This window comes from Salvelinus alpinus, chromosome 20, assembly GCF_045679555.1.
Source record: "Salvelinus alpinus chromosome 20, SLU_Salpinus.1, whole genome shotgun sequence".
NCBI classification, from domain to species: domain Eukaryota; kingdom Metazoa; phylum Chordata; class Actinopteri; order Salmoniformes; family Salmonidae; genus Salvelinus; species Salvelinus alpinus.
In genome coordinates, this window is record NC_092105.1 from 23920783 (window position 1) to 23986469 (window position 65687).

Here is a 65687-nt window from a genome sequence, read left to right on the forward strand (position 1 = left end):
TTTTGGATGTTCTGGGAATGTATATTTTTAGGTTGCAGGAAGGTTCTGAGAACGTTTTTACTCTGGTTCCTTGCTAGTTTTCCTGGGAGGTTTTATAAACGCTCTGAGAATGGAAGTTCTAAGTTACATTAATGTTTCTTCTACATTTTAATGTGGATGCTACTGTGGACTATATGCGATCCTGCACCTGTGTGTTCTCATAATTGAGAGAACCTTTGAAAGAGAAGCCACATTCTCCCGGTTCATCATTTATCCTGTGTCACAGGTCAGTAAAGTGCAAAAATACACTGAATACCACAATATAATTTTGTAACTTGCCTATTGAAGTGAATGTAATGGTTTTGAACAACATAGTAATTATTTAACTTTTGACAGAAAACGCAAGTCGAGTGTAAAATGAAATTTGATCTAGATTCCTTTGATCTAGAAAAAAACAAATTGTTAACTCCTGAAAAAGACACTCCTGACAAAATCCTAAGGGTTTAGAGAATGTAATGTTGTAACTGTGATGTTTAAGAACTTTGTAATTGTTGTATTGTAAATGTTAGAAAAGCCGCTAGCTTAGAGCTAGCTCCGGTTAGCTTTTGGCTAGCTCCGGTTAGCTGTTTGCTTGTTCCGGTCAGTTGGTTGCTAGCCTCGGTTAGCGCTATGCTAGCTTGTTCAGTCGTTTTCCAATCATTAGCATTAATGTAATTTGCAATAGTCTTGTCTTTCTATTAGCCCTTCTTACACTGGGTGAATGTATATTGAGCATGGGTATAAAGCAGAGATGTGGACTCGAGTCACATGACATGGACTCAAGTCAGACTCGAGTCACAAATATGATGACATGAAACTCGACTTTGACTCGTGACTTAACTTGGAATGGAGCCGTTTGACTCGAACTGACGTAATACCCTCCTCAAGCCCAAATATTTAAAAAAATTATACTATTTAAAAAAGTGTGCAGCGCATCAACTCTTAATTTAAGTTTGAATCGGACAGCAGCCAATCAAATTGTGTCAGCTGAGAAAAAGTTGAGCTTGGCAGTGCAAAGGAACGTCGGCGAGTGAATTCAGATGGAGCCCTTGGAAAGATGATACCCAAAAGTATTATTTTCGGAAATAAAGACTACGCTGTATCAACAAAAAACGGATTGCAACTTGCAAAGCATGTGGGAAGAAAATGACAGACGGAGGCGCAACAACTTCCAACTTTATTCGACATTTGAACGGTAAGTTCAAATGTCGACAGTTTTTTTTTGCTTTTTTTCAACAGTAGGTACAAGTTTACTGGGAAAAGTCAATACTTTAGTACACAGAAGAAGGATATGCACATTTGTATGTATACAGTAAATTTATTGTTGTAGCAATGTGTTACATGTAAACAGAAAATTCACATTTGCATGTCCATTTTTACATATTTCTTCCATGTAAAGTCATATATAGGGAACAGAAAATTTGCCACAAAATGATATCATGCCAAAAAATTATAATAACCCACAACAATGAAACAACCTGCGGTAGTTCTGTAAAAAACTATAAATTGTACCTCCTCACAGTACGTAACACTACAAGCTTGGTGGACATCCTGTCGCTCTTGTTGGTCTGGCCAGAGATTTGTCAACATCACATCTGATGTTTTCCCTTGCGATGCACCGGGGGATAAAATCTCCTTGCATGGCGCAACCATCCCCTGCAATGATCGCCTGTGATGTCTTCACAAGCAGCATTCATGGCATCTAACAGAGACATTGGTCTTGTGCCCGATAGTCATACTTTCCACCTCCATTCTGGGAAAAAAACTCTATCGGTTTCAGGAATGGGGAGTATGGTGGAAGGAACTCCGTTGTTATCCTTTCACGCGCAGCAAACCATTCCCTAACAATGTTGGTTCGGTGGAAGCTGACATTATCCCACACAACTACATCATTTGGCAAATCTGGTCTAACTAAACCTCTTCGTGTTCTGGTATTAGGTCCCTGTAAAGTGTATTTAGGAAGGCCAGGAGAAGTTGGGTGTTATAGGGCCCAACGTGTGGAATATGTGTCCAATGAGATTGCGGCCACGCCTCCTGCCTTTGGCCAGATTGAACCCAGCCTCGTCCACAAAAACAAGAATGTGGATCATTTCATGTCCTTCCAGCTCCATTATTCTCTATATAGTAACACAGAACCAATATATAAAGTTAGTTTTACATAGCCTATTCTACTGTAGAATCAGACAGTTTAGTAAAGTAGAAATGTTTTCTGTTCTCATGGGTATCTACAACTTCAAGAAGTATATACAGGCCTCATTGAAGTACAGTAAAACTCCCTGTACAATATACCATGTGAACACCAATGATTTACCTGGACATCCTGGTACCGCAGATCCTTCACTGTCACTATTCCTCTCAAATGGCACGTTGTAGAGTGGTTTCATAGTCATTTGACTATGTCTATAGTGGAAATGCTGACAGAATTGACATTTCCGAAGATAATGTTGTCATTTATGATTGCACTTTGGATCTCTCTTAGCCGGATGGAATTGTTGGCTATGACCATGTTGCAAATGTCTTGTTCTTGCTGATGGCTGAATACTGTCACCAGCATGAGGTTGTTGTGCAGTCATTATATATACTGTATATATACACATACAGTTGAAGTCGGAAGTTTACATACACCTTAGCCAAATACATTTAATCTCAGTTTTTCACAATTCCTTACATTTAATCCAAGTAAAAATTCCCTGTCTTAGGTCAGTTAGGATCACCACTTCCTTTTAAGAATGTGAAATGTCAGAATAATAGTAGAGAGAATTATTTATTTCATCACATTCCCAGTGGGTCAGAAGTTTACATACACTCAATTAGTATTTGGTAGCATTGCCTTTAAATTGGTTAACTTGGGTCAAACATGTCGGGTAGCCTTTCACAAGCTTCCCACAATAAGTTGGGTGAATTTTGGCCCATTCCTCCTGACATAGCTGGTGTAACGGAGTCAGGCTTGTTGGCCTCCTTGCTCGCACACGCTTTTTTGTAGGATTGAGGTCAGGGCTTTGTGATGGCCACTCTAATACCTTGACTTTGTTGTCCTTAAGCCAAGTTGTGGAAGTATGCTTGGGGTCATTGTCCATTTGGAAGAACCATTTGTGACCAAACTTTAACTTCCTGACTGATGTCTTGAGATGTTGCTTTCAATATATCCACATACTTTTCCTGCCTCATGATGCCATCTATTTTGTGAAGTGCACCAGTCCCTCCTGCAGCAAAGCACCCCCACAACATGATGCTGCCACCCCCGTGCTTCACGGTTAGGATGGTGTTCTTCTGCTTGCAAGCCTCTCCCTTTTTCCTCCAAACATAACGATGGTCATTATGGCCAAACAGTTCTATTTTTGTTTCATCAGACCAGAGGATATTTCTCCAAAAAGTACGATCTTTGTCCCCATTTGCAGTTGCAAGTTTTAGTTTTACTGTGGATATAGATACTTTGTACCTGTTTCCTCCAGCATCTTCACAAGGTCCTTTGCTGTGGTTCTGGGATTGATTTGCACTTTTTGCACCAAAGTACATTCATCTCTAGGAGACAGAATGTGTCTCCTTCCTGAGAGGTATGACGGCTGCGTGGTCCCACAGGGTTTATACTTGCATACTATTGTTTGTACAGATGAACGTGGTACCTTCAGGCGTTTGGAAATTGCTCCCAAGGATGAACCAGACTTGTGGAGGTCTGCAATTTTTTTTCTGATTTCTTTTTATTTTCCCATGATGTCAAGCAAAGAGGCACTGAGTTTGAAGGTAGGCCTTGAAATACATCCGCAGGTACACCTCCAATTGACTCAAGTTATGTCAATTAGCCTATCAGAAGCTTCTAAAGCCATGACATCATTTTCTGAAATTTTCCAAGCTGTTTAAAGGCACAGTCAACTTAGTGTATGTAAACTTCTGACCCACTGGAATTGTGATACAGTGAATTATAAGTGAAATAATCTGTCTGTAAACAATTGTTGGAAAAATGTACTTGTGTCATGCACAAAGTAGATGTCCTAACTGACTTGCCAAAACTATAGTTTGTTAACAAGAAATTTGTGGAGTGGTTGAAAAACAAGTTTTAATGACTCCAACCTAAGTGTATGTAAACTTCCGACTTCAACTGTATATATGTGTAGATAGTATAGTTTTCAAATTGTGCTCTATTACTGTATATTCCTCATACATATCTTACGGTACATAGTGATTTTCAGACTTGCGTTTACCTTTACAATAGTTGTTGTGAATGAAATGAAATTGTTGTGAATTAAATGCTGTAACAAAAGTAAAGAACGAGTACATATTTACCTGTTTTCCCTACGGAATGTTTGCACAATTGATGACACTATGGACCTGTTTACAATAGGCTGTACTCTCCGACCAGCCTCTTCCATTGTAAGACCACGGTTTATGACATAGTCAACAATTGTGGCTCTGATTTCATCAGGGACTCTTATTCTTTGCCTTCTACCTCTTCCTCTATTAAGTATTTCCCTAACACCACCACCACCACCACGCATTCTTACACATCTTCTTATTTCTCTTCCACGAGCTTGTAGCTGCTGTTCAGGGTTGTGATGTTCCTCCATGTTCAAAAATGGTAGTGATTGTGCTGTAGGCAAGCTCCATATATATGCTTCCAAACTTGATTGGTTGATTGATAAGATTGTGATTCCTATTCCATTACTAGGTCACCTTGCAGGTAATTTGCCAATTTAGCAGACATCACAAACCTTCCATGTCATAGATATTTATGGAATATATACATGTATGTCTGACAGATTTTGCTAATTGAATAGATCAATTTGCATGTGATGGCTCACACAGTGAAATAATGTTGAGAAGTTGTGAAGAGTAGGACAATTTCACTGAGAATCAACTCAACAGTTCTGATCAGCAAGCCATGTTCTTGTAGTTATTGTGCAAATTGGAGACAATTGTACTTCCTCTTTGCACACGTGCCAAAACACGGGCAATTTGCTTAAATGAATAAGAAATTCAAATCTGGTGTGAACAAGAAACTAATTGTTCAGAGATTTGAACTTATTGTTTTGGGAAAAAATGATTTTTAATTCGAGAATTGAGCGAAAGAGATTGAGAATTCTTTAAATATTTTTGACAACTTTTACTTCACTACATTCCTAAAGAAAATAATGTACTTTTTACTCCATACATTTTCCCTGACACCCAAAAGTACTAGTTACATTTTGAATGCTTAGCAGAACAGGAAAATTGTCTAATTCACACACTTATCGAGAGAACATCCCTGGTCATCCCTACTGCCTCTGATCTGGCTCACTTAACACAAATTATTGGTTGGACTCACTAAGCACAAATGCTTCGTTTGTAAATTATGTCTGAGTGTTGAACTGGCTATCCGTAAATAAAACAACAAGAAAATCGTGTTTGCTTAATATAAGGATTTTTTTATGATTTATACTTTTACTTTTGATACTTAAGTACATTTAAAACCAAATACTTTTAGACTTTTACTCAAGTAGTATTTTACTGGGTGAATTTCACTTTTACTTGAGTCATTTTCTTTTAAAGTATCTTTACTTTTACTCAAGTAGGAAAATTGGGTACATTTTCCACCACTCCTCTCAGGTAACGATGTCAGTGACAATACAATATTGAGACGTGATGAGAATAACGAGTGAGGAAAATGAGAGACAACGAAGGCTAGGCCCCATGCCTCGTCAACACACGTCACATGCACACAGCGCGCAGTTAGGAGTAGACGCAGTACCATACTCCAGTGCCAATCCAGAAGCATCTGGGCGTAAAAAAACAAGATTGACACCATACAACAACTTTCACCCAAAATAGATGCACTCACCAACATAATCAATTCAATGAAACAGTCAATACCGCAACGGCAATCAGATCATATGTGCCGATGTCCCACGAGTAAAACAACGCAGCCTAGAAGAGAGAAACCTTATGGCTGTTCACAATGTGTCGAACAGGGTCTATCTAATTGTAGTCATTACTTATTTTGCAGGGAGGAAGGTCACAGTGTCATGGGCTGTCTAAAGAAACCAAAGCGCCAAGGAAATTGGAGCTGGTCACTGCAGGGGGACACCCAGTAACTGGGCCCCGACAACCATCCCAGGCTAATAGTGTCAAAAGAACTGAGCTTAATACAGAGCCATGTAGTACTACCAATACTCCTCCCTGTATCACGCCAGTAGTTAGCAAGTAGCAAGTAGTTAGCATACAACAGAGACATAGGCCGAGAAAGATCTCCACTTTACCCTCACCAGACCAACCAGCTGCTAAAAATTAACACGTTGCAAGACTCATAGGGAGAATAGCATTGACCCAATGTAACTTGAATGGTTTAGCAGTGAGTGCTTTGCTTGACACAGGAGCTCAAGTCAGCATGATAATTCGTATTTGGAAAGACATACCTTCCTGATCTTGATATCAGACCACTCATTGAAATCATTAACTGTGATGAGAAGCTGGAGGTGTATGCAGTAAATGGAGACCTCATACTTTTCGATGGTTGGGTTGCCATAACAGTAAACTTAACTGGGAATGAGGAACCCAGCCTGTCAATCGACGTCCCTTTCCTAGTGCGTAGTCTACCCCTGGAGAGGCCATTGCTTGGTTTCAACGTACTTGAAGAACTGGTCCAAGGGCAACCAGAGAGACTCATACCTGCCCTAATTACCCTACTCTGTGGGGCCATCTCTGTCCCGATTGACAAAGCAAAAACCATTGTGAGCTGTATGCAGACCTTGAAACCCAATGTGCAGCAAGGACGCCTGAGAGTTGGCCAACAAGACGTAGTCATCGCCTCTGGCCAGGTAGCTTGGGTTAAGTGTTCCGCCCAGTATGGACCAATCCGATGCCCCAGTGTTGTTTGAGCCAGATGAAAACATTACGCCGCTACAGAAACTGGATATGGGTGAAGACTTGTTAGAAATCCAGGACCCAAGGAGGCCATATGTAGCAGTGCCGGTAGGCAACAACACAAAACACTATCATCCTGCCACGAAATACAGCTCTGGGGAGTATTCAGCCCATTCAGAAGGTTGTTGAAAAAGACGCATCCAGCAAATCAGAGTTCAATGTGAAGGTCAACAGCGTTACCACCCCACCAGCTGATGGAAACCTGTCACTATGGCACCTGCCAATTGACATCAGTCACCTAGACGAGAGGCAGCAAGAGACAGCCAAGAAGATGTTATATGAAGAATCAGCAGCGTTCGCTCTAAACAGCAATGACCTTGGGTGTATTCCAAGCCTGCAAATGTCACTCAACCTCAAAGATGACATGCCTTGGCAAAGAGTGTACTCGTCAGTCCCGAAGCCATTGTTCCAAGAAGTTAAGGGGTATATTCAGGATCTTCTGATGAAGGGGTGGATAGTGAAATCTAAGTCTCCTTATTCCGCTCTTGTTGTGTGCGTCCGTAAAAAGGATGTAACCTTGCGCCTCTGTATTGACTACCTCCTGTTAAACCAGAAGACGGTACCTGACAGGCACCCATTACCCAGAATCCAAGACCTGACAGACACCCTTGGTGGCTACTCCTGTGGTTCAGCATCTTAGACCAGGGTAAAGCCTACCATCAAGGTTTCATAGCAGAGGGAGACATCTCAACTGCCTTCATCACCCCCTGGGGACTCTATGAATGGGTGAGAATTCCGTTTGGACTCTCCAACGCACCCGCAGCATTCCAGAGGAGCATGGAGGGGAAGCTGAGCACCCTCAGGGATGAATGCTGTATACCACACCTGGACGATGTCCTTTGCTATGCAAAGTCCTTTGACGAGCATGTGGACGGAATCCGCAAAGTTCTCAAGCCTCTCCAAAGTCATGGAGTGAAACTCCGGCCAGAGAAGTGTGAACTCTTCCGCCGGGAGGTCCGGTACGTGGGGCGCCTAGTGTTGGCTGAAGGGGTGAGGATTGACCTTAAGAACCTGGAAGCTGTGCTGTCCCTGAAAACAAAGACACCACATACAGTGGGAAATGTCAGTAGGATCCTTGGTTTCCTCAGCTACTACAGATTGTACGTCCAGGACTTTTCTCGAATAGCCAAGCCACTCTATGAGCTGCTCCAAGTGAAATCTGGAATGGCACAAGTCCAGCCGTGCAGAGAAAAGACCAAAGGCCCTCAGCTGTCCTCTAGGACCCCTGTGGAATGGACAGGCGAACAACATACAGTAGCACACTTGAATGACTTGTTGACATGCTTGTGAACCCACCTGTGTTGGCATACCCTAACTTTGACTTACCACTTGTACTGCACACCGATGCTTCAGAGAAGGGCCTCGCAACCGTCCATTTTTGGAAGCAGGATGGGAAGTTGAGAGTCACCGGGTATGGATCAAGAACATTGACACAAACTGAGAGGAACAAAAATTTGCACAGCGGAAATATTGAGTTCCTTGCTCTAAAATAGGAAGTGTGTGAAAAGTTTAAGGACTACCTATTCTATACCACGCACTTCATCATTTATATAGATAACAACCCCCTAACCTACGTCATGAGCACCGCAAAGCTTAATGCTGTCGGCCACCGCTGGGTTGGAGAACTGTCAGATTTCCGGTTCAACATTAAGTACAGGCCTGGAAAGATGAATATAGATGTTGATACATTGTCTCGTATCCCCATGGATATCAACCAATATGTGACAGAATGGGCTCCTATATAGACGGACCAACGACAAACAACAGCTTGTCCTTCCTGTAAAGTACAGACCGGTAGCCCTTAAATATCTCCATGATGACATGGGACATGTTGGTACCGAAAGAGTACTCCACCTTGCTAGAGGGAGGTTCTACTGGCCATATATGAAGAAGGAAATTGAGAACTATGTGACAAGGAAATGTCTGTGTATAAAGCAGAAGAAACCTGCCATGCATGTACGAGCACCTATGGGTAGCGTCACGTCTAGCTCACCCCTGGAGCTCGTCTGTACTGATTACATCTGGAGACCAGCCGAGTAGGTTATGAGTACATTCTGGTGGTGGTTGATCATTTTACAAGATTTGCTCAAGCTTACCCGACAAAGAACAAGTCCGGACGGACTGCAGCAGATCGTATCTTTAATGACTACTTACCCTGATATGGATACCCCTCGAAACTGCATCATGATCAAGGTCAGGAGTTTGAGAATGAGCTGTTCCATACACTCAAGCAGCTGTCAGGGGTTGGCCATTCCCGAACATCACCATACCATACCCAAGGTAAACCAGCTGAGAGATTTAACTGCACCTTGCTACAGATGTTGACAAAAAGGAGAGATGGAAGGACCATCTTCCGCAAATTGTACACGCATACTGCACACACATACAACTGCACCCGACATGAGTCCACTGAGTACTCACCCTACTATCTGCTCTACGGTCATCATCCACGCCTTCCAGTGGACTTGTTGTTTGGCTTGTTGGGAGAGAGAGACCCAGTCGCACACAAGAGCTATGCAGAAGAGTGGGCAGGGAGAGTGACTGAAGCATATCGGATTGCAAATGAGAACAGTGAGCAGTCAAGCACTAGAGGAAAATCCTACTATGACCAGAAGATGAAAGGGGTAGTTCTGCAACCTGGAGACCGAGTTCAGGTTAGGAACCTCAGTGAGCAAGTGTAACGGATGTGAAATGGCTAGCTAGTTAGCGGGTACGCGCTAATAGCATTTCAATCGGTTACGTCACTTGCTCTGAGACCTGAAGTAGGGTTTCCCCTTGCTCTGCAAGGGCCGCGGCTTTTGTGGAGCGATGGGTAACGACGCTTCGTGGGTGTCAGTTGTTGATGTGTGCAGAGGGTCCCTGGTTCGCGCCCGTGTCGGGGCGAGGGGACGTACTAAAGTTATACTGTTACACAGGGAGGGCCAGGGAAGCTAAGATCATACTGGTAGAAAGGGATCTAAGTAGTGAAGGAACAGTTTGCAGACAATCCGGTATAAATAGTTCATCCAGAGGTTGGAGACAGGCGTAAAACCAGAACAATGCATCGAAACTTGTTACTACTTGTGAATGACTTACCGGTTGAACCGCCACCACCGTGTCCAACTAAACCAGCACCGGATAAGCGATCTATGCAGAGAAACAGACAGTCAAGAGTCAGTGATGTGGAAGAACACACTCACAACATCTGACTCGGATGATGAACGGACAGGAGGTTATTGGTTAAGGAGACCAGTGACTAGGACAGAACAAAGAGCTCCAATCCAAGTACATGCAAGACCTCCCATGATACAAAGAGATACAGTCCGAGTACCTGTAAGGGAAGAGGAAAGACAACCTGCAAATGAGTACCTACCTGATACAGTTTCAGTACCTGTAATGGAAGAACATAGATAACCTGAGAATGAACATTTACCTGACCGAAACGAACCAGAGCCAGAGAATGAACACGAGGAGCATCTCAAACATGAGCAGGAAGCGAGACCCAGGATCCCCCCTGTGGTTGATTCACACACTGAGAGTAGGCGGTCCACTGGAGATAGAAGACCAAAGGAAATGTTCCCATTTGAGACACTCGGTCAACCTTCAATGCAATCACACCCTACTGTTAACACACTCTGTGTAACATACAGTGCACCTTACTTACCAGTATGGGAAACACCTTACTACATTCCTCCACCTTACTCACTTGCACCTTACATGTGGCCCACTTACATGCCGTACACATACACTACATCGCTTTATTGATGAAAAAGGTTTTGAGGTTTAGATTTGAGTTTTGGGAATGTCAGGAGCCATTTTATTTTTGTCAGGGAGTGTGTGACGCACACAACATGTATAGTCACATTTGTGTTTATGTATTGTTTCTTTGTATTGGGGAAGAATGCTTTTACTGAAATGTCAGTCCTCCAAGGTTTCGCCATTGCATGCATTTATACAACTGTTGGCCATTAGGGGGTAGTGAGACGTGTTTGGTTGGAACTGGGACTATATGCGATTCTGCACCTGTGTGTTCTCATAATTGAGAGAAAGAGAAAGAGAAGCCACATTTTCCTGTTTCATCATTTATCCTGTGTTACAGGTCAGTAAAGTGCAAAACCACACTGAATACCACAATATAGTTTTGTAACTTTCCTGTTGAAGTGAATGTAATGGTTTTGAACAACATAGTAATTGTATAACTTCGTACTAGACAGAAAATGAAATGACGTGATGGCGGTGCATTCCTTTGATCTAGAAAAAAAAACAAATAGTTAACATTTTTCTTTTTGAAAAAGACAATATCCTAAGGGTTTAGAGAATTTAATGTTGTAACTGTGATGTTTAAGAACTTTGTAATTGTTGTACTGGAAGTGTTAGAAATGCAGCTAGCTTAGAGCTAGCTATTGCAAGTGACATTAATGCTAATTATTGGAAAATTACTGAACAGGCTAGCATAGCGCTAACCGAGGCTAGCAACCAACTGACCGGAGCTAGCAAACAGCTAACCGGAGCTAGCCAAAAGCTAACCAGAGCTAGCTTAGAACTAGCTTAGAGCTAGCTCTGGTTAGCTATTAGCTAGCTCTGGTTAGCTATTAGCTCCGGTTAGCTTTTGGCTAGCTCCGGTTAGCTGTTTGCTAACTCCGGTCAGTTGGTTGCTAGCCTCGGTTAGCGCTATGCTAGCTTGTTCAGTAATTTTCCAATAATTAGCATTAATGTCACTTGCAATAGTCTTGTCTTTCTATGTATTTTGAGCATGGGTATAAAGTAATACCAGTATTTAAAGGCTTTCGTGTTTTAGAGTCTCCTATGGGGCTATAGTGGGCAACAGTCAACTAACGTTACATAATTGTTACCTAACAGGTGAATTAAAGTTAAGAGTAAATTTGCTTGGGTATAAATATAAAGAATTTCAGTATGTGAATTGGATTGGAATTTTATCATTTTGATGTGTAAATTGATATATTTTTGATATGTTAAATAATATGTTAGGGATTTATGAGACAGATTATTAAATACACTTAAAAAAATAAAAAAATAAACATTGAAATACAATGAAAAGACAAAAAGAGGATTTGCACTTGAGAGAATTATTATCTGCTGCACCAGTCCATAAACTGGGACCTGTAACACTACCATGATTACAGATAGAATGAATTGTGAACAATGATGAGTGAGAAAGTTAGACACACAAATATCATACACCCAAGACATGCTGACCTCTCACCATTACAATAAGAGAGGAGGTTAGCATTTTGGGGGTGTATGAGATTTGTGCATTTGTAACTTTCTCACTCATCATTATTCACAGTTTATTCAGGACTATCCGTAATCATGGTATCATCCACATTAATGTAGAAGTGTTTAGAAACATATTATATTCTTATTTACAATAAAAGTGACTCCAAAATGATTTACCATTCATTTCTATAGGGCATAAAATAATCTGAAACAACCAAAACAAACAGCAAATGCATCCAACAAGTTTGTGGAATCACAAGCTTGATGTGATCATTGTGTGCTAGGAATATGAACCAAATACTACATTTTTGACTATAAGTGAATTTATCCCAATACATTTGGTCCCCTAAATGGGAGGACTATGTACAAAAAGTGCTGTAATTTCTAAACGGTTCACCCGATATGGATGAAAATACCCTCAAATTAAACTTGACAGTCTGTACTTGAACCTCGTAGTTTGTATTATTTCAAATCCAAAGTGCTGGAGTACAGAGCCAAAATACAGAGCCAGAGTACGGAGCCAGAGTACAGTGTAGCTCGAGAAATAACGTAATCTTGTTTGTAAGCTCATTCTATGCTTTACAGATGTAGACTGGCTGGCTCCAGATTGGATTAGATTCAGGCCAGTGATGTTGTTTCTGTACAGCACTTTGTACAGCACTTTGAGATATCAGCTGATTTGATGTTACACTATGAAACTGACCGTGAAATGTTGTGCTATGGCCCTGGGTTGGTTTGAGTTTGTTGCTGCTTGCATACAACATTTATTTGTGCCCTAGACATGGGTTCGTATGTGACTGTTTCGTCTAAAGTACACCAATTTATAGTGGCATTGAAATATGATGACATTGCTAAAATAGGCAAATAATTAGTAGGAAACAACTTTGCCATATTATGATTTTGTCAAATTTACTTTAGAGAGATGGAAATGTTGCTATTACTGTTAATAAAAAAGTTAGTCAAAAATAGCCAGCAATGTGAATGTTAGCTAGCTAAAATACGGCGGTCCCTTCAATCATAGTTAGCTGGCGGAAGTTATACTGCATCTAAAGTCAATCTGGCAACATTACAATCATGACAAAAGGTTTTCCGACTAATTATTTGCCAACGAACTCCATCCACCTATTTCCAATTCTAGGTGTAAGGACCGATGCTGGAGACAAGAAGCAAGTACAGGGAGTGCACAATTAATGGAAAACGAGCATTAAACAAAAAAGCGTTTGGACGGGGGAAACAAAACAACATTACGACAATAATGCTGACACTGGGAACAAAACCGAGGAACAAACAGATATAGAGGGGGGCAATCAACAATGTGAAGGAGTCCAGGTGAGTCCAATGAGCGCAGATGCGCGTAATAATGGTGACAGGTGCGCGTAATGAAGGGAAGCCTTGTGCCCTCGAGCGCAAGAGAGGGGGAGTGGAAGCAGAATGAATTGTTGACATAATTGTAATCCAAACCCAACATTTATTTACTCGTTATGATGCACTCAGGTTCCAGAACGAGACAGACTTTATGACCAAAATTATCCTATTACACTTTGGAGTCAATTTTTACACTAGAACAAATGTTTCTGACTCATATCAATGCCACATATGCCATTTTCAATGGGATTAGTTATTTTTTAGGGACAGTCACTCTTTAAAAATTTCACTGAATGTTTCAGTAAAACTTTAAATAATACTGCTAGCTTACTTTGGGTTAACTCTTTTGAACTCCAAGCACAGATAGGACACATGGAAATATCCATGGAATTTGTCCACTGCACCACAAGGATGAAGCTAGTATACCATGTTTTGTTACAAATACAAAGCTGTTCATTTTAGTCTATTCAAACAAACCCCATTTCAAACGAAACAAGCACTCATTAAGATCACCTGAGGTGCGTTCAGTTTGTTTGAACGTTTGCTACATTGCAGAACGGTTTGTACTGAATGACACGTTTACCTAAAATGTTATTTTACATTTTTGAACACACTTTGAGGTTCATTTGCTCCCGTTTGGTGGGTGTGGCAAGGTTAGGCTTGAAGCAATGAGTGACGTATTTAAATGCCAGTGGCCGTACTGACAGCGTTCCCCAACCCACAACCCTACCCCTCCCTGTTTTTCAACTGGTCCTTCAGTACAGCACCGTTTCCGTTCAATTGAACCTAAAAACGTACAGAACGCAGCCATGACCACACTTAACAAGATACAGGATAGAGAGCGCTTTGGTGATGCTGAGAACCGGATATATGTTTTTTAATAAAATTCTTAGAACATTCTCTGAACATTATTATAAAAGTTTTCTTGATTTTTTTCATAGAAAGTTTTCTTCACGTTCTGAGAACGGAATGTATGTTTTTAAATAACATTCCTAGAAAGTTCTCTGAATGTTAATAAAGTTTTTTGTAGTGGTTTTTATGGAACATTTTCTTAACTTTTTTGGGATAGGGGGCAGCATTTTCACTTTTGGATGAATAGCGTGCCCAGAGTGAACTGCCTCCTACTCTGTCCCAGATGCTAATATATGCATATTATTATTACTATTGGATAGAAAACACTCTGAAGTTTCTAAAACAGTTTGAATGATGTCTGTGAGTATAACAGAACTCATATGGCAGGCGAAAACCTGAGAAAAATCCAACCAGGAAGTGGGATATCTGAGGTTGGTCAATTTTCAACTCATCGCTTATTGAATTCACAGTGGGATATGTATCTGTTTGCACTTCCTACGGCTTCCACTAGATGTCAACAATCTGTAGAACCTTGAATGAAGCTTTTACTGTGATGTGGAGCCGGATGGGAGCTGTTTGAGTCAGTGGTCTGGCAGAGAGCCAGGTCCTGGTCACGCGCATTCCACATGATATCGACTTGCGTTCCATTACTTCTATAGACACAAAGGAATTCTCCGGTTGGAACGTTATTGAATATTTATGATAACAACATCCTAAAGATTGATTCTATACTTAGTTTGAAATGTTTCTACAACCTGTAATATAACTTTTTGAAGTTTTCGTCCGACGTTCGCCTGGACCTGCACGAGCGTTTGGATATATGTACTAAACGTGCTCACAAAAGTAGCTACTTGGACATAAATAATGGACATTATCGAACAAAACAACAATTTATTGTGGAACTAGGATTCCTGGGAGTGCATTCTGATGAAGATCATCAAAGGTAAGGGAATATTTATAATGTAATTTCTGACTTCTGTTGACTACCCAATATGGCGGATATCTTTTTGGCTGCTTTGTTTGAAAGCTGTACTCAGATTATTGCATGGTTTGCTTTGGATGGTTTGCTTTGCATGGTTTGCTTAAAGTTTTTTTGAAATCTGACACAGCGGTTGCATTAAGAACAAGTGTATCTTTAATTCTATGTAAAACATGTATCTTTCATCAAAGTTTATGATGAGTATTTCTGTTATTTGATGTGGTTCTCTGCAATTTCTCCAGATATTTTGGAGGCATTTCTGAACATGGCGCCAATGTAAACTGTAAACTGAGATTTTTGGATATAGATATGCACATTATCGAACAAAACATACATGTATTGTGTAACATGATGTCCTATGAGTGTCATCTGATGTAGATCATCAAAGGTTAGTGATTAATTTTATCTATATTTCTGCTTTTTGTGACTCCTATCTTTGGCTGGAGAAATGGCTGTGCTTTTTTTGACTTGGTTGTGATCTAACATAATCATATGTTGTGCTTTCGCTGTAAAGCATTTTTGAAATCGGACACGATGGGTAGATTAACAAGATGTTTATCTTTCATTTGCTGTATTGGACTTGTTAATGTGTGAAAGTTACATATTTCTAAAAAATATTTTTGAATTTCCCGCGCTGCCTTTTCAGCGGAATGTTGTCGAGGGGTTCCGCTAGCGGAACGCATGTCCTAGACAGGTTTTAACCTTCTCTGAACAATTTGAGAACATGACTTTAAATAGAAACACGAGGAAACCTGTAGGAAATATTATAATGAGGTATGCGGTAACACTTTATTTGGATAGTCCATCTGTAGATGCTCTACAGACTATCAGTAACATTTCAACTATCTACTAACCCTAACACTTATCCTAACCCTTATTCTAAACCTTAACCTTAACCTTAGCAAGCAGTTGCTTATCAACAGTAGTATGACCATCTGTTGATGCTCCATCTGTGACTAACCGGACAATCACAAAAAAGTGTGACCTGTTATGCTGAAGTACTGAAATTCCTACTGAAGAATGTTGTTTCTTAACATTCTCTGAACTATTTGAGTGTATTCGTCATGCCAAACCGGTTGGAGAATGTTCCTGGAACATTACCGACATTTAAATGAAATGTAACCATGTTTGAACTTATAGGAAACGTTCTGTTAAAGTATTGAAATACCAAGAAAATAACCGTTTTTTGGCATGTTCCTTAAATGTACTGAGAGTGTTCCAAAGCCAACCAACTATCCTGCACCACTCCCAGAAAGTTGTGGGAAGGTTGGATTCAAAATAACCATATGACAACCATGCTCTCGGCGAGCTCTAATAAACATATTATTCTGTCGTGTCTTTGCTATCGTTAAATTGAAGACTTACTAGTTTTTATCATAGATTCCTATAATTAGGGATTACGCCATCACTTGAGTAATAACGAAATTAATTAACTATGAATTCGAGGGCACCAGGGTAAGTTATTTAGATTACAAGGTTATTATTTCCCAATATAACCTTTCAGATATTTTCCTATCTGATCAATGGTCTTCTAATTTAATTTGTATTTACTCTACCTTACGTCAGTCTCATTCCAAACGTCGTAAATCGCTGATCTGCACGAACCCAGTCTTCACTATGAGTCATCCATACATCAATTGTCTTAAATCATTTATTTATTACTAACTAATTAATTCACAGAAATGCATAAACAAACAAACTTAAAATAGTTACATGAAATGGTGGAAGGAATATGCCCTAGTGGGCTAAACCGGCATGGCGGCTGTTAGACAAAGGGAAAGTTGCGTTCGACTAAGAATTCACTACAGAGTCCATAACTATAACAATTGACATGCTAATCCTTACACATGAACGCTCACTCATTCGGGAACAATTGCAATCAATATATATATAGTTACGTCCAGTGTGTGTGTCCTTGGTCGTTGGAGAGAAGTTCGTTTTGGTTGGAGTGAAGTTCTGTCTCGGTTGTGTATTGTTCAGATGGACATTCGTTAAAGAATGATTGTTTCGGCGGTTGTCTTTCTTCGCGTTCAATGATACAGAATTCCTAGCTGCAGACTAGTAATCAATATCAAAACTTGTTATTATTGGTATAAGAGTTTTAACCACGTGGGATGGTTAAAAGATTCAGCAGTCTGTTCTCAAACCTTTGTCCTCTCGTGATTGAGAGAAACATGGTCTAATGGTAATTTCCTAAAAGTTGGCTTTTATTCAGATAGCAGAGAGGGGTGGTCCCATGGTCTCTGACCCAACTGGCTCAGGGGCGGTCCTTGGGTTTAGTTCAAATACAACCGGGAGTTGTATTTTCCTTCATTAAACAGTTCAAAAATCATATTACACAATTATACAAACAGTATCATACTCACTCATTCATTTTATACAACAAACAGATGTTAACCTCATATCTGAGGTTATTATATAAACAGCGGTATGGTAATGTGGTCCCACAGTCTCACGTGAGTTTCTCACATGGTGACCAATGGACATGTTAATAGCTGGACTCTCCACCGGCCTTTAATACTTTTTCCGGAACATGAAATCTGTTCGTACCTCAAGTTCTGTGAGGTGGAAGAGAATTCCTTTGTCCTGAAAGTTTACCCTCTCTCTTAATACTGTTTAGCCATGAGGAGATCCTCAGGAATTTACAACGTCTCTCTGTGATCACAGCATGGGTTGAAGGAGCAAAGGGGGAGGCAGGGAGAGGGGGATGGGGTTTGCTATACCCACGCAGGCAACGTCATGACAATTCTCAGAACGTTATGCACTAGCTGGGAATGAACCATAGATGAAATCCATAAAACTCACTATTAAACATGCTCTAGTGGATCCTACAGTATTATCATCTCACTTTTTAAGCATGAGAAGATGTTTGGGTGATAAATGGGCACAGCTAAATCTATACCTATGGTTTCTCTCTCTCTCCCTCTCTCTATTCAAAGGGCTTTATTGGCATGGGAACATACGTTTACATTGCCAAAGCAAGTGAAATAGATAAACTCCCATATCTATTTGTTTCTTATCAAAATTGGATTTGTTTTCAAAATCTTTGTGGGTCAGTGTAATCTGAGTTAAATATGTGTCTCTAATATGGTCATACATTTGGCAGGAGATTAGGAAGTGCAGCTCAGTTTCCACCTCATTTTGTGGGCAGTATAGCCTGTCTTCTCTTGAGAGCCAGGTCTGCCTACAGCGGCCTTTCTCAATAGCAAGGCTATGCTCACTGAGTCTGTACGTAGTCAAAGCTTTCCTTAATTTTGGGTCAGTCATATTCTGCTCTGCATGCATTATTTGGTGTTTTACATGGTACACAGAGGATATTTTTGCAGAATTCTGCATGCAGTCTCAATTTGGTGTTTGTCCCATTTTGTAAATTCTTGGTTGGTGAGCGGACCCCAGACCTCAACCATAAAGGGCAATGGGTTCTATAACTGATTCAAGTATTTTTTTGCCAGATACTAATTGGTATGTCTGTCTCTCGGTACCTCACACACAGTTGTGAAATCCCAGGAGAGGACAGCGTTCATCTGACTTTTGACTGCATCCTGCCACCTTGTGGTCATTGGACAGATCAAATAACGAAACGGTCAAAATAATGGTGCGTTCAAGACAACTCGAAAATCTCTGATCTACGACTTCAGTGCGTTCAAGACAACTGGGAACTCAAAAAAAAAAAAAAAAGAGCTACGACCTGGAAAAATCAGTTTGAACGGTTATCCAACTAGGATTTACAAGTCAGAAACTCGGGCATCATTCTAGAGCTCCGACTTCTCCGACCTGAAGATCACTGACAACACCATTTTTCCCAGTCTGAGCTCTTTTTCCCCACATGAGTTCCCAGTTGTCTTGAACTCACCATAAGTAGCCAATGCCATAACCTTCACTCAAGTTCTCCTCTAAGGCTGCATTTAGGCTGCGTTTAGACAGACAGCCCGATTCTGATATTTTTTTTCACCTACTGGTCTTTTGACGAATCAGATAAGCTCTGAAAGACATCTGATATGAATAGATCTGATGTGATTGGTCAAAAGAACGATTAATGAAACAAATATCAGAATTGGGCTTTCTGTGTAAACTCAGTTTTGACAGGCAGTCCAATTCTGATTTATTTTTTTACTAATTGGTCTTTTGACGAATCAGAAAAATATCTGACGTGAAAAGATCTGATGTGATTAAAAGACATCGGTTTTGATGTACTGATGTACTTACAATGCTTACAGTAATAAGGTCCATGAGTAGTTTGTTTTTGTGTCAGTGTGCCTTATTCTGGTTTGGGATCAATAGGCCTAATGTTAGGCCTAAATTGGAAGATGTGCGAGGGTGTGCTGCTGTGAATGGCCACAAGGTGTCTCTCTGACATTGCACTAACAGAACTGAAATCAACCACGCTGCTAAGACATTTGATTCTGAATCAACCATATGCAGCCATATTTGGACAGTTATTGTCTCCACCCCACATTTCAAACGATCCTATATTACATTGCTGAGTTTCTGGTATTAAGATGCATTGTTTCTTTATCATTTTATAATACATTATGAGTATTTTAACATTTTGTTCTCAAGACAACAGCTACAGTAGGTATACTGACAATGACAATAATTAGGTACATAACATAGCCTACAATCTATTGTTCCATTTAACATAATTGCCATGAAGCCTTTATCTTTGTATTTTGTATCCCTAAGGGTTGTACATATTTGTTCCATAGCAAACATAAAACGCAATACAAGGAAAATATGTATTATTAAGTTACATTCATGTTAAAAATAAGAATCATTTGAAATAATGTTAGTTTGGTAGTTCGGCTATAAAATTATTACTGGCCAAAGGTGGACATATTGGATTATTAGGCTACCATGCTGTAAAATATCGCCCAATAGGCTAGCCTATGTCTTGCAAGTTGATAGGTCATACTGCAATGTAGATAATGTTTCAAAACGAATCAATTGAATCTGTTTTCGTTTTTACAGTAGGTTATACCAGACCTATACGGGCCGATTCAGACATAGGAAATGTACGCCTTTCCGGCCCAAGCCTTCGCTACGCACTTCTTAGACACTTTTCAATATGTGGTATTCAGACTTACCTTATTCAGTCGAGTAACTCTGAACGTGTGGCTACCTTGCGTGCTCTGAATAAATTGAATTCAACTGCTGAATACCCTCCCACTTGCTGGCCAACATATTTTTTCCTCGTGGAGTTTTCATTAAATAGTGTTTTCAGTGGCATACATTTTTATCTTATGACTACCAAGAAACACTCTGTGTGACCCTGATTTAGGCCACTGCAGTATTAAATATGGTGTACCTTTTAGTTTGAATTTTGTCACAATGGGTTCAGAATATTAGGGATATATAGCATATATTTTTATTTTTTACCTTTATTTAACTAGGCAAGTCAGTTAAGAACAAATTCTTATTTTCAATGACGGCCTAGGAACAGCCTTGTTCAGGGGCAGAACGACAGATTTGTACCTTGTCAGCTGGAGGATTCGAACTTGCAACCTTTCGGTAACCACTAGGCTACCCTGCCGCCCCATATGCATATTGGTCTGTTTCAGCACCAATTGGGAGATTTAAAATTACTCTGATCTTATAGATTATTTAGGTTCAGGAAAGTATTTATGAATCATAAAATGTTTGGAGAGCCTTTACAAACAAAATAAAGAAAATGGCAGTTTGATTCCTTCTGAAAATTGCCACATTTAGTTATTCAACCCATAGTAATGTTGAAAGATTAGTGTATATATAATAGGGAGAATAGTGTACAATAGTAGGCTATACCATCATATTGCCTGCACTAACCATGGAACTGTGTGATGACATGGACAAATATTGTGCCATGAGTCGGGATCGAACTGTTAAGGCTTGGTTTGCCCTCTGCTCCATAACCAACAAGTCTCACCTCAGAATTAGATGTTCGTCCATGTTTCTCAAACATCAAATTTCGAAGTTGTTCCGAACGTCAAATTCCAAATGTTTAAGGTTAAAGTTTAGACATTAACTCCGAATTTTTAAGGTTAGGGTTAAGTTTAGGTATTAACTCCAAATGATTAAGGTGAAGGTTTGGGATACGCTTAAAACAAAAATCTCAAAACAACTTTCTATTGCTGGATTCGAACAGCAATAGAATGTTTTTATTTAAGCTTATCCCAAACCTTAACTGACCGTTAGACTGTATTTGAACATGCAACCTTCTGAACCAGAGGTAGACCTTTTACACCAGAGGCAGATGCTATCCCCATCCATAACGCCATAGCAAAACCGAAACCTACTTGGAGGTAACAGTGCTCAGTGTTGCCCCTATTGGTCGGTTTCCACATCATCTCCCGATGTCCTCAGACATGGATGGACGTCGAATACTGACTTGTATCACGGGTGACCTGGCTGCCATAATGGTTTAATTAACCTCATGTCTTCATTCATTTTGTATGTATTTTGTATATTATCATCTTATACCGATGATCCTCAGCAGCAACCACACGGCCACGTTCATGATGCATTTACAGAGGAAGCAAATGAAGGTAAACAAACAATGGAATTAAATGGAATGATAATGTAGCCTAGGCTAGACCAACTGAAGGGAACTGGTAGTTGTGTGTGAGTGGTTGTGAGGCCTATTGACATTCGATAATGATATTGGCTAATATTTAACATGATAGAAATAGGAAACAGAGAAAATCGATAACCTATAATTAAGACATTTGAGAGTGCCCGTCCCTGCAAATTAAAAGGCAGTACAATTTGAATTCTGCATAATGGCATTGCATTTCATAAACTGTGGGAAAGTTGTAATGTTGATATGCTTCAGTTTGCTGCCATATGACTGATTTCACATTTGTCCCCAGCGATTATAAAGTCAAATTAATCTTAACAAGTTATTTATATTTACAATTCCTTTATCCAAACGGATTATTCATTTACCTAGCTCTTAACAATAGCTCTCATCAAGTTGTAAATTACAGCGCATGGAGAATGGTGTTATTTCTATCAAAAAAATTAAGTAGATGCTTTTTCCACTTGGAACCGGTAGGTTAGCTAGACCTTATTCGTGGTTTCCTCGTGCATAAAGGTGGTGGAATTATTACTGAATTAAATCAAAGTCAGAATATGGTGTATCTGTAGACACACCTCTGTCACACCTTAATTTATTCCATCTCCACCCTAAACGAATAGTGGGTGAATAGCATGCTATTCTCATGCTTCATTTCAAGGTCAGAATAGGCAGAGAGAAAAGCACATAAAAAGGTAATTACTTTCCATTTACGCGCGCTTAACTCGGTTCGGAATTCCCCCCATGGTGAATTGTAAAGACAGAACATCTAAATGATCTTATAATTAAAACCATAGGCCTACACCCCTTTATCTAATTATCAGAACTTCCTGTAAATGCTCTGTTGAACATGATTGCTCCATGTCCGGAAAGACTCCCAGTTACAATTCCTTGATGCTCTAAAAGAAAAACACATTATGGATAAACATAATATAGTTTTGAAGTTTAGGCCTACCGTTGATTATTTTAGCTATTGTTCAGGATACTACAGCTTTACATTCCGGTTTCAAATGTAAAGCTGTGGATTAGAGGTAGGCGTATGAATGTTTATTATATTCTACTGAAGAAATCGAAGGCAGCCTTCACGAAATTATCCTAAAAGTTGTGTACTTCATTGGATGGTTACAAATACAGTGTACATTTCATACGAGTTTGTAAACGACTGACCAAACGTTTGAGAGAATAATTTTACTTTTGTGAAAATGTTTAACTTAAGTAGGCTAATGCATTCTATGTTGTCTTCCTTTCAAATGACAAATTAAGAAATTCAGTTCAAGCTAAAATCATTCAAGCAGAAGATTGGCATTGGCTAATATTTACAGTAGGCGAAGAAAAAATAGCCTAAATGAAAAAAACGAATCGATTAAAAACAACATAGGCCATGAGGAATAAAAGTGCATATAAGCGCATGCAGGCTATAGGCAATCAATATGCTTTCCAGTGAAATATTCAGGAAAAATATGCATATCTGAGAGAGCCTATTTAGAAATACAGGGAGTGTTTTCCCATAGTATCCTCTGTGTCTTTCAAATCTTATTTTCTGAAAATGCAGTATAGTATTTAGAGCAACGTTTCAAGAACATCTGTTTCCAAAAAGAAGCGAATATTCCAATTGCATGAACAAAGCCCATCATCAGTTCCGAAGGCATCGTCAACCCCCAGACAGCCTGCATGTCCAGGTGACTGCATGTTGTCCGTTATGAGGTGAAGTTTGAAGCTGGCTCATATTAAACGCTGTACGGTCAAATATTGGTCTAGCTAAAAAGATCTTCCATCCGATGGTTCTTGAAATTTGTGACCAGGTTCTAGTATGGCTTAATGTGTGTGTGTGTGTGTGTGTAAGAGAGAGGGAAAGTCTCAAACTATCATGTTCTTATATTATTTTCTAAACAAATTCACCACCTCGACCTGACACACACAAAAAATGGTAGGCTGCATGACGAGCAAAAATGTGCCTCCAATAGTTTATGATGACTCTAGGCCTATATATTCATTTCAATGCCATTGCGCAATGCACCATTGATGTGTAAAAACGATTTTGGAACCCCCTGTTCTCTGGAATTGTCGAGTAAAATGTGCTGGTAGTCTACATGGTGATTGAACATTTTAATGAAGTATTTGAGACTGCAGAAACGGCTATTTCCGGACCATTTCTCGTGCACGTATCCAAAGGTGTTTACATTACAAAACCTACACCCATCTCTCCACTGTGGAAGAGCAGGCTCCAGAACGCTACATGAGAGGTGATATGAATTACCAAACGTTAAGCCTTCAATAAACTAATTTGTGTAAATGGCGTCTCTGAGGACACTGGTATTATTCAGTTCATTGCGCTTTATCAGTACCCCGAGAAGAACGTTCTTCTCGCATGCCTGTATTTGAGCCTCAGCCCCGCGCATTATTTTGATTAAGCCTCCTGCGCGGGAATGATGACAGCTTTTGACTGCCTTTTCCCCCTTCTGGTTGTTACTAGTTACCACAGGCACAAGGTCAAAATTGGCTATATTGTAATAATTTATGACAACAAATATTTCCTTTTTAGTCTAATTTAAGGTTACGGTTAGGCATACGGTTCGCAGTGCGGTTAAGGTGAAGCTTAAGGCTAGTTTTAAAATCTGATTTTAAGAAGATACTGTAATGAAACCGCAGGGAGCAGGTTTCGAACCCTCGACCTTCTAGCCCGAGGTCCGGTTTCCGCGCTTATAAACCCAGGGTCGTTACACTACTCCCTCCTTTCAAAGAGCGCGTCCTCGCGCTAGCTTGCAACTCTACGTCTTACAGGAATGCGCTCACCGGCAAAGCACACGCACTGTCGTGGATGCAAGGTCCGGTCACTTCTGACTCTCGAACCCTCGACCTTCTAGCCCGAGGTCCGGCGCGCTATCGACTGTGCCGCAAAAGCATGCTCGTGCGGCAGAGTCGATTTCCGCGCTTATAAACCCAGGGTCGTTACAATACATTGTAGAAATAGGCGGGGTTTATGATTTTGTGGCTGTGGTAAGTAGTGACGACCTTTTCCTCTAGCCCATGTGATGGACGCCAAGCTGAACAATCGGAATGAAGAGTAATTAAAACCTATGAATTTTCCTTTGCGGTCTCTCTTAAGGCATCTCTTTGCAGGCAAGATTAATGAATGAATTGCGTCTCACAAGAGCCTCACAATGGTTACTAAATGGGACAACGATAGTGTCCTAAATAGAATTTAATTAAGTACCAACAAATAGCTTGTGGATAAAGATTTCAGTTTTGTTGGCCCAAATTAAATTAAACAATGTGGGCTGGACGTGTGATTGCGTTGCAACTGCAAATGGCCTACACTATTCATTATCATTATACATTTGTTTTGAATTAATGTGAAGTACCGGTATAGGCATTAAAATCGCTTCTGATGGAACCTTTTGCTGTGTTTGTGCGCGCGCCTATAACGCCATTCCACCCCGTTCACCAGTAACTATACTCTACCCTTAATGATTAACGCTAATATCAAACGTCCCATTTGGCTGTAGCAACATTGTACAATAATCGAAAACACCATACAGCCTAGCCTGTCTTAGTGACAACATATTTTGACCGAGGTGAAATATCCGTATATGTTATTATTGTGTTCTCCTATAGGTCTAGCATTCGTTTGCTGAGAATAGACAAGGTTGCAGAAGGCGCGTAGCGGTGATAATCTCTTGTTTGGTTTTCTTAAAACCCATTTGATAGCATGCAGCCTACTTACCCAGAGTTGCGAGACATTATTGGATGTCGTCAGCCGTGTCCAAAAGTGTATCGGTCATTGATTGGCCCACTGCACGTTCGAAGGAGTTCACGTGCTTCCGGTTGGTGTGGGAAATGTGATGTGAGGAGTTGGTGAAGATCGAACTGTCATACCTACAGTGGTGAAAAGCTCGGGGCTGCGAGAGGAGAGCGCAATGCCTTGTCAGTCTTGTCATGTCGACGAACATGACACGTTGGAGCGTTACGCGCGAGGGATGTCAACAATTTAGAAATCAAAAAGTGCCCCAAATCAGAGAGGTATTAATGAGCCTTTAGTGGTCACCGTATTGCTTCATTCTTTTATATTTGGATACCAATACACACCAACAAGTGGAATTAGTTAGGAGCCTGGATCGACCCCTTTGCAGTCCCTTCCAGCAATGGAGAAGCAAAGGGCTCTACACAGCCCGGAGTCGAGTGAAGGGGAGAGCGTTTCTCCTTCTCGCAGTCTGCCTTCGCCGCCCATCCTGCCTCTCCAAGCAGCGCAGCAAGCGCACAGAACCACCAACTTTTTTATTGACAATATTCTGCGGCCAGATTTCGGCTGCCGGAAGGAGCATGGTTTAGGGGCTAGGGAACGGGCGCAGACTTCCAGCCGAGAGCGCGCCCAACCTTTGGTCGCCAGGCCGAATCATCCTGGAACGCCATGCCAGGACTCCAACTGCAGCAGCGACAGCACTTCTTCCTCCACCTCGTCCTTGGCCTTGTCTCCCACCCCCCAAAAGAGCACCTCGTCATCGAAGGCTGACGAGAGCTCTGGAGGCACGCCAAAGTTCGGCGAGAACACTTCTTCTGTTATGGTTGTGAACGGCGGTAGTGGCGGCGCAGCGCCCAAAGCCGAGTCCCAGCCGCTGCTGTGGCCTGCCTGGGTGTACTGCACTAGATACTCGGACAGGCCGTCATCTGGTGAGGCAATAGTTTCTTGAACAAGCTTTTGTCAGGGTATTGTAGCCTAATGGGTAATGTTATAAATGCCTCAACATGCTTGTATTTGATATATTTTCTATTAATTCGTCGAAGTTGCACATTTATTCGTTAAATTCAACTGCATTTTATACTTTATTTTCACGCTGTGATAAATGACAATATATGTAGGTAATGGCATAGTGGTCCTGTTACTGCATTAAAAGAGTGACTGGCTGTAGAGCAGGCTAACATATATTATTAGAATTTTTATTTATTTCTATGCTGATATATGGCACCCCTAAAGGTTCTGTACAGAACCGAAATTGTTTCCATATAGAACCATATATGGAACCCAAGGGTTCTACATGGAACCAATTTTGGTTTAGTGAAGAAGAGCCCCAGGGGTTCTGATCAAATAACCCTACAAAAAGGTTCTATATACAACCTTTATAGGTGCCAATATAAGCAAGTAGTATATTGTAGACCTACTCACTCTTTTTTCATTAGGAAGCAAACTTTTGCTAATTTAAATTATGCCATATCATATGTAAATAATCCATTATTCAGGCCTACTACAAAAATATATGGAACAAAAAAGCTGAAAATAGGCCACTTGGATAATTTTGTGTTAATTCATTTTGAAATAGGACTGTGTGACATCTACTCTGTTCTACCGAGAGACGTCAAATAAATTGAAACAGTGAAAAATCGAATAGGTGGTTTTCAAGAGCAGCATTGGTCCATTTAAGAACATATCAGAATATGTAAACATAATTTCATCGATGACTGTGTGGCCTAACATTTCACTCTCCTTATTTGCAAGTGAGATTTTGGTCCTGGCCACTGGTTGCATCTTGTAGGCTCACCCCAAAATGCCTTGCAGATATGACATGTTTTAAAATGTGTCACTTAACATGAGAACATACTCCATTCATTGGATTGAAAGAGAGATAGAACTCGTACATTTAACAGAATACAAGTTTAGGCCAATATAGGCCTATACAGGCTATACATTTATATGATTCATAACCTACAATAGTCTTATTAGACCATGTAAAATATATATTTAAACATTTCAATGAGACTTTAGAAAAATAAGGTTACATTTAATACAATTTAAGAAAGTTCATCGGGGGAAAAAAACTAGAATAAGAATCTCAGTGATGTCAACATGTTGAATTAATGAACAACTTTGCCTTTCTTGATAGAGAATGCTGTATATTATCTGAGTATGCAATTAGTGTAATTCCCCAACTAAATGTATTTAATAAATGTTAGGCTACGTTAAATGGTAAGCATGCACAATGTTTATTTTGTTCTAAGTTCCATAGTCCAATGGTTCCAATGGTGTTTTGGCATGCGAATAAATGGGTTTTTCATAATTACCATAAACTTGTCAAAAATATAGACTGTGTTTTATGCCGTAGGTATTGATAAAATCAGTGCAACAATAATGACATGAAATTTAAAGCTATACATTTAATCTAAAACAAAAACTTTTTACTGAAGAGTTTATATTTGTGTTAGAAAATGATATAGGATTAGGCCTAGCATCAAAATACAATTTTAAGAAAGAGATATTAACGGATAAATTACATTTCCTGTCTCTCATCATATTGTTTATTTGTTTGTCTCTGGCACCATGATAACAAAGGACACAATTGAATATTTAAATGTATACTATAGCGTAGACTATCCTTATGCACATAGGCCTATGCCTGAGTCTGCATTTAGTACAAAATATATGAATTCCTTATGTTAACAGCTGAAGATCACAGCTTCAACGATAATTTTTTTTTAGTAGGCCTATAACTACTTGTGATCAATGAAAGGCCTATAACCGACACTGTTGGCCAATAGTCCTTAAACGATTGTATATTTTTAAATAGCTGTAGTTGGCTTTAGTAGCCTACAGTTTTTTGGTTTGCATATTTTTGCTAAATAATTATGAAAGTCGACCTACAGCTATTGTTACCTTCACACAAAGGCCTGCCGCTCAGTGCACTGTGGACCTTATTCTTCTCAGTACATAATGTTATCAGAGTTATTATTGAAGGTCTACCATTGGGATGACCATACCGTTAGACTATAGCAAAGTATTCAACTATAATAACGTTTATTGTTTTTATTATTATTAGCCTACCATCATTACATTGGTTATTTTTATTATTATGATTATGTGATCACGGTTATTATTTGTGTACGTTGTTTCTATTATTAATAAGTCTAGACTAAAATCTGCAATGGAATTGGTTTTTGGTGATGAAAGTGAGACTAGGTGTCTGGCGCTCGCTGAATATTTATATTCCCGTTTTTATTGTCGTCCCTACTGTAGGCCCAAGGACACGGAAATTGAAAAAGACGAAAAATGAAAAGGAAGACAAGCGACCCAGAACGGCGTTCACGGCTGAGCAGCTCCAAAGACTGAAAACGGAGTTCCAGGCCAACCGTTATATCACGGAGCAGAGGAGGCAGTCTCTAGCCCAAGAGCTCAACCTCAATGAGTCACAAATCAAAATCTGGTTCCAAAACAAACGGGCGAAAATAAAAAAGGCCAACGGCTATAAGAACGGCCTGGCTCTCCAGCTCATGGCGCAAGGATTGTACAACCATTCCACCACCACCATTCAGGAAGACAAGGAGGAGAGTGACTGAGACTTCGCTTGCAGGAGTCACCTTTTGGGGGCACAATATTTGTGGAAAGTCAAGGCTATTGTAAAGAGATTTTCCATTTGTTGATAGGGCTAAATGTGTAGCCTATATGTGGACATAAACTATTAAAGTATGCCTACAAACTACAAACATGAATGAAAATGAATAGCCCATAATGAGACGTTGTATATTTAATTTAAGAAGAAGGGGTAAGCTATAGGAATATGACTACTCATCCCGCACTTGCTGGATAATTATATGATTGTTATCTTTGTCGCTTTAGGCCTAATGTGTTGTGATCTCTCTCTTATATCAAACCTCGATGAACATACAGACTGCGATCTGCCACTTCAAGCCAAAGATTTTATCGGAAAAAACAGCCTGAAAAAACCGAATCTCTCTGTTATCGTACTTTCTTCCTGAACTGCGAGTCTCTAACAATCAGTAGACCGCTGTTATCATTAGTTGCCTGCCGCTTGATGTAAGCCCCTCAACCCGTTTGGGCGGAAAGGATATATGACTCAACTCGTGTTGGATTCACCTTATATTGGAATACTACAAAGACACAGCAGCATCAGACTCTCTTGAAATATATGTAATCTCCCTCCATGATTCGAGGGGATGCATATACTAGGCTACATCTAAACAATGTTAACAAATAAACCTTTTTCTATTGGAAAAAAGGCAACACTGCTCCTTTTTTGTATGTTGCACTGCTCGTGCAATAGATTTAAACGATTACATTAATAAATCGTAGTGTCTATGGAGTTGGTTTGCAGCTCATTGGTTCAAGTGAGTGGGGTAACTATCCAAATTCATCCCGTATATTTTACAAAGGGACATTTTATGAGAAGCGTGATGATATCAGGCCTGTTCAGAGCGTTGCTGAGCATGAAATTGGCTTGCCGTGCACCACAGTGCTCACTCATTTGCTCAACTATTTGTGTGCTAGGCTAGAAATATAAAACCGACCATTTGCTCTTGTATCAAATGTTGAGCCAGACAGAACGCACCGCTCAAAGCTTGGCTTGATTCACAGGTCACGCGGTTCTCTTGAAAATCATGCTAGCGCGAGGTCAGTGTGCACGAGGGTCCACAACCACGAGTAAGGAAGATTGATCCATTTTTCACTTTAGGCCTATAGCCTACTGCAGTAGGCTAAATAAAAAATGTAAACATAATTACACTCATAATGATCTGCCTTTTTGTGTATTTGTATTTATTAGGGATCTCCATTAGCTGCTGCCAAGGTGTAACCGATGTGAAATGGCTAGCGAGTTAGCGGGTGCGCGCTAATAGCGTTTCAATCGGTGACGTCACTCGCTCTGAGACCTTGAAGTAGTTGTTCCCCTTGCGTTGGGTAACGATGCTTCGTGGGTGTCAGTTGTTGATGTGTGCAGAGGATCCCTGGTTCGAGCCCAGGTAGGGGCGAGGAGAGGCCGGAAGCTACACTGTTACAAAGGCAACAAAATATTAAAGAATACATCATATAACATTATTACACCGCTACATATCCATAATACAAAATGTTTAATACCACCATAAAATAATATCACAATGTATGCGTATGCATGTGTCTGTACCTTTGTTGTGTGTCTCTTCACAGTCCCCGTACCATATGGTATTTTTACCCGTTTTTTTCAATCTGATTCTACTGCTGCATCAGTTATCTGATGTGGAATAGAGTTCCATGGCTCTATGTAGTACTGTGCATTCTTGTACCCAAACATTTAGATATTAGCCTAATCATTTGAGAATAAATTATTCATTTGAATTCTGATTTACACACGATGCAGAGCTGCATTTTATCTTAACGGATGAAATCGAAGAGCAGGTATAGCGAATCTACCCTTTCATGAAGTCGATATAACTCAATAAGAAACGCCCCCCTATATAGGTTAATGATCAGCTCAGATTTTAAGCATGAGAATATGTTCTTTCCTTTGTGGAGATAAATGGTCCTAGGTAAATAAGAATCCCTTTTGTTTTTCATGTGGCTTTTTTATAACAACAAATCTTATACAACTTAGATGAATCATGGATACTATTGACACGCAACCTATTCAAAAGGTCTTTGTCAAGTATGTAGGACGAAGGCCGTCGTAAACATAATAAATCAAGTACAGCCTATAGATAATAACTAAAGTTGGATATGCTTTCCCAGTTATGAGCAAACTGACAAAGACAGGACTCAAGATTTTCACTCTCGCTCTGTCTCACTCTTGAATGGATGGTCAGGGGGGCAGAACATAATGTGTACAAATAATGTGTAGACATACATAATAATAATTATGTATAAACATAATAATTTCAAACCTTGCTTACATTGTTATAGAATCACATATCTCTCTCTTATGTGTGGGAATACTTCAGAACAAATGTTCTAAATTAAAATCAATTGGAGCTGATTTTCTGGTGTTTTTTACAGTATTTTATGTCCAACAACTAATATATATACAAAAGTATGTCGACACCCTTCAAATTAGTGGATTCGGCTATTTGAGCCCTTTGCTGACAGGTGTATAAAATCGAGCACGCAGCCATGCAATCTCCATAGACAAACATTGGCAGTGGAATGGCCTAACTGAAGAGCTCAGTAACTTTCTGGCACGTCATAGGATGCTACCTTTCCAACATGTCAGTTCGTCAAATTTCTGACCTGCTAGAGCTGCCCTGGTCACTGTAAGTGCTGTTATTGTGAAGTGGAAAAGTCTAGGGGCAACAATGGTTCAGCCGCGAAGTGGTAGGTCACACAAACTCACAGAACGGGACCGCCAAGTGTTGAAGCATGTAGCGCGTAAAAAAACATCTGTCCTAGGTTGCATCACTCACTACCGAGTTCCAAACTGCCTCTGGAAGCAACGTCAGCACAAAAACTTTTCGTCAGGAACTTCATGAAATGGGTTTCCATGGTCGAGCAGCTGCACACAAGCCTAAGATCATCATTTACAACATTCTAAAGTTTGTTTTTCATTGTTCGGACTAGGCCCCTTAGTTCCGGTGAAGGGAAATCTTAACTCTACAGCATACAATGACATTCGAGATGATTCTGTGCTTCCAACTTTGTGGCAACAGTTTGGGGAAGGCCATTTCCTATTTCAGCATGACAGTGCCCCCTTGCACAAAGCGAGGTCCACACTGAAATGGTTTGTCGAGATCGATATGGAAGAACTTGACTGTCCTGCACACAGCTCTGACCTCAACCCCTTCGAACACCTTTGGGATGAATTGGAAGGCCAACTGCGAGCCAGGCCTAATCGCCCAACATCAGTGCCCGACCTCACTAATGCTCTTGTGGCTGAATGGAAGCAAGTCCCCGCAGAAATGTTTCAACATCTTAGTGTAAAGCCTTCCCAGAACAGTGGAGGCTGTTACAGCAGCAAAGGGGGGACCAACTCCATAATAATGCCCATGATTTTTCAATGAGATGTTCGACGAGCAGGTGTCCAAATACTTTTGGTCATGTATGTATATTGTTTATTTAATTATTGTTCAGAAAATTTGGGGGCCAAAATAAAATCACCCGGGCCAAATTCGGCCTGTGGGCTGCGTTTTGGGGACCCTGCTATATAGGCTATGGAGATAAAGATATTCCTAACATGCTTCTTAAAGGGACTCTCCAATAGGTGGAGGTAAAATAATGTCAGGACATTAATATAGGCCTAACATTATTTTGGTAATTTACCCAACCAAATCTTGTATAACCACAGGAACTAGCGTCAATATCCGTTATATGTCTATGTGTAAGCAGTGATGCCGATTAAATCTCAGATGCAGTTGACCTAGGCTTAGTAAAGTCTAAATTGAAGAGCGCTTGTGTGAGTGCGTGTGAGCGTCGACCAAACGAGAGTGCCAGGTGAACTAACGATCAATAGGCTTATGCCTTGTTTCTGTCTTCAAGTTGAAATATTAATTTTTTTAACTTGTTGGCTACTTATCAATATATTTATTTTTTCAATATTTTACAACATTTAAAGGGACAATCTGGAATTGGTACATTGTCTACTTTACATAAGGTGGGCTGCATGAACTTGAGACTGTAGACCAAAAACATTATTCAGAAGAATATGTTTTACCAGTTGATATGACTGCCTGTTGGTTACCGGATGATTTTAACAAAACAAGTAATACAAATAACAACAAAAACAATAATAATAATAATAACGATAACAATATTGGAAACAGGAACATTTTTATGTTTTCCATAGACCTATGACCATCGGTGACCTAGATCATGTCTATCTATTCTAGTTTATCTTATAGCCAAACCGGAATTGAAGTAAAACATGCCTCTTTCGAAGTAAATTCATCCACAAGCTTTGATTTACAGTTGACATATTTATTGATGATTTTGATAATTTGATAATAATGTTTTATTACCCTGCCTATTCGAAATGTACCAAAACCTTTGCTTAATCGAGAGTTTTTAATTAGGGCCTACACCCTGGTTTCTAAATTAATTTGAATAATAGGCTGAGCAATGTTATTTTTTTAAGTAATATTTGAACTTAAATCAGCAAACGAATGGTTTATTTTGGTAGAAGAAAGTAACTTTTCTTATCTTATTTGCCAACGTGAATTAACCAAAATCCATGAAGCTAGCTACATAATCGCACATGTTTATTAAATGCCCACAATGTAGGCCTAATTCACTTTGTAATTTAAAATAAATAATAATAGTCTACCTAATAAGTAGACCTACATTGTTTTCAACTTAGGCTGAGTTTTTCAAATAGGTTATACAGAGAGAAATTCACGGTAAATATTTTCATTTGGCCGCCGTCTTATGATTTTTCTGATTTTATAGCACCCATTAGTCCTTCATAGCCTATATAGAATAGGATGTCTATTCCAATACATTGATGGATGTGATTATCACAATACGTTTTTATTAGACATCAGGTATAGACAAAAAACGATAATGATAAAATGAGAAGGTGCGCCAAGGACGTCCCACACTATCTATCACGCTTTTAGACACGAACGGCACCAGCCTTATCAGCGTTGACATTACACGCAGTCTACAACTCATGTCGAACACATTATAATTTGTTAAGCTTAATAGCCAGTATTGTTACAAATACTGGATTTGGGCCCATTTTCTGAGACAGAACAGTGTAATTACTTTTGGCCAAATTACATATTGAGTGAATATCTTCCTGAAAATCCAACCTATTTCCGCTGGCAAAGAGGTCATCTGTCATCCATGGTACTATGCCCGAGGATATAGGCTAAACCTCTGCTACAGTACATGCTCATACTATTTTTGTCTTTCAGAGTCATTCTGGATTCAGAGACAAATGTTGTGACAGGTGGGCTGGATCCCTGCTTGTGAGTGTTTCCTGTACTTTGTCTGTTTTCTGAAATGATTTCAGAAATGGGAAGAGAGGCAGAGGTTTGTAGAGTGGCAAGTGGATCATGGACATAGAGCCACACTATAAGTGGTTACAGCACAATAAAGAGTAGTCCACCAAATAAACAAGTAAACAATGTAGCAAATAAAAATATTATGACAGAAATGACATAATTATATCTTAATATAATGATGCCCATTCTGATCAATTATTTTAGTATAATGTATTTTTGTTTATACAATATTATAAACCACAACAGATCATATATAAGGAAGGGAATGAAGTGCGTGTCTACGTGCATGATGACAGATGGGAGTGCAAGCAAGACAATGAACTAAATTAGAATTTCACCACCCAGTAGCTTTAGGGATGTACTGTAACCGTGTGCTGTGTTTTTACATATTTGTTTGAACATCTGATACAGGAAGACCCTAGGGTGCAGAGTGTCCATAACACAGCCTGTCCTCCGGCTATGATACAGCTTTCATTTACATGCAAATGAAGGCAATAAACAGAAAACACAACAGAACTTCACTGCATCGTCTTCAGTAATGAAAAAGTGACTGGATGTTGCACTCAGTGCTATAACTCCAATGTATCAAAACAGCAACACTCTAATGTTTTCTGTAGGCTCCTTAAATGTCGGAGCGGGTCTTGTGCTCCAGGTTGGCGTTGGACTTAACCGTGTCCGGAGGAGACCAGACAACAGACAGGAATGTCCCAGTGTTGCTCTGGGAGCTGTGAGCCTGTCTGTCTGGGTCATGCAACACTGATCAAACCTGAGTGGAAACCTACAGGACCAGAGCTAACACAATGCTAAGACTGGGGTTGAACATTCACGAATGAACACACACACATGCACACACACTCACGCACACATGCACGCACACACACACACACTCCTAAAATGGGGGCAGGCACTGCTGTAATCCTGATTCGACACAAGCTACTGTCGGGGGGTCTCGGCCATTTTTGGATGACCACACGTCACGTCGGAGATATCCTTAGTGCCCTCCGGCTCTAGAAAAAGGACACTGGTCTGTTCCCACCCTGTACAGTGAGTACCACATAACACACTCTTTGGTCTTTGATCCTTGGGAGACAGGCAGCATGACAGACAGACAAACACACACATTCAGACACATGCCTGTGCACACAGATACAGACACACAAACACACAGATGGAATGGGTAGACCCTATGTAATGAAGGGTTGTGTTCCTGAAGTAATGGTAGAGAACACCACATGCCGTCCTCTGTCTACCAGGCTGTTGACAAGTGGGCTGCCTGCATGTGAGGGGCAAGGCAGCAGTTGTGGTGAGAAGGACTGCTGTTGTTTTGTCAGGAGGAGTTAACAAAAGTAGCATTGAGACGTAGCCTACAGGCCTCCCACGCCGCAGCGTAGTGTGTGTGTGGGCGTGTGTTTCTATATGTATATGTGCTTGGCATACAGCCGTGCAATCATACGCTATTGCATAGATTATAAGGTGGATATAAGCAGAATTGATTATGTGTGTGTGCGTGCGTGTGTTCAGGACTTTGTATACAGCCTGTTGGTTGGGGGTATTAAAACCCTCCCTGTCCCCCATCACTCTATTTCCTCTATGGCCCACCATGCTATCTGGATTAGCCCATCCTCAGACAGACAAGGCCATGCGAAGGAGCCCAACGCTGAGCCAGTTAGAACACACTGCTCACAACAGCGGACCTACTATTCGCTGTGTTCCGACTAGCCATACGTGATGATGTGGCTCAATATGACGCAAGACAGCCATTTTGTCTTGGACATTATGGTTTTGGACTAGCAAATTGGTCAATGTCAAAATAGTCTGTAGTACATGGACTTTCCTGTGAAAGTAAATATGATAATGTATAACTAAGTATAATGATTGAATGTTATGTAAATATATAGTATATGAATCGCATTTGTACTCTTTGATATGTCAAATCCATGCACATTACCAAAGAGGAAAGAAACATCATCTTAATCCAACTGTAATTGTACAATATTAATCTAAGGATAATATTTCCCCATATTTCCCCTCTTATGATTGTTAGAATAAGAGTTATGGACCATGAAACAGGGAGAAACTGAGGAGAACTGTAATTTGAAACAGCTGCTATTGGTAAGGATAACATTCAGGTTCATTTTTAAAATGCAATGACAGTCTGAATGATTAAATAAATTGCTAATTTACCCATGAAAAGTTCTTGCCTTTAAAAGTTGCACAAATGGCAACATTTTTCAGCTGCATCCCCCTATTGTGAATTATTATTATTGTTTGGTTATATGTCTGAAAACAAAGGAAGTCATCATTGGAGGTCAGATGTTACAGACAGGGCATTCAGAAAGTATTCAGACCCCCACATTTTGTTAGGTTACAGCCTTATTCTAAAACTGATTACATTGTTTTCTCCCCTCATCAATCTATACACAACACCCTATGATGACAAAGCAAAAACAGATTGTTTGACATTTTGGAAAATGGAAATATCACATTTACATAAGTATTCAGACCCTTTATTCAGTACTTTGTTGAAGCACCTTTGGGAGCGATTACAGCATAGATTCTTCTTGGGTATGACGCTACAAGCTTGGCACACCTTTATTTGGGGAGTTTCTCCCCTTCTTCTCTGCATATCCTCTCAAGCTCTGCCAGGTTGGATGGGGAGTGTCCCTGCACAGCTATTTTCAAGTCTTTCCAGAGATGTTCGATTGGGTTCAAGTCTGGGCTCTGGCTGGGCTACTCAAGGACATTCAGAGACTTGTCCCGAAGCCACTCCTGCGTTGTCTTGGCTTAGGGTCATTATCCTGTTGGAAGGTGAACCTTTGCCCCAGTCTGAGGTCCTGAGCACTCTGGAGCAGGTTTTCATCAAGGATCTCTGTACTTTGCTCCGTTCATCTTTCCCTCGATCCTGACTAGTCTCCCAGTCCCTGCAGCTGAAAAACATCCCCATAGCATGATGCTGCCACCACCACGCTTCACCGTAGGGATGGTGCCAGGTTTCCTCTAGACGTGAAGCTTGGCATTCAGGCCAAAGAGTTCAATCTTGGTGCCATCAGACCAGAGAATCTTGTTTCTCATAGTCTGAAAGTCCTTTAGATGCCTTTTGGCAAACTCCAAGCGGGCTGTCATGTGCCTTTTACTAAGGAATGGCTTTCGTCTGGCCCCTCTACCATAAAGGCCTGATTGGTGGAGTGCTGCAGAGATGGTTGTCCTTCTGGAAGGTTCTCCCATCTCCACAGAGGAACTCTGGAGTTCTGTCAGAATGACCATTGGGTTCTTGGTTACCTCCCTGACCAAGGTTCTTCTCCCCCGATTGCTCAGTTTGGCCAGATGGCCAGCTCTAGGAAGAGTCTTGGTGATTCCAAACTTCCATTTAAGAATGACGGAGGGCACTGTGTTCTTGTGGACCTTCAATGTTGCAGACATTTTTTGGTACCCTTCCCCAGATCTGTGCCTCGACACAATTCTGTCTCAGAGCTCTACGGACAAATCCTTCAACCTCATGGCTTGGTTTTTGCTTTGACATACACTGTCAGCTTTGGGACCTTAAATAGAGAGGTGTGGGCATTTCCAAATCATGTCCAATCAATTGAATATATCACAGGTTTGCAAATATTTCTATAACCTGTTTTCGCTTTGTCATTATGGGGTACTGTGTGTAGATTGATGAGGAAAACATTTAATGTAATCCATTTTAGAATAAGGCTGTAACGTAACAAAATGTGGAAAAAGTCAAGAGGTCTGAATACTTTCCGAATGCACTGTATGTGTTGTGTTAGCTGAATAATCTTACCAAAGATGATTGATAAATGAAAATAGTTCACTCAGGCCGTTTACCATTTAACTAAAAAAAATGCAGGTCCTGTCTACTTAAGAGGTGGCTCTCCCATAGACGCCAATGCGATAGCAGCTGGGTTTGGTCTATTTAGTTCAGTGACTTCCATTGAAACAGAAAACATTAGGGACTGGGATATTTCGCTTCCTCTTCCGTTTCTGTCTTACAGTACAGTGCAGTTGGTTCTTTCATTAAAAAGGCTGAGACTATAGCACTTATAGCATATCCCACCACTGGAAATATATTCCCACTTCAAACATCCAAAGCCAGAGAAAACCCCAACTCTTCATTTGTAAAACTTTCTCTTTCGCTGTCTTTTAAACGTCCAGTTCAGTAGGTTACAAAAATAATTCGTAATCCGCAAATCGACAGTCCTATCTTTTCAAAATTATGTGTCTGCAACCGCCTATACAGTAGACTACGTCATCAACAAATTGTGTCTAAAAAAGTGTAGCCAGAAAACTTGGTTTTACTACAGTACTCTAACAGCATAGCTGTTTTTAAAGCAGGCTTTCAGCAGTTTGTTTTGTCTTCTTATGTAAGTGCAATATACAGCAAGATTTCACTTGGTATATAGTCATTGGATTTGTGGATTTGATCAAATAATTATTTTTTGATTCTCATCTTAACGTAGCCCCAAGCGGTAATAAAATAAAACAAAATCATATTTTAGTTCTCTCTTTAGAACTCTCTTTAAAAAACACATCGTCAAATAGTATATTTTTTGTAAGATTTACATTTAAATAAATAATGTTATACTTAAAAGTGCAAATAATTTCTCAGAGAAAGAATTCTTAGTTTTCTTTTTAGATATACACAAGTAATGAGAGGACAGACAGAAGACTAGTTGACAGACAATTGTAAATCAGCTTACTTTAGTTGAAGCGAATCACCCATTGGAGAAGGGTATACTTGTATAATGCTATATCTGAACAATAAAAGAATGTTGCAAAACGCTAAAGACTCAGTTTTATACATTTTATACAATCTATTATAAATTCACATTAATTAATTACCCAATTATGAAAAATTCATAACACAATTATAATTCATAACACAATTATAATTATAACATTGGTAAGTTGATTAAAAAATATATATTATCCCATGACACGTCACCTTTTTCTTGTCATTGTCAAAAAATTGGATAGGCAAATATACCAATAAATCTTAGATGTTTGAATTACACATATTTATTTAACAAATTACACATATTTATTCGACAAATTCTACATATTTAACAGATTACACAAATTTATTTAACAAAATACATTATTTAACAAATTAGTCAAAACTTTTTTGAATAGTAGCCAACACATTAATTTCGTTCCTATAATTTACATCTTCATTTATTTTTAACTTTAAATAATTAGTTGAAAGTGTCAAATAAGTTTTTGTTATATACAGTATAAGTTTGTGAAAATGTGTTAAAATTGTATCAGTGATTTTTGATGTCCTTTACCCTAATGACAGGTCATGTGATCATGTAGTGTTATCCATAGAGTAATGTTTACCCCATAGGAGAATCTCATTTGGATTCCTTAATTCCTTGCATCCTCTCCTCCTTCCTCTCCTCGCCTCCTTTTAAAAAAGGTCAAAGGTAATCAAGAAGAGGAGGCGAGGAGAGGAAACATGGGCCTTTTCTCATTTGTGGAGAAGTCCATCCTCCACCCTCTCTCCTCCTGCCTCTCCCCTCTGTGTTTCCTACCTGTGTCCTAAGCAGAAGAGTTTTGAAATCTACCACACCCCCTTTGAATCAGCTTTTGTTTTGTCGGAGAAGAGCATGCACACGTTTAAAAACAATATGTTACTTATCGTTTTATCTGTAACATTTATTTTTTTTAAGTATAAGTGGAGAAGTGTCAAATTTCATACAAGCACATTTCCGTCCACGTTCTTCTCCTCGCTGCCTCTCCTTGATTAACTTTGTCCTTTTTTAAAAGGAGGCAAGAGAGGACAGAGGAGAGAGGACAGCAGGAGTTGAACAAATCCAATTGAGAAAAGGCCATGGAAACAAATGCTTGCATGAAATAAGACTCTCCTTCTCCTCTAGCATGCCATCGGTAAATTATGATTTAAATCATAAAACAAATTAATTCTAAAGAAAATGGTTAAAAAATACATCTAGCTAGTTGTGCTAGACATTTTATGGATAAAAAGATACGTAGCATATTGTTTTTAAATATGTGCATGCTTTTCACCTCTGAGAAAATATATGTTTCAAAGGGTTTGTTGCGGATTTTAAAACTCTTCCATGTAGGATACACTGGAGCATCCTCTGCCAGAAGAAGGCAGTCGAGGAAAGGAGCAAACTACTCTCTGTTCACCTATTAACTAATTGATGCTCTCCTACATTTGGCAACCACTTATCGGTTTTCAGGGGGTCACGTTGGAAAGGAGGGCAGATGAGTTGAGGAGAGGACGGACTTTTGCCCTATTGAGAATATCTCCCCATGACAGATGAACACTGGATCTGAGAGCAGCTTATGGTTGATGACACACACACACACACACACACACACACACACACACACACACACACACACACACACACACACACACACACACACACACACACACACACACACACACACACACACACACACACACACACACACACACACACACACACACACACACACACACACACACACACACACACACACAGAGTGAAGAGCAAAGTGTTCATCCCATGTGTTCCTCAAAGAGTTCAGGTTACAACTGGGAGGCATCTTGGGAATGGAGCTCGGCACAGACCGTGGATAACTGCTTTAACACCAGCCAGCGTCATGTGTGGTCCCAACGGAATTCTCTCTCTGTGTGTGTGTGTCTGTGTGTGCGTGTGTTGAAAGATAACAGAAGCCAGTGCCAAATGTCGAACAACACTAATTGCACTGGTATAAATTAATCATAATATTTCAGTGTCATATAAAGTTATTAGACATACTAAACTGTAAGACACCAGTGAAACAGTACAGAATCATTTAGTTAACCGGTGGTGTGAAATCTATTTAGTATGTGTGGAGCAGTAGGCTTTCACGGCTGGTCATGTGGCTGTTGTGATGTCATCTGCAATATTTTGGGCCCCAAATGCATCTGGGCAGGCATGAAGAATCCTGTTGGTGTGTTTCTATGTGCGTGCGCGTGTGTGCGTGTGTGTGTGTGTGTGTGTGTGTGTGTGTGTGTGTGTGTGTGTGTGTGTGTGTGTGTGTGTGTGTGTGTGTGTGTGTGTGGTCAAGGATTTACCTCACTAAAATAAAGGTCATGATGAACTGAAGGCTTATGGAGTCAATGCCTGAGAAAACTACACATATAACAATAATTCATTCTGAACTACAGTTTTATTTGACCCTTTTTATTAATTTAATGGAGGTAGTGGCACCTTAATAAAGGGGCATTCCATGTAATTAGACAAGGAAGGGGATGGACAATACATGGCTAATTAAGCATAGCTATGTCCATTAAACATTTATCTGGGCAGTTTACTATTAAGGCACAATGCTTACAATGATTCATCCCAGTAATGACCTTGGTATATCTGATGATAATATAATTGAATGGTACCCCACAACAGGTCAAAAACAAGTGCTATGGCATATCAGCACTGGTTAGGCCTCCTCATAGTGGGTGATCCTCAACATGTTAAGGCTGAGAAATGCAGATAACTGTGAGGGATAGCTAATGCTCATTCATCGCTCATCTCACACATTGGTTCTGGGCTCTTTAGCAAGGACTGAATGGTTCCTTTGTTGAACTCCTATTTGTCATCTTTCCACTTCTAGCATAGGGGAGAAATGTGCAGCTTTACTGAAGATCTCCAGTGTGCCCAGCTGGTCTGTATAAGCCTACCCAGACACTGACTGATTAACTTACTGCAGGTGCATGACCAGTCAGCGCTGCCCGCTCAGTCGCCCGCTCAAACCCAATAGTCACTCTTTATCACCCTACTATACTGCAAGCTTCCCCAAGCCTCTACCATTCACTTTACTGTATGTTGTTCTAGATACAGCAGTCACACACAGCCAAGACGTGATATGGAATATGATAGCACCGAGTGGGGATGTCAGTGCTTTTTGGAGACCACAGTCAGTGGATTAACCTGGCAAAGTAATTAGGTTGGTTTGAAAAGTAAGACAACATGGTTCATAACATACTGTTGTACACTATGAGAGTATACGACAACAAACACTTCAGACTACTCCTCTCTTTCCCCATCTGCCAAAGTGAAACCCACCCACCCAGACACTGATGAAGGTCGATCACTGTCTATCACTGTGCCTTGATGATACACTCTGGTTTAAAGCCCTGATCTGTGAATACCAGTACATGTGCACCTCAAAGGTTGATAGACTGCCTCAGCCTCGGTGGTGGACTTGGAGTCTGCTCTCACATGTGGAATCCATTACATAGTTGCAAGAAACAGATTTTCTTTCGGCAACTCTTTTGATGTTGAGGAGAGAAAGAAAGTTCAACTACGTGTTTGTGCCCCGAGGTGTTTGCGTGTAAACAGAGTAACCATATCGCAGATTAGTTTGTGGAGTTGTAAATCATGCTTACCTATTTCTCAGAGCTGATCTGTTGTTTGTAGAGGATGTGCTGTATAGAATGGGTTATTGACGGTCAGACAGAGCAGAGGTTAGGATGAGAGTCTGTGTGGTCTGCTTAACACCTTACATGTGTTTCACATGAACCTCTGCATACAGGGTTGAGACGAAATGAAAAATACAAAGATATCCAAATATGGAGGTCTATATATTGTCAACAGGTTTACACTGTCTTCACACTTTAAAAAAAACTACAATACTAAAACTAGTTAGTTTTAGTATTGAATATGTACTATAATATTTTGTTTACAGTTTCAGTAATTATTCAGTAATGACACATAGATCTTTCATACATTAAAATACTGTCTTTTTGAATACATTAAGGTGACTCACACTAACAACAATGCAAAAATAGCTAAATAAACAGACAGAATTCTGTACATTCTCTGAACCAATATGTATTGTGATGCCAAAGTTGCTGTATTGTTACCTTGTGGTTCCTGACAGGAACATTGTCAGCCATATGTATTGCCATACTGTTGGCTATGAAGCTTATTTTGCAACATCAGTTGAAAGACATGCACCTCATTTATTTTCATACGTAGGTACTATATGTAAACATACTGTATGTATCATTGAATCAGATCGCATCGAACTGTTATTATGTACATTCCACATTGCCTTTTTACATTCAATTTATTTAGTATTTAGTACTTTCATTTCACAGGAGGTTGGTGGCACCTTAATTGGGGAGGATGGGCTCGTGGTAATGGCTGGAGCAGAATATGTGGAATGGTATCAAACACATGGTTTCCATGTGTTTGATGCCATTCCATTCACTCCATTCCAGCCATTATCATGAGCTGTCCTCCCCTCAGCAGCCTCCACTGTTTCATTTACTTACAACTGAAATATACGAGAGATCCTTTTCTTTGTCAAAACACTCTGGGGTTGATTCATTCAGAGAGTGTGTGCAGTAAAAAAACAAAAAAACAAAGGATTCACACCGTCTTCGACTTCAACCTTAGCAGTCGACCTTAACCTTCAGCCACTGAGGGAACGTGGCAAAGGTCAAACAGAGATGGAATGAGTTTTAGGCTTGTGAATCTGGGCACGTCTGACCCAAACCATGTCTAATAGTCCTCAACCCAGGAGGATGGCCTTTACCTGTCTACTTTTAGACCTCCTGCACACACACACACACACACACACACACACACACACACACACACACACACACACACACACACACACACACACACACACACACACACACACACACACACACACACACACACACACACACACACACACACACACACACACACACACACACACACACACACACACACACACACACACACTCTATAAGACTGCATTGTAATGATCCCTTGTGATCATATGCATGCGAACACAGGCACACACATGATAGGCATTTACAGCAGAATAGGCAGATGCCACAGTGCAGTTCTAATTTCACCTGATGGGCTTGAGCATTCCACTCCACTCAGTCAAACAGTCAAACACATGACAAGGGGAGTGTCTCAATTCAGCTGGATTAAAAAAAATTAAAATCAGCCAGGTCACCTGTGATAGAAGTCAGTATTCAAAGTCCATCCATGTCTGAGGATGTCAGGAGATTACTTGTAAACTGGCCACTAGGGGCAACAGTGAGCACTATTACCATTAAGTATGCTTGGGTTTTGCGAGGGCATTGTTGATGGGGATGGCGGATGGGCGTAAGCGGTCGCCTCTGATTCCAAACGTTGCAAGTTTGAATCCAGTGATAGGCTCAAAACTAAAATATAATCTATCACAAACCTTAACCATTCAGAGTTAATGCCTAAACTTAACCTTAAACACCTTGAAATTAGACGTTTGGAACAACTTCAAAAATTTGACATGGATGAACGTCTAATTCTGATGTGAGAGTGTGAGAGCTGGTAGAATTTCAACATTGTGGTCTTATTTGGTAGATACATTGATCAATGAGATTCCAAACTATTTTCACCTACTCAACAAGCCTAAAGTTTGATTCCCAATGTTGTCACTGTGCTTTCAACCATCTAAAAGCACACCAAAGTTAAAAAATGGGAATACAATGTTAGATATTTAGTTTATTTATACAACGTGTTATCACTGTGCTTAATCTGATAGCAAAACCTACCTGGATTGCAGTTAATTGGGATTACATGATCCACGCTCCTACCATTTTTAAGGTATCTGTGACCAACAGATGCATATCTGTTTCCCAGTCATGTGAAATCCATAGATTAGGGCCTAATTTATTTCTTTAAATTGACTGATTTCCTTATATGAAATTGTTGCATGTTGCATTTATATTTTTGTTCAGCATAATATTGAATTGTGTTTGGTTGACAATGCAAACAAATATCAACATTTAAAGTAGCTGTATCTACTGCTTGGACAGTTCCATCTGAGTTACTGGCTTAATCCTATTCTTTAATTTATATTTTTGGTCTAGATGGAGATGTGAATCGAACATATTTATAATTAACTTTTAGATGCCATTTGAAATCAACCAACACTTGAAACCCTAGGCCTATACTATGCATTCGGGAAAGTATTCAGACCTCTTGACTTTTTCCACATTTTGTTACAGCCTTATTCTAAAATTGATTTTTAAAAAGAATTCCCCTCCTCAATCTACAGACAATACCCCATAAAGACAAAGTGAAAACATGTTTAGGCATTTTTGCAAATTTATTAAAAATAAAAAACATAAATACCTTATTTGCATAAGTATTCAGACCCTTTGCTATGAGACTCGAAATTGAGCTCAGGTGCATCCTGTTTCCATTCATCATCCTTCTATTTCTACAACTTGGGGTCAACCTGTGGTACATTCAATTGATTGGACATGATCTGGAAAGGCACACACCTGTCTATCTAAGGTCCCAAAGGTGACAGTGTATGTCAGAGCAAAAACCAAGCCATTAGGTCGAAGGAATTGTCCGTAGAGCTCTGAGACAGGATTGTGTCGAGGCACAGATCTGGGGAAGAGTAACAACACATTTCTGCAGCATTGAAGGTGCCTAAGAACACAGTTGCCAACATCATTCTAAAATTGAAAGAGTTTGGAACCACCAAGGCTCTTTCATAGAGCTGGCCATCCGGCCAAACTGAGCAATCGGGGAGATGGGCCTTGGTCTGGGAGGTGACCACAGAGTTCCTCTATGGAGATGGGAGAACCTTCCAGAAGGACAACCACCTCTGCAGCACTCCATCAACCAGATCTTTATGTTAGAGTTGTCAGACGGAAGACACACCTCAGTAAAAGGCACATGACAGCCCGCTTGGAGTTCGCCAAAAGCCACCTAAAGGACTCTCAGACTATGAGAAACAAGATTCTCTGGTCTGATGAAGCCAAGATTGCTCTTTGGCCTGAACGCCAAGTGTCACATCTGGAGGAAACCTGGCACCATCCCTACGGTGAAGGATGGTGGTGGCAGCATCATGCTGTGGGGATGTTTTTCAGCTGCAGGGACTGGGAGACTAGTCAGGATCAAGGGAAAGATGAACGGAGCAAAGTACAGAGAGATCCTTGATGAAAACCTGCTCCAGAGTGCTCAGGACCTCAGACTGGGGCAAAGGTTCACCTTCCAACAGGACAACCACCCTAAGCACACAGCCAAGACAACGCAGGAGTGGCTTCGGGACAAGTCTCTGAATGTCCTTGAGCAGCCCAGCCAGAGACAGGACTTGAACCAGATCAAACATCTCTGGAGAGACCGGAAAATAGCTGTGCAGCGACGCTCCCCATCCAACCTGACAGAGCTTAAGAGGATCTGCAGAGAAGAAGGGGAGAAACTCCCCAAATACAGGTGTGCCAAGCTTGTAGCATTATACCCAAGAAGACTCAAGGATGTTATATCTGCCAAAGGTGCTTCAACAAAGTACTCAGTAAATGTACATTTGTAAATGTAAATGTAAAATAAAATAATTGTTTTTTTTAAATTTGATATTTCAGTAGTTTTTTTATACATTTGCAACTATTTCTAAAAACCTGTTTTTGCTTTGTCATTATGGGTATTGTGTGTAGATTGATGAGGGCAAAACACTATTTAATCCATTTTAGAATAAGGCTGTAACGCAACAAAATGTGGAAAAAGTCAAGGGGTCTGAATACTTTTCCAAATGCACTGTATGTATTGTCTATTTTTAGTTTAATCCTGGGCTGAATTTAAGCATTAGCTGTTGATGACTTCCCAAATGCTATATAGGGCTAAATAGCCTCATTGATGATATATGCTTGATATTGTATGGTTACATTTAATTTGCTCTGTTGATCCTACCCTTTGGAATGACTTTGATAACAACAGTGAATCTGTTAACTGGATAGTTCTCAACAGTAATTCTCACGATAGCACATTGGTAATAGTCAGTGACAAATATTAACGCTGGGCTTGGCTAAAACCCTTGATGGGAGACCAATGGGATAGCTGTAGATAGATCAACTCTCCAGTAGGAGGTGCTACCCATCCTATTTGTTTTAGTTTTAGTGGATATTACGTTGAAGATCTGACGTTGTTTCAAAAGGAACAAATTCAACATATCAGCAACCATCACTCCTGTATTCCAATGGCACATTGTGTTAGCTAATCCATGTTTATAATTTTAAAAGGCTAATTGATCATTAGAAAACCATTTTGCAATTATGTTAGCACAGCTGAAAACTGTCCTGATTAAAGAAGCAATAAAACTTGCCTTCTTTAGACTAGTTGAGTATCTGGTGCATCAGCATTTGTGGGTTTGATTACAGGCTCAAAATGGCCGGAAACAAATAACTTTCTGCTGAAACTTGTCAGTTTATTTTTGTTCTGAGAAATGAAGGCTATTCCATGCGAGAAATTCCCAAGAAACTGAAGATCTCATACAACTACTCCCTTCACAGAACAGCCCAAACTGGCTCTAACCAGAATAGAAAGAGGAGTGGGAGGCCCCGTTGTTGAGCAAGAGGACAAGAACATTAGTGTCTAGTTTGAGAAACAGGCCCCTCATTAAATAGTACCCGCAAAACACCAGTCTCAACGTCAACAGTGAAGAGGCGACTCCAGGATGCTGGCCTTCTAGGCAGAGTGGCAAAGGAAAAGCCATATCTCAGACTGGCCAATAAAAATAAAATATTAAGATGGGCAAAAGAACAGACACTGGACAGCGATATGGCTTTTCCTTTGCAACTCTGCCTAGATGGCCAGCATCCCGGAGTCGCCTCTTCACTGTTGACATTGAGACTGGTGTTTTGCGGGTACTATTTAATGAAGCTGCCAGTTGAGGACTTGTGAGGTGCCTGTATCTCAAACTAGACACTCCAATGTACTTGTCCTCTTGCTCAGTTGTGCACCGGGGCCTCCCACTCCTTTATATTCTGGTTAGAGACAGTTTGCTTTGTTCTGTGAAGGGAGTAGTACACAGCGTTGTACGAGATCTTCAGTTTCTTGGAAATTTCTCGCATGGAATAGCCTTCATGTCTCAGAACAATTATAGACTGACATGTTTCAGAAGAAAGTTTTTGGTTTCCGGCCATTTTGAGCCGTAATCAAGCCCACAAATGCGGATGCTCCAGATACTCAACTAGTCTAAAGAAGGGCAGTTTTATTGCTTCTTTAACCAGGACAGCAGTTTTCAGCTGTGCTAACATAATTGCAAAATTGTTTTCTAATGATCAGTTAGCCTTTTAAAATGACAAACTTGGATTAGCTAACACAACGTGCCATTGGAACACAGGAGTGATGGTTGCTGATAATGGGCTTCTCTATGTCTATGTAGATATTCCATTAAAAAATCTGCTGTTTCCAGCGTTAACAATGTCTCCACTATTTCTGATAAATTAGATGTTATTTTAATGGACAAATTGCTTTTCTTTCAAAAACAACATTTCTAAGTGACCCCAAACTTTTGAACGGTAGTGTATATATTTTCATAAGCACAGTGTGACTGCAAGAGACAGGTCGGACTGAAATAACGGCCAAATCAACCTTTTTTTCTAAATGAGTGGTGTTTAAATTTGTTGATAAAATACGGGATATGATTGTTTGGTTGCAGGACGCGAGACAAAGGGCCAAAACGCGGGACTGTCCGGCATAATCTGAGACGTGGTTACCGTACATGGAGTGTCTGAGTGTTAGTGATATGAAGGTCACATGCTCTTGAAGGTTTGAGAACTATTTGCATCCCTGTCACCAGAATTCTGACAGAATTATGTGTGCCAATGTAGTTTTGCCTCTTCCCCTTCTCACCATCACAGGCATACCTTTGAACACAAAATATCAGCTCAGCAATGCAGAACTCAACTCAGCACCACCTCATTGCTCAATCTTAGAAGCTGTTTTACATTTACCATAAATCAAACACATACATTTTTTAAGTGAAAGGCGTATCAATGTCCATGCCTATATTCCTAGAAAAATACAGAGAAAATGTATTTTATATTGAACAAAATCATTTTTGGACCATATTCTTTTGCAGTGGTCTGCTGTACATTATGAAAAATATGTCACATGACGCAATGTTAGTCCAAATGAACTCTGGCAATGTTTAGATACCCAATGCCCTGACACCAGAAATGCAGACATGTCCCTAAAATATCTTTCTGTTATTCAGAAGCTGTGGAGGCTTAGATTCCACTGTATGCCTGGTTTTCATAGACACCATGCTCAAAGTGATTTGGCCCAGGAACTTTGGCCATGTAGGAATACTTTTGTTGAAAAAGTAGGGATTTTTTTTCTTCATATTCACAGCAGACTTATGTCTGACACCCCAGATGAAGAGCAATGCCAGAGTTTTGCCCATACAGAGTAAAATAAATATGAAGACAAGATACATTGTGTTAACGTTGGAGAAAGAGATGGGATCATGTGTCACTCTGCACCCTTCAGAGGAACCTTGAAAGAAACTCTCATCAGTTACAGAAGATAAGCTCATTAGGGACATAAACTGGCCAAGTTCGCCTCAACATATTTACACTGATCTAACAGACATTTCAGGTCAACACTTAGAGCTAGCCAGTAGTAAATGTGAACCTGTCGTTCACTGTCATTCTCTTCAACACCATTACCTATCAACGCTTATAACTCTTTGCCAACCATTTAGCCTCATTTAGGCAGATACTTATTCAAGTTTTTTGGCCACATCCATCAGACAAGTCAGTCAGTGGACATAGAATAGCCATAACAGAGCTGTATGTCTCCGACCCCTACTAGATTACATAAAGTCATAATACTAACCTGTCAAAGAGAATGCTAAGTTCATGACACTATGGTGACATCATAGATGCAGAGAGCTACTGTTTGTAAGGGGAGAACAACTACCCCCTCTCATTGAAGCCACGGAAGTTCAAGTTGACCGCTGTACTGAAGGCATTGTAAGTGTCCCAGGTGTGACGAATGCCCTTAATTACTGTGTATGCTTTTGCCCTAATTGAGTGTTCCTAATTGATTCTTAATTGATGTTTCATGGAGCAATGTGTTTGGCTCTGTTTATAACCCTTGTTTGAAGCGTGGCTGTCCAGGGGAAGGCTCAGGTTAGAGGGAAGTGATGTTGATTAAAGCTGTGACAGAGCGTTGGAAGCCGAGGGTTTTGCTAAGAGAAGTGTTAGCTTGATGAAATAATGATTTAAGCTAAAGATAATGTTAAAATGCTCCACATGCACTGAAACCTGTTTTGTTTGATATAAATGTTTGTATTTGTTATCCGTCCTCCATTTGTGCTAATGCTAAAGTGGGTATGGAAGCTGAAATTGGGAGAAAAAACAAAACAAACTGTGAACTGGAGCATGCCTGTGATCCTCCTTTCATATTCTTCTGCTCAAACTCAAACCGAAAGAACCTGTGTAGCCAATGGTAGAAGTGTTTATTTGAGCTCTTGGTCTCTTGGTGTTTATCTGCTCTTGGTCTAAACCTAGGGTGGTGTAGTCTTATCTATGGTACTGAACTGTGTCTAGTCAAAGCTGCTCTTGACCAGCCTTTGACATTAGCAGAAAACCAGATCTCCCCGAATTATAGTGAATGGAAAAAATGGCAATCTTTGTGTAAAAAAAATATATTCTAAGACCATCGTGGTATCAATTGCATCTAATACACCAGAAGTATGTCCTTGAACCGACTATTTTAAAATTGCACACAGAAGTTAAGGATAATTTTTAAAAATTCAGGCTAATTTAGTTGCTATTGGAAGCCTGCAGTAGTACCCTGGTTGGCCTTCAATTTGAGATGCTCAATGAGAGGGGGCAGCACTGAGCTAGACTGGAGTAGCTCAAACTGCGCATGTTATGTCTCCATGAAATGCAATCTTAACCGACTTCATTTGTAGGTGGTGGGCAGTAGAAAGCTATTTGCTTCAATCTCTCGAGCTCGATCTCTGTCAAGAGAGGAGCTGTTTTCTAAGTATATATTTTTTCACTGGTTTACATTTGCTCTGCTCGTATTTTCCCTGTAACAATGCCTTGACTAACTTTTGATATTACCCTAATAAAGTTTAGAAATGTTTGGTATGGTGTGACTATTAAGCTTTGGCTACTGCAGGCCTAAGATAAGAAGGCAGTGCGCCCCGGCGCTCGAACTGACTCCGACAGTTGAACTTGAGGTGAGGAAGACTGTTTCAGGCCTACCAAAGTTCCTCCTATATTCTAACAATATAATCCTTAACTTTATACAAAATATTCTGATAGAAAATGTACAATTTAGTCTCGTGTTTATATCTGTATAGCAGATGCAGCAGCCATCTGACATTTAAAGAAATGTATGTCGGTGTCATAGCATGCCACAGGAATATCTTTATATCTCTGGGGTTAGGCATAAGCTTCTCTTCCTTTATAAAGGATATATAAACTCAGCAAAAAGAGAAACGTCCTCTCACTGTCAACTGCGTTTATTTTCAGCAAACTTAACATGTGTAAATATTTGTTTGAACAGAAGATTCAACAACTGAGACAAACTGAACAAATTCCACAGACATGTGACTAACAGAAATTGAATAATGTGTCCCTGAACAAAGGGGGGGGGGGTCAAAATCAAAAGTAACAGTCAGTATCTGGTTTGGCCACCAGCTGCATTAAGTACTGCAGTGCATCTCCTCCTCATGGACTGCACCAGATTTGCCAGTTCTTGCTGTGTTACCCCACTCTTCCACCAAGGCACCTGCAAGTTCCCGGACATTTCTGGGGGGGAATGGCCCTAGCCCTCAACCTCCGATCCAACAGGTCCCAGACATGCTCAATGGGATTGAGATCACAATGACAACAAGCTCAGTCCGATGATGCTGTGACACACCGCCCCAGACCATGACGGACACTCCACCTCCAAATTGATCCCGCTCCAGAGTACAGGCCTCGGTGTAACGCTCATTCCTTCAACGAGAAACGCGAATCCGACCATCACACCTGGTAAGACAAAACCGCGACTCGTCAGCACTTTTTGCCAGTCCTGTCTGGTCCAGCGACGGTGAGTTTGTGCCCATAGGCGACGTTGTTGCTGGTGATGTCTGGTGAGGACCTGCCTTACAACAGGCCTACAAGCCCTCAGTCCAGCCTCTCTCAGCCTATCGTGGACAGTCTGAGCACTGATGGAGGGATTGTGCGTTCCTGGTGTGCGTTCCTGGTGTAACTCGGGCAGTTGTTGTTGCCATCCTGTACCTGTCCCGCAGGTGTGATGTTTGGATGTACCGATCCTGTGCAGGTGTTGTTACATGTGGTCTGCCACTGTGAGGACGATCAGCTGTCCATCCTGTCTCCCTGTAGCGCTGTCTTAGGCGTCTCACAGTACGGACATTGCAATTCATTGCTCTGGCCACATCTGCAGTCCTTATGCCTCCTTGCAGCATGCCTAAGGCACGTTCACGCAGATGAGCAGGGATCCTGGGCATCTTTCTTTTGGTGTTTTTCAGTCAGTAGAAAGGCCTCTTTAGTGTTATAAGTTTTCATAACTGTGACCTTAATTACCTACCGTCCGCAAGCTGTTAGTGTCTTAACGACCGTTCCACAGGTGAATGTTCGTTAATTGTTTATGATTCATTGAACAAGCATGAGAAACAGTGTTTAAACCCTTTACAATGAAGATCTGTGAAGTTATTTGGATTTTTACTAATTATCTTTGAAAGACAGGGTCCTGAAAAAGGAACGTTTCTTTTTTTCTGAGTTTATATTTATTAAATATTAATATCATACAGTGGACACCTAAGCCTATACGCCTATGCATGCAATGCCCTGATACATTTAGTGCTCAAATCTCTGACAACTGAACCTTGAGATTGACAATTATTGTTTTAGGAAAGTAGCCTAAAAAACTATTACAAAAATAGGCTATCAAGTGTTGGATATGCTTCACATCGAAACACAAGGAATTGTTTTTTTTGTAATGTGTTATAGGCTGTTTTTAAGGACACGTAAATGTGACTAATTCGGCCAGTATCCCTTTATTGATAGCGCTGGCTGCGCCAGGTTGGATCTGAATGCATATGGATGTCTGGTAAATTTCTCAAATGTCTTGTATATGAAAATCTTCCCTGTCATGTTTTTCGGCACTACATTTTCAGAAAGGAAATTCATTTTGTTTATTTGAAGATTTCAGAATATTCACATGAAAATCTGTCACCAATTGGATGGAAACCTAGCTAGTGTGCTAGTCCAGTGTCACTTTGATTATGTCTGCACATCATGGTTCACCAGCAGCCCCAAACATCTAAAGAATAAGCTACAAACCAAAAAAGCTTGTAAGAATTGTACTTAAACTCTCTCCTCATACTCATCTGGAGGTTGAGCATTTTTTTGTCTCTATCTCTGTAATGTGTCTATTTATGTAATTGTATATGTATTTATGTAAAAAAACTGGGATCACAATGGAAATAAGTCCCCAACCTTATTGTGCAATCCCGGTCACTTATACAAATCTTTGTGTATATACTGTACACTATGTATTTTTTAAATTGGCAAATAATATCAATCAATCAATCCAAACTCTGCAGCGGCCAATTGATGAATGGGAAGAAACATCTGTTACAAAACACACACATTTAATGACATTCGGAGATGGTCAAGCCAAGCCTTCTATACTGGGTACGCCTACAAGGTAGGGAGGGATGTATTTTCTGTTTGTCGAGATTTACATGGTCTATTTATTGTGATGTTGAATCCATGATATACCATGATAGTGAAGTGCCCGAAATTGTTATGCTTTGTTTATTGGTTGTGTGGTGCATTGGCACAGAAATCTGTTGGTGGATAATGAGTTGCATATATTTTACATAATTATAAATATGGCATCAAAATGTTGAAAATCTGATTCCCCCCAAGCTGATCATTGTCTGCAGCCAGCTCTGATTGTAGTGGAATGAAACAGACAGGGAGAGTGAGCTCGTTTATAGTGGTCGGCGAACCCCCAACCTTCTGGCCTGTGGCCCTGTGTGGCATCGACTGTGCCACAAAAGCATGCTGAAGTTGCAAAGTTGATATCCATGTTTCTAAACAAAGGGTCAGTAGTTATTGTTATATTTGGTCGTAAACATTATTTTGAGTTAATTCTATGAGGGGGAGGGTGAAAAAAAGGGGAGGATGGTGATAATTGTTTTTACGACACCTTGAGTTGGACCAGCCAATCACCCCCAGTAAATTTAGATCTGTCCCTAGATCTGTCCATATCTAAGGTAGTAGACAGCTGGTGACATCTTGAAAGAGATCGCCTTCCGACAAACTGCTACCAGGTAGAGTATTTTTTTATTTGTAATCTAACTATTTAGCTATAGAAACATGATACCATCAATGCAAGCTGTAAAATGACTCATAACTTAGAACACAGCAACCTTAGTAATGTAGCTAGCTTGCTAGTTAGCTAACTATACTAGCTAGCATGTCACCTCTTCATACGATAAAGACAATTCGTAAATCATGCTGCATATTTCCAGTGCACTCAAAAAAAATATATTCATCTTATTGCAGTCTTTCGGAGCTAGCTATATCTGTTCCTCTTCATCAGACAGCAGCTCGTGTTTTCACAAGAGGCTATGCGTACATCATAGATAGAAGCAGACCTTTGGCTGCCTTCATCACGAGGGGTATGTACGGTGGTTCTGATTGGTTCCAAGGTTAGCAATTCGGCAAATTTACCTGAGCGGACAGAGTATTCAAATATACGTTTTATGAGAAAATGTGCAAGAATTGAAGGTGCCAATAATCCTAAGAATGTTTTACTGTCATATACAAAAAATCAGATCCTCCCTCGACGGGGTTCATGTTTTTCGGCTTCGGCCCACCTCCTATTGGCTTCAATGCGCTATTAATTCTTCACATAGGAATGAATGGTGTCACGTGATCGATGACTTTGTCCATTTATATGGTCATTGGGCTTTAGTGAGACATACTGTTTGTTTCAATGCCTATACATACAATATCACCTGGTAAAAATTGTTTTTTTTCTTGTACTTTTTTTGTATATTTTCTCATATGGTATCAGATCTGTGTGGTTACGACTCCTTTCGACTACTGAGAATAGTTGGAGAGAATTTCTCAATCACATCTAGCTGGATTTCACATAATGAAAAACGGCAGTTCGATCCAGTGTTGGTTCAAGTGCACTCAATGTTAAGACTAGCGGGGGGCTCTAATAGACTGTGCTCAGAATCAATAAAAGTTCTGGGGTAGAATTCCTGTGCCGTGCCCCTCGCTCATGTGGAGAGAAAATATATGAAAAACTCAAAACGGCCAGCAATTCTTTGGGGACTGTGTGTGTGTTTAGTCTAATACCCAGCGTCCTTTGGTGGTTGTGGTTCAAAGAACATAGAACTCGAGCCAAAAGCAGCTGTGAAACCAGCCCTTGATCGCAGTGCCATTGCCTTTCATTAGATTTACCGTTCAGAGGTAGGTCAAGAGCTCTCTGTAGACGTGTGTGAGGTAGAAGATCAGGTTGAGAGAGACATGTAGATTTTCTCACACCAAAGACGCTTGGGTTGCGTTTGAATATGGGTTAAATATGTACCAAACAAATAACATAGACACAACAACTGAAACACAGACATAACAAAAACTACAAGCAGACAAAACAAAGACACAGTTATTTGATCAAAGAGCAGCTAAATACAGTGAACAAAAATAAAAGCACAACATGAAACAATTTCAAAGATTTTACTGAGTTACAGTTTGTATGAGGAAATCAGTAAATTCAAAGAAATTCATTAGCCTCTAGTCTATGGATTTCATGACTGGGAATAAAGATATTAACTTGTTGGTCACATATACCTTAAAAAAAGGTAGGGGTGTGGATCAGAAAACCCGTCAGTATCTGTTGTGACCACCACTTGCCTCATGCAGCGCGACATATCTCCTTTGCATAAAGCTGGTCAGGCTGTTGATTGTGACCTGTGGAATGTTGTCCTACTCCTTTTCAATGGCTGTGCGAAGTTGCTGGATATTGTTGGGAACTGGAGCACGCTGTCGTATACGTCGATCCAGAACATCCCAAACATCCTCAATGGGTGACGTGAAGTGAGTATGCAGGCCATGGAAAAACTAGGAGATTTTCAGCTTCAATGAATTGTGTACAGATCTTTGCTACATGGGGCCTTGCATTATCGTACTGAAACATGAGTTGATGGCGGGGGATGAATGGCATGACAATGGGCATCCTCGATAAAATGCAATTGTGTTCATTGTCCGTAGCTTATGCTTCCCTATACCATAACCTCACCGCCACCATGAAGCACTCTGTTCACAACGTTGACATTAGAAACCGCTCACCCAAACGACGCCATACACTCTGTCTGCCATCTGCCCAGTACAGTTGAAACCGGGATTCATCTGAGGAGTGCACACTTCTCCAGCGTGCCAGTGGCCATCGAAGGTGAGCATTTGCCCACTGAAGTCAGTTTCGACGCCGAACTGCGGTCGGGTCAAGACTCTGGTGAGAACACAAATGATCTTCCCTGAGACAGTTTGTGCAGAAATTCTTCGGTTGTGCAAACCCATAGTTTCATTAGCTATCCAGGTGGCTGGTCTCAGACGATCCCGCAGGTAAGGAAGCCGGATGTGGAGGTTCTGGGCTGATGTGGTTATACGTGGGCTGCGGTTGTGAGGCCGGTTGGACGTATCACGTTGGAGGCGGCTTATGGTAGAGAAGTATATATTAAATTATCTGGCAACAGCTCTGGTGGACATTCCTGCAGTCAGCATGCAAATTGCACGCACCCATAAAACTTGAGACATCTGTGGAATTGTGTTGTGTGACAAAACTGCACATTTTAGAGTGGCCAATTATTGTCCCCAGCACAAGGTGCACCTGTGTAATGACCATGCTGTTTAATCAATTTATTGACATGCCACACCTGCCAGGTGGATAGATTATCTTGGCAAAGGAGAAATGCTCATAAACAGGGATGTAATCAAATTTGTGCCCAAAATTTGAGAGAAATAAGCTATTTGTGCTTTTGGAACATTTCTGGGATCTTTCATTTCAGCTCATGAAACATGGGACCAACACTTTACATGTTTCGGTTATGTTTTTGTTCAGTGTACAAACACAAACATAGAAACAAAACCTTACCACCTTGTAACACTACACTGCATTAAAGCAGCGCCAAAGATAAGTGTGGTTGGTTGGTGCCACAATATTGAGCACTACATGAAAGGTAGTCTGCTGAGCTGACTGGCTGTCAGCACCACACTGTCTCATCTGCAATAAAGACTAATTATCTCAGTGGAAGTATCCCGTGCAAGGTGGGGAAGACGGGCAAAGGTGGGGGAGGACGGACAACAGTGGGGGAAAGAGGGGCGACGGTGGGGGGAGGACGAGGTGGGGGAGGACGGGCGACGGAGCATTCACACATACCGAGGAGGCAGACGGTGGGTGTCTGTCTCCTCCCAGGGCGTATGACTGTGCTGCTGAACGGCGGCTCACGGCACAGCAGCAGGCAGAGAAACACAGGCAGGCCATCCTTCGTCGGGAACCATTGGATGGTATAATTAGAGCACCATTTCCCCTTGGCGCTTCTCTGTACCCATGTTGGCCTGTTTGTCTTGCATCGCTTCTCTAGTGCGTCACGTACATCTGTCGTGGCATTCACATTGCAGCTCATGTCTGCTTTTTGATCCAGTGATGCGAGTAGAGTGTGTATTTTGTTTGCTCACTATTTGGTTGTGGGTATTTGGCTAATTTAGTATGTTGGGGTTTGGAGATAAATCTATGGTCTCTGTCTGTGATATTTGTGAACTTTTGGATCTTGCATTTGACTCCAATTACAGAGACAGACACAACCCCAAGATGTTGTACATCAAATGTTTGTACGGGGGAACAGGGTCAGAGTGGAGGATGTCTGTGGCTCATCCTTCTGTCCTTATCAGTGCAGATAATTCAGGCGTAGTAATCCCTTCCTGGTCCCGTGGTAATGACAGACCTCCTGTTCTCCTCCACAGAGGTCCTGACTAATACCCTCCATCACACACCCTGACACTGCACAGACGCAGCGATAGATAGAGGTCTCTTCTCCATAGGGTTTCAGGTCACAAGGTAACGTTGCCTCACACTGGCATCTGACTAAATTTGTTTTGAGGAAGAAGATTTGTTTCAGTTGTCAGGAATTTTCAAAGAAAGAGACAAAGTGAGAAGCATTATTTCACTCATTTAGTGGCCTTTTGACACACTAGGTGGAGTGTAAAGTGTAAGTCAGCAGCAACAAGCCTGTTGAAATCTGGAACTTCAGTTCACTCTGATCTCTTGGCCTCATCAGAGTAGGTCTGGAGGACAGACCCAAACTGTCAGAAGGGTGTATATTAAAGATCACACCGGACGGTTACAGCCAAGTCGAGTGTCTTGTCCTCCCTCCCCTTCATCCAGACAGCAGCAGATAAACACCTTTCCTCTGTCTGCAGACGACTCCACATCCTGAGCTGTTGATGTCCCATAAATCACCTGGCTGGGATGGGCTGTGTTGATGAAATGATAAATAACCTGCTCACTTCTTCTAAAAAAGTTGCTAGTTGGGTGCTCTTCTCTGTTGCTGCCATTAAGAAAGGGACCTAGCCTGCAGTAACAGTAGTGTGTGTTTGTGCCTTGCTGTCATTAGGAAAGGGACCTAGCCTGCAGTAACAGTAGTGTGTGTTTGTGCCTTGCTGTCATTAGGAAAGGGACCTAGCCTGCAGTAACAGTAGTGTGTGTTTGTGCCTTGCTGTCATTAGGAAAGGGACCTAGCCTGCAGTAACAGTAGTGTGTGTTTGTGCCTTGCTGTCATTAGGAAAGAGATCTACTGACAGAAAGTGTGTGTTTGTGCCTTGTCTGCCTTCAGAGGTAACTGTTTGGAACCAACATGTTGTAATACCCTGCTGTACTAATTAGAATATCACACGTCATCTAACCTGTTGTCTACTGTCTGAATGACAACACAGCTAGTTAATTGGCCAACATGTTTCCTGGTTTACTCTCAGCAACAATATCAACAATGAACATTGGCAGCATGTAGTGCAGAGAGGAATATCACAGTCCTTTCCCTCTTTTGTCTATGGCTCAGTTCTCTTCCAGCTGTTCTAAAAGCTTAACGATTATGGATCACAGGAACCATTACAGGTAGTAGATACACTTTACAGAGTCAGGGGTGTGTCCACCTGCCTGTGGCACATGACTCGACACGTAGCCTGCGGCCAGCACTCTGTTCAGTGTCACAGCAGCAGCTTGACATACTGTAGTATAAGGCTAGACTCACCTCACCTCAGGGCCTGAGCTGGTGTGGAGATGCTATCAGCCCTCAGAACAAGCTGAGCTGTCAGATGCACACCATTCATCTACAAGGCCAGAGAAGAGATAGTCTCAGTCAGTCTAGACTTACAGGCTGCGTTTTGACACTGACGGGAACAACGTCTCTCAGGAAAGTCTACCTGGTCAATTTAAACATACAGCTTTTTTTGTATCTTCCAGGAATTCAGGTTTTTATAGGTTTTCTAGAATTGTAGTGCTGATTTAATTTCCGCAGAGATTTTACCCTTTTATGTTCATGGAGAGGTAGAGAGACAAAAGCCACATTTATAGCTGGTTCTAACTTGATTCCTTTGTCCTGATCCTGTCCATATTCTGATTGGGCCCACGTTTTTAGACAGGTGTAGACAATCAAAAGACATATTGTGATCTGATTGTGATCAGATCATCCTGCCCACCTCCTAAGGTAGTTAGACACGTATTGTGTCTCTATATCTTACAAGTGTCGACAGATCTGGACAGAGAAACTATTTAAATCATCATTATTCCGCTCTCTAAAATCATTGACAGGTGGCACCATTGACTGATTACATCAGTTTAAATAAAGAAATAATATTTTGAATGAATAACTATGAAATAATTTGCATAAAGGAAGGGACCAGGAAATATGGTCACAATGTAGACACAGTGGACGGATAACAAACATATTTTAATACCACGTGTAGACACATTTCTGGAAATGTGGGCACAATCAGAATGTAGACAAGATCAGGACAAAGGACTTATGTTAGCACCAGGTATAAACGGGGCTATAGATAGAGGGGAAGAAAGAGAGAATGAAAGAGAGAGACAGGACCTCCATGGTCTAATGAATACAAATGGGCTCTCATCTGCATGGTTAGTGGAGCTCAGAACCAGGCTGGCTACATGGACACTAAGAAGCTTATCATTAGCCTATCAGGGGCTATCTATCACACGACTAACCCTGCTAATCTCCCTGTGTCTCCCCATGATGGATGTTATGCTACCTCTAATGCCAGATCACTCAAGCATACACAGAGATAATCATAAAGGGAAGTGAACGCATATCTCAGATAATTACCATTAAGATCCAAAGCACCATATTTTGACAGTGGGGATATGTTCAGCATGGCTCTGATGATATTCATAACCATGCACTCTTAGCTTTTTTTTCTATCTAGAACCTTAAAGGGTTCTTTGGCTGTCCCCATAGGAGAATCCTTTGAAGAACCCTTTTTGGTTGCAGGTAGAACCCTTTTGGGTTCCATTAGAATCCTTTCTACAGAGGGTTCTACATGGATCCCAAAAGGATTCTACCTGGAACCAAAAAGGGTTATCTTATGGGGACAGCTGAAGAACCCCTTTGGAACCCTATGTTCTAAGAGTGTGGATCATAGTGTTGATCTTGACGGTGATAATGAATGAGTTATTGCAGGGAGCTAGCTGTAAGATGGGTGCGGAGGAACTGAAAGGACATATTTGTTTGGAATACATTGTGATGTTTTGTCTGATAACATGGGGATGTAAATTATCTCTGTCCAGGGTTAGCTTTTGGTTCATGTTCTTTAGTTGGTAGTCGAAGATTTTATTTACAGAAAATGGACTATTTGGTCTTGCTTTGAAATATTCTCATCCCTTCAGTATTACCGAATAGTATTTTTCCAGAGAGAGTGAGAGAGCAAACAAGCCAAGCAGGACCTTTCCTCTCTCAGAACCTGAGCCATTGTTGCTAGCTAACACTAATATCCGGGCCATACCAGTCGTGCTGTCTGAGCGCGCTCTGTGAGCGTCTTGGGGATGTAATTCCTTGGCCTTTTCATTGGCCCGTAATGACTCTGCAGCATGGCGACTAATAGGGCATTATCAGAGCCTGTGCCTCAGCGGACAGCTGATTAATGTTGGTGGAGATGACAGGGGGCTTGATAAAAGGGCTTGGGATTGGAGGGAGCAGGATGATGAACGAGCTACAGGGCCCCACGCCCCCGTCTCATTAGGAGGGCCCGGGCCCTGGTGCTGGACGATCAGCTAATGTAGCGAGGCAGCACTGTGGCTCTGGCTGTGGCTAGGAGCCCTGGGGAGAACGATTCTGCAGGGTGAGGAGAATTGATATTGGGGAAAGAACAATTCAGAAGGGTGAGTTGTCTGATAGCAGCTAGGAGGGTTGTTGCAATTTACACATAATATAAGATTAGGACACCTCGTACGTGAAGGTGATATACCTCACGCACATGTCAGTGGAGTGCCCATATGGGTCAATTCTTGGTTGTATTCATTTAAAATGAAAGATTCAAAACAATTATTTTAGTTGAGGAAATGTCACGATCAAGTATTATCTAAACTACTTTGGGCTCAATTTTGACCAAAAAGGAGCCAAAATAATGCACCTAATTTTCAATAATACACTGCCCTCCCAGTTCTCTCAATGTAGCTCCGCTAATTCAATTAGGATTTTGGTTGAGGGTTTGAAGAGAGAGTACCCCCTAGAGACTGCATTATTCTCCATCCCATCATTCTTTCGCACACCTTTGTGTATTTATGTGTGTGTGTCACCTCAATCATTGCCACCAGCTGCACACCTCCTCTGTCCATAAAAAGCCAATTACATCCAGAGTTATGGAGCTTATTGATAACTAATTTGATTATTCTTAAGAGGGCTGTCGCCCTTCTGGTTGACAAAGGGTCATGTGACGGGGTCTGAGTGACATAGAAGTGATAGGGGGCGTTGTAATAGGCTGCCCTCCTGACCCCTCCCCTCATCTAGAGGGCCAGAAAGCCAACAAGACTGATTCAAAATGCACTGCCTGAGAGGAGAGGGGAGAGATAGGGGACCATAAACACTTTCTCATGCAAATGTGCCACCGTCTGGTCCCCTCCACCCGCTACTCAGTCCAATGCCAGTGCTCAATGGATGAACAGACGACAAGGATGAACACATTTTCCATCAACAACTAAATAACAGAAGAGTGACCCATCTGCCTTCGGTGAACTGTTTTTAGAGAGGGTTAGATACAGGGATTAATGTGCAGGTAAGGAGAGGAAGCATCTACAAACAAAGCTATACAAAACAATAACTTATTTTGGGAATAGGATTATCTAAAATGGTCACATGCTGTAGAGCATCTTTCTACCCAGGTTACTGTATATCACATCTTTTATGCGAGGTAACTAAATATTTCTAAAATCTGAATAGGTCTATATGTCTATATTCGGGCCATTACATCCTGCAATTAGTTAGACAGTTTAATAACACTATTTGCAAGACAAAATTTACAAATGTTCCCATCAAGTTTAATGTCTGAGTGTATCTTTATAACAGGAACCTGATGTAACATTCTAGAAGGAGCACTGCAGGTGCATATTTCAAATGTCAGTGCAGGTTTAGGTAATGAATGCGACTCAATGCAGGACCATCATAACAGTACGCAATCATTGCATTAGGCAAACAAATAGAATAAACAGTGCAGAGGTGCTGTATAATCATGCACAGGAAAGAAATATGGCCTCACTGTATAACAATACATTACATGTACAGTATGCAGGAGTGTAAATACACACATTTTTATATGAGAGCCGATGGTTGTCCAGTTTAGCACATACATTCAGCTAAGGAGCAGAGGTTAAAAGGGAGAGAACCTCTTACAAACATACCACCAATAATTATATGAGGGCACAAGGGTATTGGGTACAGTGCAGTTGGTGTGAGACAGAGCCTCTCTGTGACTGTGACAGCCAGGCAGCAGGCTCTGTGGGTGGCGGAGCTGCACAGTTGTTTTGGGATATATGACCCCATGGGGGGGTCAAAGGTTTATTAAAGAACCAGTAAGTACGTGTTCAAAATAGAGCCGTGGCCCATTACCCTCTCCTCCCCACCCCCCACCGTCTCCCTGTGCTGCTGCTGTGGAAAGGAAGGTACACCACAAAGCACAGATACGCATGCGTGCACACACATTCACACATGCACACATTGCACCTGCTATTTTGAGGAGGAAGACACCAGAAAACACAAACTGTATACAAAACATTGTGATCACAATATTGTGATTGCTGTATCTTAATGTCACAGAATGTGATTTGAGATGAATGTGGATTCATTTAGACATTCAGTTTTACCTTAGTATTGTGGTGCCTATACTGATCACTGACTTTGACCCCCACCCCTATTTTCCCAGCAAAGACTTTCTCAAAGTCATCTTTAAAAGAGGCCCTGCTCTCCTGTGGAACATTGATGTCTAGACGGCTCCTCTCTAATGAAAGAGACAGAGGCCTCAGCCCTCACGTTCATCCTCTCCTCCTTTTGTCTATCCTGGTGTCTCTCCATCTTCCCTGCTGGCCAGAGACAATCCCTGGCCTCTGCCACTTCCTAAACGTGTCGTGGTAGTGGGACGCCCCACCGGCCCAGCAGCCCGGGTTCGGGGGCGGACCCCATGATCGCTCATGCAGGGCGTTAACGCCTGGCTGCACTCCAAGGGCTGGCGGATGCAGCTGTCAATCACACAGAAAACAACATTAGACTGCAGACTGAATAATTGTTACTATCATGGCCGACATAATGTTGACATGCCATGCATTAACACATCTCACATATTTGCCAGGGTAGTGATTGTGTTGAATGCTTCACTCAAAGGTGAAATCATTCAGGATTCCTGCCACAATTCTGCCATCCTAATGACTGCGAGAATGCATAGTGTACCTGAGCATTAGGTTGAGATTCACTGTACACCTCCTATATTCCAGTCAGAGCCAGCTCTGTTCCAGTAAACATCCCCCTCTCCTCCTCCCTGCCTCCTTGTTGTCCTGTCTTATCACTAGCTAATGACTACATGGCCACACCAGCCAGAGGGAGGAGCCACAGCGTGCCTGGCTCTGTTCACACCAGAGGGGCTCCCTCTACAGAGACCCCACCCACAAAGACCACTCTCATACGCTTATTATCAACACCCTTCATTGTTTGTGCTGCCTGATAATAGCTATCAAAGCCTCTCCATATCAGCAATGACCTTCTGTCCGTGATGTATGGGAGGCCACTGTGTATCCTCTCTCCGATTCAGATCCGTTTCCCCAAAGTGCTGAAGGACTTGGCTTTGAGCTCTGTCTGCTCTCTCTATATAATACGGTTTGTTCTTTCTCACGTTTCAGAGAATAAGTGTTCTGTGTTCATTAATACAGTGTGATTGTAATTACGCATCAGAATGGTCTGGCCCTCAGGGGCTCATCTGGGTCCCTCTATTTCCATATTGTTTATTAGTGGCTTTGTACATTAGCTGCATGGGTTTGCCGTTGGCATTCCAAACCACGGGCACTGCGCACCGATATTGTTGTCTTATTAATTACATTGTGGGGGTGTAATACAAATCTCCAGATACGCCAGGCTCACGGTGTTCAGCGCGGTGCTTTATTATGTGAAGAAACGTTAGCCTTAATTAAACTACACACTTTTATTAGCGTTCCTGTAATGTTCTGTGTCAGTGTGAATGCCTAATGATGGTGGTTGGTATTCAAGGGCCTTTAAGACATGAAAACAGACTAATCCCTTTTCAATTGCCGGAATTAGACAGACTGTAAGGATCATTAGTCAGTCACAAATTACCCGCTTACACTGACTTATAAATATTTGAAAGGTATTGCTTATAAATAGCAAGGGTATTGAAAGGATTCAGCCTGATAGCAGATGAATAAGTTATTGATGTGGAGGCATCAGACCAAAATTGTTCTCCTGGTGTTCACTCACAACTGTAGAATACCATCTGACTCCATGTTACTTTGGCCATTGAAAAGAGTTTACAATATAAGATCGTAATTACTTCTATTAGGAATAATCTACTCTCTCTCTCTCTCTCTGTCAAAACGACTACATCTGTCTTCTGATTCTTGACATCATGGCTGTTGTTAACTCTGGATATTGTCGGTCAGCCAGCCAGACTGTCCCAGCAGGGGGCCAGGGCTGCTGATGGCTTCTGGATACTGGGCTGAGAGGAGAGGACAGGCTGCTGGTGTGACGAGGAGAGCAGCAGGGAACAAGCCTATTTTCGGACTGTAGAGGAGC

At 40.9% G+C, this 65687-nt stretch overlaps 1 protein-coding gene across 1 annotated transcript; it reads left to right on the forward strand.

Annotated features, from left to right (window-relative positions):
- Positions 1–25744: 25744 nt before the first annotated feature.
- On the forward strand, positions 25745–29962 carry en1a (engrailed homeobox 1a). Its single transcript, XM_071355024.1, has 2 exons — positions 25745–26543; positions 28879–29962. Exons 1-2 carry the CDS (start codon positions 26018–26020, stop codon positions 29196–29198), a joined length of 846 nt encoding a protein of 281 aa, XP_071211125.1. The 5' UTR covers positions 25745–26017; the 3' UTR covers positions 29199–29962.
- Positions 29963–65687: the final 35725 nt, after the last annotated feature.

Bases quoted from the DNA above. Each gene is read 5' to 3' on its own strand.
- en1a (XM_071355024.1), top strand. From the start codon at position 26,018: ATGGAGAAGCAAAGGGCTCTACACAGCCCGGAGTCGAGTGAAGGGGAG. The intron at 26,544-28,878 runs GTGAGGCAATAG...TCCCTACTGTAG, and splicing joins CTCGGACAGGCCGTCATCTG to GCCCAAGGACACGGAAATTG.